Below are 72,089 nucleotides of genomic sequence, written 5' to 3' on the forward strand. Positions count from 1 at the left end.
GTAGCTCTGCTTGGGGTTATTGTGCCCCAGGTGCAGGACCTGGCACTTGGCCTTGTTGAACTTCATACAGTTGGCCTCAGCCCATCAGTCCAGCCTATCCAGATCCTCCTGCAGAGCCTTCCTACCCTCGAGCAGATCGACACACACACCTAACTTGGTGTCATCTGGGAACTTACTGAGGGTGCACTTGATCCCCTCATCCAGATCATTGATAAAGATATTAAAGAGACTGGCCCCAGTACTGAGCCCTGGGAGATGACACTAGTGACTGGCCTCCATCTGCATTTGTCTGCATTCACTACAACTCTTTGGGCCCAGCTATCCAGCCAGTTTTTAACCCAATGAAGCATACGCCAGTCCAAGCCATGAGCAACCAGTTTCTTGAGGAGAATGTTGTGGGGAACAGTGTCAAAAGACTTACTGAAGTCAAGGTAGACCAATCCCACAGCCTTTCCCTCATCCACCCAGCATGTCACTTTGTCTTAGAAGGACATGAGGTTCGTCAAGCAGGACCTGCCTTTCATAACCCCATGCTGACTGGGCCTGATTGCCTGCTTGCCCTGCAAGTGCCGCATGATGATACTCAAGATAATCTGCTCCATGAGCTTCCCTGGCACTGAGGTGAAACTGACAGGCCTATAGTTTCCTGGTTCTACCCTCCAACCCGTCTTGTAGATGGGCATCACGTTTGCTAGCCGCCAGTCAACTGGGACCTCCCCCAGTAGCCAGGACTGTTGATAAATGATGGTAAGCAGCTTGGCCAGCTCCTCTGCCAGTTCTCTCATTATCCTCGGGTGGATCCCATCTGGGCCCATCAACTTGCATACATCCAAGAGCTGTAGCAGGTAGCCAACCATTTATTGGTGGATTATGAGGGCCACATTCTGGTAGGACCACCCCTGGTAGGCTCACTAACCAGCTGCGTCAGGAAGCTATCTTCCACGCTCTCCAGAAACCTCCTAGACTGCTTTCTTTGGGCTGTGTTGTGCTTCCAGGATATGTCTGGGAAGTTTAAGTCCCCCACAAGAACAAGTGCTGATGATTTCGCAACTTCTGCCAGCTGCCTGTAGAATTCCTCATCTGTCTCCTCATCCTGGTTTGATGGTCTATAAGAGACCCCCACCAGGATGCTTGCCTCGTTGGCCTTCCCACTGATCCTAACCTTATCATTCCCAGCCTCAAGTTCCAGGAAATCAAAACACTCTTTGATATAGAGAGCAACACCACCACCCCTTCTGTGCTGCCTGTCCCTTCTGAACAGCTTATAGCCAGGCATTGCAGCACTCCAGTCATGACAGTGGTCTCACCACGTTTCCGTGATGTCAACCAAGTCATAGCCTGCCTGCTGCACGATGGCTTCCAGATCCTCTTGTTTGTTACCCATGCTGCGTGCATTAGTGTAGATGCACTTCAGTTGGGCCATTGCCTTCTTCTCTGGCCTAGCCATTATTCCCCCTGGCACACTTCCAACAAGCCTTATTTCAGCCCTGTTCCCCTTCTTACCTAGTTTAAAGCCCTCTCAATGAGCCTTGCCAGCTCCTGGGCTAGGATCCATTTTACTCTTAGAGATAGGTGGGACCCGTCTGCAGCCATCAGGCCGGGTGCCAAGTAAAGCACCCCATGTTCAAAAAAAAACAAAATGTCTGCATTGGAATCAGCCTCTGAGCCATGTGTTTATCAGGTGGGCTTTCCGTGTCCTCTCTGTACCCCTCCCTGCCACTGTAGGGATGGACGAAAACACCACCTGTACTCCTGCTCCATCCACTACCCGTCCTAGTCCCCTAAAGTCCTGTTTGAGAGCCTTCAGGCTTCTCTCTTCACTATTATCACTGCCAGACTGGACTATCAAAAGAGGATACTAATCAAAGGCGAAAACCAGGTTGGGAAGCTTTCTGGCAATGTCCCTGACCCTGGCCCCAGGGAGGCAGCAGACTTCCCTATGGGTAGGGTCAGGCCGACAAACAGGGCCCTCTGTTCCCCTGAGAAAGGAGTCACCTACATCGATTATCCTTCTATCTTTCTTGGTGGAGGCAGTCTTGAGGTGTGGTGTGGAGTCGACTTCCTTGCCCCAGGCATCCTCCTGGGTACACTTTCTACCTCAACCTCACCCACCAGTCTTTCAAGCTCCAGGGCCTCAGGTCTGTTATGTAAGGGCACCTGGGAAGGTGGGGCTAGTAGGGCCTGTAGGGGAGGGCATTGCTTGTGAGGTCGAGCAGGGATTTGTCTCCATTCCTCCCCAACTCCCAGGTCCACTCTCTCTGCCCGACTGTGACAGGGCCAGGGGTCCACTCACTGAGGTTTTCTCACCCCAGTACCTCTCCTTCAGGCCTGGCAGGTGCACAATCACCTCCCTCAACCTCCTGGCCACTCCTCTGTTGATGCAGCTCAGGATGAAGTTGGCCTTCTGGGCTGTAACCACGCACTGCTGGCTCATATCAAACTTTTCATCCACCAGAACCCCCAAGTCCTTCTCTGCAAGGCTGCCCTCAATATGTTCTTCACCCTATCTGTACTCATGTCTGGGATTGCCCTGACTCAAGTGCAGCATCTCGCACTTGGTCTTGTTGAACCTCATTAGGTTAACAGGGGCCCATTTCTCAAACTTGTTCTGGTCTCTTTGGATAGCTTCCCTTCCTTCTGTTTTATCAGCTTCCAGCTCAGGATATTCTATGTATTGTTTTATAAATATTAAATGTCTTAAATGGAATGGTTATGTTAGAAGGATGTCACATCTTGGTGATTCAATGGAATTTTGTAGAATTTTCAACAGATTTACAACTGCACTGTAAAATCAACTGCCTATTGCCAATTGCTCAGATGCTGTTTTGCTTGAACAAATTTACACGTTTATCTAGTAGTGGTACACTGAAAAGTACAGCTATTCTTTCAATTTCTTTTGTCTACAACATAAACTAAATTTTTCCCTTAGAATTATTTTAATTTTCATTATTTTGCCAATTACACCTTGTTAAACATTTGAAGATTAGTTTTTTTGTTTGTTTGTTTGTTTGTTTGTTTTTATGCTTAGTCACTTTATATTTTGGTTAATTGCCTTTTGAACTACTCAGCTAAATGTTTTCCAGTTGACTTGAATTAACTGAATGAATCTAGTCCTTCCAAATATGTATCTTAATTGCAAAGATTATATGATGCTAATACTTATGAGTTTTGTTTCACCATTCTCTCTTTGTAAACTTATGATGAATAAATCTAAAAAAATATGTAAACTAACTAAAGAATGATGTACTTGGGCTACAGTGTATGTGAAAGCTTTTATTGTAAAAATGATTGCATTTCAATTTTTCCAGAGCATCTGTTACAAGATGAGAGTTTTTTTTGTTTTGTTTTGTTTTGTTTTGTTTTTATAGAACAGATTCAGGGATAAAAAAAATAAAGCTATGTCCTCTCACATACCAAACCTTCAATACAGCTGAGGAATCCTGAATTCTAGTACTGTCCACCTAGATATTATCTCAAGAGCCTGCGTGTCACTCAGGTGTGGTATGCTTGGGCCACAACCAAATATTTTTGTAAATGAAAAATTCCCCTAACATCAGAATACTATGAGAGCTGAAAAGGAACACAAATTAAGCATGAATGTGCCTTTTCATAAACATGCACTGTGATAATTTCTCTCTCTCTCTCTCAAAACTTATAGTATATGGTTCCTCTTTCAAAGAACATCTGCTTCCTTCATCTCAGTAAAGGCAATTTTGCATATTTGTATACTGTTCTTACATTTTGAAACCTGTTTTCATGTCTGTTTTAAGATGCTGCTTATTGCTTGCTAAAGCCCACAGAAAACATACAACTCAGTTCAACATTTTTTGGAACCCTGCAGGTCCGAGCTTTTCTTCTTTATAAACACTTTAGCAGAAGGTGTCAATATATATATCATCAGTGTCTTAAAGACATTAGTAAATTTGTCTGTCCCATAATCTGATAAAGGAATATGGTTACTCCCAATTTAAGGAAAAATAACTGAAAGACTGTGTGGAAGCATTTTACAAAGCATAATCAATTATGCTTTATTAAAACCAAATTATAAGATATGCAATATATACATGTTGGTTGAACTGAAAAATTATGTCATCCTTGAGTGTTTTCTGGCTTTTTAACATTCTGTGTCTGCTCTGCCAGATTATGTATGTAGCCTTATTTTTCTCTTGCTCTTAACAGAAATCTTAGCTGTTGTCCTAAGTTCTGAAACTGGTTTTCATCAATTTATACTGACAAAGTAGTCAGAAAACTACTAGAGCAAGAGCATGCTTTTTACTGTTCTGAATAAGTTTAAAGATATTTGAACATAAGACTTTGCCTGTTCAAAAGTGTAGTAGTGACTATTATGCTGTTTTAAATTGAACTGCTATATATATATATATTATCCAAGTGATATGTACAAAAAGATGACACATAACTGTTATAACTGTAGTAATGAGTTTGAATTTCTTAATTTGTATCAATACATCTGTAAGAGAACTGACAATTATTTGAGGTTGATATCTGTTTATCAAAACATATATTCAGGTATTACATAGTTTAATACATTTTATTATTATTATTTTTAGCTATTATTTTTATGTCTCTGAAATCTGATTTATGTAACAAAGTAGGTCTGAAAATAATTCTTTTGTCAAAGATGTGCAGTGACATTCAAATTAGACTATTAATAAAACTCAAGTAATGTGAAACACTAGGCAGACTCATCATCTATAAATCTGTGTTATATACGTACCATAACAATATGCCCAGACCAAATCTCTGTATCTCCTCGATTTAGTTTACCAACAAAATGAAAAAAAAAAAAAAAAGATTAAAAAAAAAAGAAAAGTGAAAAGTGAAAAAGAGAAAAAGAGAAATATTTCAAAAGGCAAGGCAGTTAGGTAATTTGTCTTTAATCTAAACATCAGAAAATGTGATTTCTGTCTCTGAGCTAATCACACCAGACTCTGCTGTAGACAGTGAGAATGTGAGAAGATACCTCAGGTGGCCAACTGATCTCATCGTAAGATCAATCACATTGTCTAATGTTGACTTCAGAACAAATATAGCACAGATGGACCATAGGTGCACGTTGAATTTCTGGACCCCTACAGTTATAATTGTTTGCCGCTCAATCTACTGAAAAAAAAAAAAAAAAAAAAAAAGCATATTGTTACTACCAGGTATTGAACACACTTTTCAAAATATACTCATTTATAGACTCATTCATTAGTATGAATGAATGGAGACTCATTCATTCATCTTCACCGTGAGTATGGTGAAGACAAAATTTACTACTGACATTCAAGGGAAAAAAAAAAAAAAAAAAAAAGGATGTGTCACAGATTACAGTAAGAGCTATTTAAGTAAGAATCAGTAAGGTGAATAATTTAGATACAATGGCAATTATCCTGCAAGCATATACCATATGTTTAAATGAAATTCAAGCATGACAATCAGAAAAAAAAAAAAAAAAACAAAACCATATTAAACATATCTCAGTAACTATGACTTCTTTCTGTAATCATTTAATGAAGAAGAAAACTAATATATATATATATATATGTACTTAATCTGTTTTTAAAAAACAGTGCAATCTAATTTTTAAAAGTACAATACTATTATAAATTTGAATGGGCTAGGCTGGACATATCCATTGTGCTGTGTTCTGTGAATACTTACAATGTATTTTGCATTCCAGAATCTACTTTTTTTTTTTTTTTTCTTTTTTTTTCTTTCAAAAGAGACTTTATTCTGTAGCTCTCAAGAATGCAAAAGTAATCTCGAAAATTCAGTGCAGTGCAACAGATGGATTTTGCTGAACTTTCTTCAAAGGTATTGGATCATCTCAGAAGATAACAATTCTTTAAGTCTTACCACTGTCAAATATTTCACATCTCATTAAAATAAGCAAGGAAGGAAAAGGATTCATATAAACAGTTCTACACACAATGTGCATGCAGCTCCTTAGCTTCTTTCAGAACTGTCTTGCATATGTGAAATTCAATATATAAACCAAGTCTTGTAAACTTAAGATATACTGAACAAACACTAAAATTCAGAGACCTGACTGACACTTTGTGTATTACGCAGGGTTAAACTATACATAGGTTTGTTTCTCATCACGTTATGTAGACAGATATGCTAGAGAAGCAGTGTCTGGTCTGCCCAATTTCTCACAAAGTGTTTTCAGATAGTGCTTTCTCATGTACTTACTTCACCCTTAGGAGTGCATTATGTATATGAGCATTGGCAAACTTATTTATAAACAGTGCAGTCTTCTAACTATTGAATTAATGCCAACAATTTTTCTAAAATTTTGAATATTAATATGTCAGTTTGCATTCCGTTTTTTCTCTTCATTTAAAGATATATGCACTATATATATATATTGTTTTATATATATATATATATATATATATAACAATGAAAAAATCTTAGGCTTTTATTCAAGAGAAAGAATCGGAGGAGAACATGAATTGTTCATATAAATTTCCCCCACCATTGGACTCATGATGAAATTCTTATAATGAAGCAGATTAAGCTTCTCTGTAGAAAAAGGAACAATGGAGCTATGTAACAGCAGAATGCATGTGAGCCATGTAGCAAGGAATCAAAATCTGAGAAGATATATTATCTAGTTATGCAGTATAGAACAGGAGCTGAAACATATGAAAAAAATCTGGATATTAAGGATTTGAAGTATCTCCTTGACATTTCTCAGTTTTCATCTGTATTAGTCTTTTAATTTGGATCAAATTCTTTTTTATATTTTCTAACAATATAAAATAGAGCTCAGATTACTGTGCTTTGTGCTTCTTTGCACATGTATTGTATTTTGAATGCTTGCAAATAAACTATCTACAGCATTTTTATATTTTAAAATTCACTTAAAATGGCACTAGACATTTGTAGTTAATTAGTAGATGTTTATGGGTAGTCAATCCATGTTAGTTTATGCCATTGCAATCACGTGCAAACCTTACCATTGTAATCACTCATCCACTATACCCATCTTACGGCTATTTTTGAGCTAAGGTTTTAGGGGTCACGGTTTTAAAGTGAAAGTGGATATGTTTAGATTACGTACTGGGGATAAATTCTATACCATGAGAATGGTGAGGCCCTGGAATTGGTTTCCTTGAGAAGTTCTAGATGCCCCCTCCCAAGAAGTCATGGAATCATAGAATCATAGAATATCCTGAGTTGGAAGGGACCCTTAAGGATCATCAAGTCCAACTCTTGACACCGCACAGGTCTACCCAAAAGTTCAGACCATGTGCCTAAGTGCACAGTCCAATCTCTTCTTAAATTCAGACAGGTTCGGTGCAGTGACCACTTCCCTGGGGAGCCTGTTCCAGTGTGCAACCACCCTCTCTGTGAAGAACCCCCTCCTGATGTCAAGCCTAAATTTCCCCTGCCTCAGCTTAACCCCGTTCCCGCGGGTCCTGTCACTGGTGTTAATGGAGAAAAGGTCTCCTGCCTCTCGACACCCCCTTACGAGGAAGTTGTAGACTGTGATGAGGTCTCCCCTCAGCCTCCTCCAGGCTGAACAGGCCCAGTGACCTCAGCCGTTCTTCGTACGTCTTCCCCTCCAGGCCTTTCACCATCTTCGTAGCCCTCCTCTGGACACTCTCCAACAGTTTCATGTCCTTTTTACACTGTGGTGCCCAGAACTGCACACAGTACTCGAGGTGAGGCCGCACCAGCGCAGAGTAGAGCGGGACAATCACCTCCCTTGACCTACTAGCGATGCCGTGCTTGATGCACCCCAGGACACGGTTGGCCCTCCTGGCTGCCAGGGCACACTGCTGGCTCATATTCAACTTGCTGTCTACCACGACCCCCAGATCCCTCTCTTCTAGGCTGCTCTCCAGCGTCTCATCGCCCAGTCTGTACGTGCAGCCAGGGTTTCCCCGTCCCAGGTGCAGGACCCGGCACTTGCTCTTATTGAACTTCATGCGGTTGGTGATCGCCCAGCTCTCCAACCTATCCAGATCCCTCTGCAAGACCTTTCCACCCTCATTCAAGTCCACAACTCCTCCAAGTCTGGTGTCATCAGCAAACTTGCTCAAAATACCTTCCATTCCTACATCCAGATCGTTTATAAAAATATTGAAAAGTACCGGCCCTAAAATGGAGCCTTGAGGGACCCCACTGGTGACCGCCCACCAGCCTGACACAGCCCCATTTACCATAACCCTTTGGGCCCTGCCCGTTAGCCAATTGCTCACCCATCGTATGATGTTTTTATTTAGCTGTATGGTGGACATTTTGTCCAGTAGGATCCTATGGGAAACCGTGTCAAAAGCCTTGCTGAAGTCCAAAAAAATCACATCAGCTGGTTTCCCTTGGTCCACCATACGGGTGATCTTATCATAAAAGGAAATCAGGTTAGTTAGGCAGGACCTACCCTTCACAAACCCATGCTGGCTGGGACCAATGACTGCTTTGTCCCCCAGGTGCGCCTCAATAAGTTCGAGAGCCATCTTCTCCATGATTTTACCAGGCACTGACATGAGACTGACAGGCCTGTAATTGCTAGGGTCTTCTTTCTGACCCTTCTTGAAAATCGGCACAACATTTGCCAGCTTCCAGTCTACTGGGACCGGTGTTTAAATCCAGGGTGGATGGAGCTTATGCAGCAATCAGCAATCTGATCTAGAGAAAGGTATGAGCTTGTGGCTGAGGGATCATCTCGTGGCTGAACTAGATCATCTTTAAGGTCTCTTCCAACTCACACCATTCTATGGCTCTATGATGTCATGATCACTCCCCGGCTAGAAGCCTACAGGATGGGCCAGGTTACTGCACAGCTATCCACATATGAATCTGTGGCAATATCTAGTCATCTCATATTTAATATCATTCCCATTGTTTTATCTGTCTACGTGTTTCTTATTTAAAATCCCTGCAGCAAACTTTCTACTTCCAAAATATTTCTCAGTGGGAACAACTGCCTCTAGGCTTTCCTACAGTACAAACAATATAAAAACAAAAAGAACAACAAGAACAACAATATATATATATATATATATATATATATATATATATATTTTAGTCCAGACTGTATGGCAGCCTGTATATTTGTGTTGGAAAATAGAAGGTAAGGAGTGTTTTCTTTTACTTCTGAATAGTATAGAATTTATGTAATGTACTAGGTTTACATGGCAAGGATTTGGTAGTGGGGGAGCTACAGGGGTGGCCTCTGTTTAGAACAGTCCTGAAACTTCCACATATTAGATAAACGCCAGTTTCAGCTGGCTCCAAAAGGGACCCACTACTGGGCAAAGCTGATGAGCAATATGTATTGGTTGTGTCTCTGTTAGAACATATTTAAGAAAGGGAAAAAAACTGCTGTGTAACTGCAGCTGGGAAAGAGGAGTGAGAAACAGCCCTGCATACACCAAGGTCAGTGAACTGAAGGGGGAGGAAGTGCTCCAGGCACCAGAGCAGAAGTTCACATGACCATGGTGGAGCAGGCTGTCCCACAGCAGCCCATGTGTCCCACATGGAGCAGATCTCCACACTGCAGACCATGGAGGAGACCCCGATGGAGCAGGTGGATGTGGCCTGGAGGAGGCTGCGTCCCGTGGAGAGCCCCCACAGGAGCAGGCCCTGGGCTGGAGCTGCAGCTCGTGGAGAGGAACCCACGCAGGAGCAAGGGGTCTGGGGGGAGCTGCTGCCTGTGAGGAAACTGTGCTGGAGCAGTATGCTCCTGATGGATGGACCCGTGGTATGGAGCCTTGTGGGAACAGTTCTTGAAGAGCTGCTGCCTGTGAGCAGCCCCCGCAGGATCAGTTCAGGAAGGCCGGCATCCCGTGGGAGGGACCCCATGTTGGAGCAAGGGTGGTAAGAGGAACAGTGAAGGAGTGGTGGAGACAAAGTGTTAGGGATTGACCACAACTCCCATTCTCCTGTGTCACTCAGGGGAGGAGGTGGAAGAGGGTAGAAGGGCAGAAGGTGTTTTTAGGTGTTTTTTAGTTAGCTTTAGTTTCTCACTGTTCTAATCTGCTAGTGATAGGTAATAAATTATATTGATCTCCCTATGCTGAGTCTGTTTTGCCCATGACGATATTGTTGAGTGATCTCCCTGTTCTTACCTCAACCCTTGAGCCCTTTCCATTATATTTCTCCCATTTTCTTTTCATGAGGGAGAGTGGGAGAGTAGTGGTGGAGTTAGCTGCCCAGCAGGGTAAAACCATCTTCACCTTCTTTGTAAATTGATCTTTTGATGTCATTGAAGACAATGAAGAGGTAATGGTAATGTAAAGTAGTTCTGAAAATTTCTGAATTTTTGCATATGTAATGACATTACTATTTTTTATCATAGAGAAAGAAAGGAGATTGGAGTGTGGAGGTTTTGGTGACAAATAAAATTTGATGTTGCATAGACAGAATATTTAGCTGTTCCACAAACTTAAGTAAAGGAACATATTATTTTCCTGGGAAGCTTTCAGTTCTAGTCACATAAGCAGTCAGTAAAAATGCCCTGTATTTTCCACCCAGTAAGGTAGTTAGAAATGACAGGCTTGTGACTCCTTCTCTTTTGTTTGCCTTCTCTTCTACTACGTTAGTGTGGGTGGGTGAGTGGACTGCTGTCTGACTGCAAAACCCTTAAATTGGTCTTTCTTTCCTTGCAGTTTTGTATTTCATTAATTGCTATATTTCAGAGCCTTATCCTTATTAAGCTATTGGTCTAGTTTCAGCAAAGACAGATTCACTGCATATTTAATAAACACAGGATCAAAACAAAGTAATGCATTGTGAAATATTTCAAACAGTTTTAACACTTCACTTCTCATTTTATTGAACTTTCAGTGTGCATTCAGAGCTACTGTGCTAAAATATTAGCTTTAATCAGGAAGCTCTCATGACCACAAAGGGTACTACAGTGTTAGTGAAATGTCTATTTATTTATTTATTTATTGGGGTGGAGGAAGTGTGAGGGGTAAAGTATTGCATATTGGTAAAAATATCAAAATTTGTTTGTTGGGGAAGATATATTTCTCTATATCACTTTATTTCCTTCTTTAGTTTAATAATGTATAGCAGTGACGTAGAATTATTCAGGTTAACATTTTCACTCACACAAATATGAAAAGAGACAGATCGTCAAAATCTCAGTTAAATTTGTACTTGACCCTAAGCTCTAGATATCTTAGGACTAGCAAAAATAGTCACAGCATGGGAATTTAGCTCTCAAGGGCTTTGCTACCTGTTATACAAGAGGACCATTGAGGGTTTTTTAGATAAAAGCAGCAAGATCATGCTGCTAAGAATATGAGTAAGCGGTTGATAAGTGAATGAATTTCAGGCCTTCCTGCACCCTTTTCTTTCTCTCTCTCTCTTTTTTTTTTCTTTTTTTTTTTCTTTTTTTTTTTCAAATCTCTCTGTTTCTGAATAAACAATCACAGTAAGAATATATCAAGATATTAAAATATTTCTCCTGTCAAAGATTCAAATTCTTTCCAATTATAATACTGCTCACATTATTATTGGTTTAGACACCGGAATTTGGTAGTATTTATATAACTGAAAGGTAGACTATCAGTTGATCCCAGCTTTGCTCACAGACGTGAGTTTTTATCAACAGATTTTTATAGATGAAACTGGTCAGTCTGGAGAGGATATTACAAGAGAGACAGACAAACAAGATTTACAAAATAATTAAAGCAGCTAACAGATAACAACTAATATAAAACTCTTATTCACCAAATCTCACAGAGCGGGAACAAAGAACTCTAATAGAAACTAGTAGGAAATAATAGGTTTCAAGCAATTAGAATAAAGTAGCGGGCTTCTCTTAATTGTCACAAACTGTTTTGAGGCAGATACAATGATTAGATTCAAGAAAGAAATCACACACACAGAACACACACACACACAACACACACACACAAAGCAAAACAAAACAAATAAACAAAAAAAAATTTCCAAAACCAAGCAGAGTAAACAGGACATGGTCTCAGCAACCTTAGTCTAATGACCTTGACTGTGAGGGTCTGTGATGGGAATGAAATTCTGTTGCCATTGCTGGAGAGAGAACAATAGGCTAAGTGAACCATTAACCTGACTGAAGAACAGCTCTAGCACCCTGCACTCTGGGAAGGTGGGTACCTACCATCTCAGGAGTGCCATCAGGGAACAAGAATCACACAAGTTTTTCCTTCCTGCCCCAGGAAGATTCAAGCCTGTAATTGTGCTTAAAACACAGGTAATGCAAATCTGCCATTACTAATATAGGTGCAAAATGATTAAGGTTATGTCTGATCTTTTTTATACCATACTATGATCTCCAAGACTTGACCAGGAAATGAGCCACCCCCTTCCTTACTGTTGAAGTCAAGGATATTTCCACAGCATAGTAATTACAGGGCAAGAAGAAAATAAAAGAAAAATAGCTTAACTCTCCATCTGGATTTTCATTTAATTCAAGTGGTAACAGATTAATTTGAAGATATCTACTCCTCATATAGTCTTTCTGGGAATGCTTATAGAGGCATTTATCTTTTTCCATTGATTATACTCAAACCATTGATTTCCATTGATTATTCTCTTAGACAATTTAGTTTGGAAAACCTTACTAGACTAGACATCTACAGCTTTGCAAGTCCTGAATTACATGCCTGAAGTATAACACCATAAATTTATTTTATACAGCCTGTTCACATTCTTGGTGTTTTGAAATCAATATTTATTTATTTTTTTAATTATATATGTTTCAAAATCAAATAATGTTTATTATATAAAATGAAATTAAATATAACATACGTATATTTATAATATATAATTTATATAATATAATTTAAATTTATGTATACATTTTATATTTATATTTTTAGAATTATCCTTATAGTGGCTTTCCAATACTTTAAGGGGGCCTACAGAAAAGCTAATGAGCTAGCTTTGTCAGGGAGTGTAGTGACAGGACAGGGGGTAGCAATAGTATAGTGATAGCATAAGGGGTAATGGCTTTAAACTACAGGCAGGTAGGTTTAGATTAAATATAAGGAGGAGATTCTTTACTGTGAGGGTGGTGAGGCACTGGAACAGGTTGTGGATTAAGTTATGGATGCCCTGTTCCTGGCCAGGTTCAAGGCCAGGTTGGATGGGACTTTGAGCAACCTGATTTAGTGGGAAGTGTTGCTACACGTGGCAGGGAGGTTGAACCTGGATGCACTTTAAGGTCCCTTCCAACCCAAACCTGTCTATGATTCTATGATTTTACAGCGATTAGTAGAAATTTTACCTTGACAGTCCCAGAAGGACAACCAGAGCAAGGAGATTCATATATTTGGCTTCCAAGATATAAATCACAGATGTCAATGAAATCAATTATCTAAGTAACTATTTATTTATTTATTTATTTATTTATTTATTTATTTATTTGTTCCCCTGAATTTCACTTAAGTCTTAGCATCCCAATTTAATCATATAAAAATAGACACTGAGACTCTGTGTAGTGTCAAGGATGCTGTTGTGCTATTGCCATTCTGTAGACATCATGGTTGATCCTGCAGGGGAGCGTTTTCTTCTAGTAGCAGCAGACAGTTGACTTTCACAGACCAACTTGACATAGCATATCTTCAATATGTGGGCAACTGCTAACTCCACGTATAATACTTCTGTTTAGGAAAAGGGATATGAGTGTAATTGCAACATGGTTCATTGGTGTCAATTTAAATATAGACTATTCTGAAAGTTTTGATTTTTGAAAAGACACATCAAATGATTAATTAGCATTTTAAGGTGCTAATTTGCACTTTATAAAAACATCTTTTTATAAGATATAAAGTATCAGTACTCTTCAACAATTAAAACAATTAGGAGACATTTATTCTCAGAAAGAGTGGTCAGGGAAGTGGTTGAGTCGCCATCCCTGGGGGTGTTCAAGTGTTCAAGGAAAGATTGGACCTGGTGTGTAGGGACATGGTTTAGTGTGTGATGCTAGTAGTAGGGTGATGGTTGGATCAGATGATCTTGAATGTCTTTTCCAATCTTAATGATTCTATGATTCTATGATGTTATAAAAAAGGAAGATGATTGGGGGTAGAAATGGCTGTTGTAAGAAAATAATCTTATGCCAAATATTTGAAATCCTCTCATATTTAGCAAATAACATTGAAAATCACATGCAGTACAGATTAGCAATTAGCAATTACAATTAATTTTGGTACCAGCAGCACAGCTGAAATTTGCTATTAGTTTAAGGTACTTAACTCTTCTACAATGTAGGTGCTTTTAGCTTATTGAGTTTTGCATAACATTGAAATAAGTCAGAGCTTTCCTTTTAATGAAGTGAAATAGACTAATGAATTAAATGAATATTCTAATTGAGTAGTTGACTGAGGAAATTAACTTGGGTTATTGTTGTAAATGAACTAATGCTAAATTTATCAATATTGTTGAGGAAAATAGGGCAAGAAAATGTGAACTTGCATCAACATAATTAAACAACAGACATCAAATACAAATGATTTATTATCTGTAATGCAAATATTATGGAAAAAGTATGTTTGCCAGACATGTTGTATACTTCAGTCTGCTCTCCTGTGACTAGGCCTTCTATTAATTAAAATTACTTTTAGGGTTCTCTCTTTTGCATTTTCTATAGAGATGAAACTAATCAGGGAAAGGTCAGTTCCCTAATAGCTTCTAAAAATAAAGTTGAATGCATGCCAACTCAACCTTAATGTGTAAGAACTCTACATTAGCAAAAAAACTTCCTGAACAGGTTGTTCTCTTTGGTGATTATGTTAACATCTGCATATCTTTAGACCTCTTTACATTCAAACTCCCTATCACTTATATAATTATGTAAATCTTGATTTTCCTTTGATTTAGTGAATTTTAGACTAATAGATCTGTTTCTTTTTATTTATCTCCAGTATCAACCTCTCAGCTTTGCATAATTCATGATAAATATTTGCTGTAGTTGTTCTTGCTTTTGTTTTTAACAACACTACATCTACTGAATTTTCAACATGATAATAGAAACATTATTGTCATCATTGTTCACTTCCCTCAGGTTCACATTTAAATCTCTTCTCATTGTACTTGCATTTATTCAGGTGTTAAAGGTGGTCAGCTATATTAATTAGCTGCTATCAAAGACTTTTTTTTTTTTTTTCCTTATACACAGATGCCTATTATATATTCATTGGCCAAAATATCAGCCTACTACAAGTTAGTATCCAGGTTCTAAAATGAGGGTCACCAAATGATCTGACAGTAAATGAAAAGGACCATAAACAAAACTAGAGGGATTTTATTTCTTCTCTTGACAAGTGAGATCAGGACAGAAAAACTGTAAGAACTGTTGAGCAAGTCAAAATACAGGTTTCAAGGAACAGCAGAATGTGTTACTTGCAAAACTAACATGCTAAGAATATATTTTATCAGTTATATGACATAAATACTTGAAAAATAAATAAACTCCTGTTCTTTATGTATGAGTATTCTCAGTTGGCACTACAGAAAATATTCCTGTACTTAGGAGAGCATTTTGAAGAGAAAGACAGCAAAGAACATACTTCAGAGGTGAGATGGGGTAAAACTTGGTGAGAATGAAGGTGTGAGTCAAGAGCCAGTAGTGAGAGATACTGTGATCGGCGTATCATGTACTGAGGGGAAGGGGTCATAGAATCACAGGATATCATGAATTGGGAGGTACTTACGAGAATCCTGACGTCCATCTTCTGACTTCTTACGGGACTACTTGAAATCAAACAAATCATATATCTGAGTATTGTCCAAATGGTTCTTGTATTCCAGAAGGCTTGGTGCCATGACCACTTCCCTGGGGAGCCTGTCCCAGTGCCCAACCACCCTCTCAGTGAAGATGCTTTTCCTAATAACCAATCTGAATTTCCCCTGATGTAACTTCATGCCATTCCATTGGGCCGTATTGCTGTTCACCAGAGAGAGTTCAGCACCTCTCCCTCATGAGGAAGACAGTGATGAGGTCATCCTTTGTTCTCCTTTTCTCTAAGCTGAACAAACTAAGTGATCTCAGCAGCTCCTAATATGTCTTGTCCTGTAAACCTTTGACCATCTTTGGTGCCCTCCCTTGAACACTCGTTGAACACTCTTGGGGGTAAAAGCTAATGCTTGAAATTGTTATTGTTAATTGTTTCTTGCTGCCTTTTTTTTTTTTTTTCTATCAGATCATTGCTTCTTATGACATGGGAAAAATAAGAATTCCCATATACAGTAATCCCTTATAATATCATATACATTGCTTTTCAATTCTACTTGTTTACTGGCCCATGTGTAACCCTGAAGTAAATTTACTGGAGGATACAGACAGACTTACTATTGATACTTCTAATATTAATACAATTATTGACTAGCAAAGGCAGATAATCTCTATCTACAGTGAAGGTAGCCCTACAAAGAGGGAAAGAGAAGAAACAATAAAAAGATATATATCTGTGTGCCATTTTAAATTTTATTTTATTATTATTACTGTTAGTAGTAGTGGTAGTATTGCTAGAGTTTTCTTAAGTCTATACTCTTGTTGTACAAAAAAATCAGGGGTTTGCAGGTCACTACAATAGTGTTGTCTTCCCGATGTGTCATTGTTTAGTAAAAAACAAACCATTTAATAGAAAATAATGAAATTATAGTCATTGACATAGGAGGTGACACTCAGTCCTTGTCTCCCCTGCCTGTCCTTCGTGAAGAGCCTGTATCCTTGGATTCCAACACTCCAGGCACGGGAACCATCCCATGTCTCTGATGCCAAAAAGATAACAGCCCTGAAGATATATGCAAGTCTCTAACTCCTCTTGTTTGTTGCCCATGCTACGTGTATTTGCATAGAGGCATGTAAGTCAGGCCCCTGATGAGACTGTTTTCTTGGCTGAAGTGACTGACATTACTTTGTGCTGTTCTTCAGGTGTTCTCATGCTAAATTCTGAGCTTTTTCCTGGCTCTGGGCATCTGTTGTTGGCACTCACATCAAACCAATATGAGTCAGGTAGATTGAGGTTCTCCTCCGCTGGCAACTTTACTTTAGTCTTCACCATCTTGTCAAGCTTGTAGCGGAAGATGCTTTTCCTCTCTTCTGGACCCCATCAGATCCCAGTAGACCAGGTTTCTCAAAGAGAGTCCCATTGTCTAAAAAGCCAAATTCCTGGCTATAACACGGTGTTGGTTTTACTCAGGTGGGCAGCCGAGCTCCATCACTTTTGCTCTCTCACTCCCCCTTCTCAAAGGCAAAGGGGGAGAAAATGAGATGCAAAGGGCTCAAGGATTGAGATAAGGACAGGGAGATCACTCAACAATTACCATGATGGGCAAAACAGACTCGGTGTAGGAAGATAAGATGACATGGTGGGATAACCCACATGACTGCTGTTCTTTAGTGGAAGGATATGTGCTCCTTCAGAAGGACAGAAAGGATGGTGAGAGACCCTTTATGTAAGACAGCAATGGAAAAGTATATTGCTCTGCATGAAAAAGGAAGAGGAGCCTGCCAAGAACATGGATCACACTGGGGAATTCTTAGCATACAGCTTGAGGTGAGGTAAAGATTCCTTTGTGGTTACAGATTTAATGAACAATGCGTTGGACAGATTCATACCACCATAAGTGGATCTACAAGAAGTAGATTGGCACAAGCCAATTCCATGTACACTCTGGCATCACCACCAATTCTGTGCACATCTGCATGGGAAGCCTTAGCCTGGTGTTCAGTTCAATCCCCAGCTCTTCTCAGGTAGCCCCTGAGCCCTCCCATTCCACAAGAGCTACGAGACACAGCTGTGGCATTTTTTTTTCTCATCAGCAAGAGAAACCAGTCATAGAATGATAGAATGATAGAATCACAGAATGGCTTGGTTGGAAGACACCTTAAAGATAATCTAACTCAACCACCCTGCTATGGATGGGGATGCCACCCATTAAATCAGGTTGCTCAGGGCCTCATCCAACCTGGTCTTGAACACGTCCAGGGATGGGGCACCCCCAACTTCTCAGGGCAATCTACTCCAGTGCCTCAGTACATCCATAGTAAGAATCTCCTCCTAACATCTAATATAAATCTCCACTCTTTCAATTTAAAACTATTCCCCCTTGTTCTATCACTATGTGTTTAGGAAGAAAGTTTTCTCCATCTTTTTTTTTTTTCTATAAGCCTCCTTTAAGTATTTAAAGGCTGCAATAAGGTCTTCATGGAGTCTTCTTCAGGCTGAACAGCCCCAGCTCTCTCAGTCTTTCTTCATGGGGGAGCTGCTCCAGCCTCCATTCAACATCATGCAACCACCCCCCCACCGGACCCATTCTAACAACTCCACATCCTTATTGTGCTGAGGGTGCCAGACCTGGATGCAGTATTCCATGTGGGACCTAAAAGGACAGAGCAGAGGGTGACAATCACCTCACTTGACCTGCTGGCCACTCCACTCTACAGAGGAAAAGAGGAGTGGTTGCTCCTCTTTTCCTCCCTGACACGGAATCCTTCTGTCTCTTGCATGAGGTATTGGGTCTGTCTGGGAGGGAGTTAACTTTCCCTGCAGTGGCCAATACACTGTTTTGCTTTGCACTTGTAGCTAGAACAGTGTTGTTATCACACCAGTGTTTTGTTTATTGCTGAGCAGTGTCCCCCAGAAATCATCACATTAACGCCAGTGGATATGAAAAACTAAACACCCAAAACTGTTGCAGGAAACCACTATTCAGGCATTTATAACACATTTACTATAAAAATATAGAACTAAGTAACTATGAGAATGCTTGCTGGAAATCAGAGAAAAAGAAAGAACAATCCAGATTCTGACTTTTCTGCCAAGAAAAGTGCACTTTATCAAACTGCTTTAGCTGGTTCAAAGAAAAGGTGTATTACACATCAGTGCAAGCTATAAGACCAGATAAACCTTGCTATGTTTATTATATCTGTGCAATACAAATAGAACACATCTGTACTGTATATTTATTTATACATATACCGTTCTATGTATAAATATGTATTTAAAATGTTATAGTATGTTTTCCTCTGTCACCTGCATTTCACCTTAATCCTGTAATACAATGGCTTCTATTGTAATACAATAACACCCCGAGTCAAATAAAATGCTGAGGACTACATAATCATACCTCATTCCTAAATGGAGTTATGAAGAACTGGATCTTGCTTCACATGCAAGAAACACTGTTTATTTATTGAATTCAATATATTCACATTTTATTGCTAAGTTAAATATAATGAACTTTCCTACAGGTGCAAATTTTTATTTGTTGCACATAAAATTTGATTTACTGGGACAAGTTAGATTGATTGTATTTACAGGAGCACTCTGAATCTGCACATAAACTTTGGCTGTCTGTATCAGAAAACTTGGTCAGTTCAATAAACTAATGTACATTGCTTGCCTCTGAAATGTCAGAAGAATGGATGAATTATTCTTTATAATGTTAATAGTTTCAAAGTGGAAAATGGCAAAAGCCCATACTAAGGGAAATCCAGACAGTGGTCAATCCTGATTTTACACAAGGTAGATTTTCAAGTGTTCTCTAACTTTTGAGTGTTGTGTTTGTAAATGTTGAATTTTCTTGCAATTGTAATGTCATTTTCTATTAAGGGATAATATGTGTATATATAGAGAGAGACAAGGAAGGACGTATGTTTACACTACTAAACCTTTACTGTAACTAAATTAACATCTAGTTTGAATCTTAAGCAAAAGTTGGATCCACAGCTTAATGTTCTGCCATATGAAAGAGCAGCATAAAACAGCAACATTGTAACAGTAATCAAGAAGACAATGAGATAGAAAATATTAAAATGCGAATTATCATGAATGCAAGCATTAGTAAGTTAATATATAATTTACAGTACAGTCATTATATTTAACCTAATTGTTCAAATGCACATAGATTAAATTCATTTCCCACAACTTGAACATTTGAAATGGTATCTGGAGAATAAGTCAACTCAGCATAAGACAAACTAGATGAATCACACTTTAGAGATGCCTACCTCCTCACATCATTTGGTCCTCCCCCCCCAAACCAAACCAAAAAAAAAAAAAAAAGTGAATAGATCAGATTTAGACATCTAACTTTTGACCCCTTAGATGTAGTTAGCTTTTATTTAATGCAGACAGCGCCTCACCTTTGACCTCATGCTTCCTAGTTTGCAAGTCCTTGCTGTTTTCTGTGTTATAGATTTTGTGACAGAGATGCTGAGACACAGTCATTAGACCTCTACCTAGAACCTTCTGCAACCTACCCAGCCCCTCATGCCACATGGGAATGCTGGAGCCCCTGGAATGTATTCCACCAAAACTCCTAATCCTGTTCTTATTGTTAGTGCTACCTATACCTTCATTTCTAAAAGAACTTTTATCCTAGTCTGAAGGTTTTCCACCACAACTTGAGCTTTAGGTAGATACCAGACACTAAAAATTGTAACTTGTGTAGATAACCAGTTTGCAATGTAATACAGAAAAAAAACAAGGTGCTATGCTAAATGTGAAACAATCTTAAACAAAGGTTAAAAGGTGATCTTTCTCAGTAGAATATCATAGGACTCTCTACATTTTTGCATGTTTCCTCTTTCATTTCAAGTACATTAATGCAAACTTCCTTACTATTCAGCAGGAAAATGGAACAAAAAGTTGACGATATTGTTTAAAGTAATTTATTTGAAAATACATAAGCACTTTTTTCCCAAAAGCCATTCATTTTCCACTAGAATATATACTTTTTGTTCCTGATTCAGTTTTATCTAATAGCAAAAAATATCATTCGATAATAAAATGCTTCAATATTACTAGAAGCCAGTTATTCAATGTCATTAAAACTGTGCTGTTTTGACACTCAAATATTTTCAAAAGTCTATCCTCAAAAGATTATTCTTTTATTTATTTATTTGTGATGTTTCCTATAGATAGGTATCATACCTTTTAAACTTTGGATTGAGGTATATGAAAAATCATTTAAAAGTACAATGGCATGCAAGTTATAGAGACTTCATAAAAATAGCCCCAAACGTGGATGAATTTCTTAGTTGTTGTAGGGAGGTAAAGAAATCATAAAACATGAGTACTTCTTTCTCAGAGAATGAGATCAGTTTCACTTCCTAGCAGTTTCTAAATTGTGTTTGCCAATTGTGACTGAAATTATGGACATAGATGATCACTGATCTTGACCTTTCAGTATTCCAAGGCCACTGAGTGAAGAACGAGTGCAAATGTTTTTAACATTCCTGCTTTGTTTCATTTACAGGATCTCAAGTTTCATTTCTCGAAGAGTGGAATGGAGATAAGCATTTCTGAAGTCTTTTGGAATATGTCTGAGTTTATTCCTGCGGGGGCTCTCCATGGGCTGCAGACTCCTTCAGGCCATTTCCACCTGCTCTGGTGTAGGGTCCTCCTTTCCATATGGGTTGCAATATGGAAATCTGCTCCACCATGGTACACCATGGTCTGCAAGGGAACTTCTGCTCCTGTGCCCAAAGCACTCCCACTATTTCGTCACTGACCTTGGTATCTGTGGGTTTGTTTCTGTCTACACTTTCTCACTTCTCTCCCCCAGCTACTGTGGTGTGGTGTTTTTTTTTTTTTTCTTTTTTTTTTTTTCCTTTCTTAAATACACAAGAGAAACAACAAATATCACTCATTGGCTCAGCTTTGGTTTTATTTCAAACCTATGATTTTATCCTAGTCTGAAGGTTTTCCACCACAACTTGAGCCTTAGGAAAAAAATGAAAACTACATAAAGAGAAGTAAGGAGAGACTACAGACTCAGGCAGAAGAAAAAGCTACAGATGGAAGAATAAGCATCAGACTTGGGAGAGGCAATATGCAAGTGAAAAATGTATATTTTCAAAAAGAAAAATAGAAAAAAAGAAAAAGAAAAAGAAAAAAAAAGAAAAAGAAAAAGAAAAAGAAAAAGAAAAAGAAAAAGAAAAAGAAAAAGAAAAAGAAAAAGAAAAAGAAAAAGAAAAAAGAGAAAAAAGAAAAAAAAGAGAAAAGAAAAAGAAAAAGAAAAACATTCCTTTGCAGGGAGGACTGTGTTTTGAAGATTGTTCAGGAAGCAAGTGAGAAGGCCAAGAGTCTGCTGGAGTTGAACTTTGCAAACAAAACGTAAATAACAACTTTTCTTAAAATCTTTGTAAGGAAAAGAGAGAAATGAGCAAGTATATATTAATATTGAGATATAAATTAAGAATATTATTAATCAATATTGCCAGAAAAATGACGGGTATTCAAAATCTCAAATCTAGAGTACAATTCATTAGTCTAGATTATTGTTGTGGTTTAACCCGGCTGGCAGCTAAACACCACGCAGCCGTTCGCTCACCCTCCCCCCTCCCTCTCTGGGACGGGGGAGAGAAATGGAAAGTGAAGCCCGTGAGTTGAGATAAAGACAGTTTAATAAGACAGGAAAATAATAATAATAATAATAATAATAATAATAATAATAATAATAATAATACAATGATGATAATAGTACTACTAATAATAATATGTACAAACAAGTGATGCACAATGCAATTGCTCACCACCCGCTGACCGATGCCCAGCTTAACCCCGAGCAGTCCGGCCCCCTCCCCCGGCTAGCCACCCCTATATATTGTTTAGCATGACGTCAGATGGTATGGAATACCCCTTTGGCTAGTTCGGGTCACCTGTCCTGGGTCTGTCCCCTCCCAGCTCTTACTGCACCCCCAGCCTGCCTGTTGGCAGGACAGAGCAAAAGGCTGAGGTGTCCTTGGCTTGGTATAAGCACTGCTCTGCAACAATTAAAACATCGGGGTGTTATCAGCACTCTTCTCATCCTAAGTCAAAACACAGCATTCCACCAGCTACTAGGAAGAAAATTAATTCTGTTCTAACTGAAACCAGGACAATTATAAATCTAAATTATAAGTTCACTGATAGTTTTTCTCAATGAAGTGTAGTTAAGTAATAAGAATTGTCATATATGAGTTAAAGAAAATGACAATCTCTTATTACAGGGAAACTGGGACTTTCAGATAGTTACCATTCAGAAAACTGAAAGAACAAGCATATTAAATTTCAAATCTGTTATGAAAGATCTTAAATGAATTGTCATTTGGGGTGACAATGATGAATAAAGAATAGTGAGCATTATATCTTTATTCAAGAAAAGGGAAAAGGAAAGGCTGAATAGATCAGCAGCTTAAGTCAATACTCTGTAATGTACTAATTAATTTAAAGAGACTAGTCAAGGGTAGGGTGGTAATAATTATTTTTGTTGAATGAGAGGTTATCAGGATAAAGAGATTGTTAGAATTCTGTTAAATATTTTAGCACAATGGTCTTGACACATAAGGAAATGTGTCTGTATGGAATTTGCAGATGACACAACAGTTTGGAGGACTGCCAGTATTGGGAAGACATAGATTACTGTGGATGGGGAATGAAATAACACTGAGACGAATTCATCTATTTCTGGTATACTACTACTACTACTACTACTACTACTAATATATTGGAGTAGGACAAATATCAAGAATGGTTACCAATAAAGCTGGAATAGACAATGTATTTTGTTGAGACAAGGTTAAAGAGCTCTACTGATTTATCCTTACAAAACAAAGATTGGGAGAGGGAATACTATTATGTTCTATAAACATATCTGGAGGTAAAGTGAATATATCAGGAAGAAAACACTCTAAGCTGAGAGCTAGTATTTACACAAGAACAATTAGAATGCATTGGTTACAGCCACATTTAGATCTTCCTGATCTAATCATCTAAGTCAGTCAGCTATGCTTATATTGTAGTCTACAATTATTTTCCCAAGTCTCTCTCTTGCTGCTGATCTGCTACACTTGCTCTGCACCAGAAACAGTTTTATGTTTTTCTCTCTTTGTTTTTTTTTTTTTGTGAATTCTATTAGGATGAGGTTACAATTAATTTGAAGAACTGTTTCAGCTGATTTGTTTTCAGTCAGAGCTTTTAAAGATGGGTTATTACATTCATTAAATGTCCAAAGATGAATCCCAGAAAAGAGTAAATGGAAACTTGTCTGATCAGTAGAAAAGAACACTTTTACAGCGTCATATAGAACAAAGACATTCCTTCGCTATTCCTTTTGCTACAAATATTGCCAGTTATCCTTCTCAGTGTGCTTGGCAGAATGTTTTATTTGCAGTCATGTTTGTTTACCTGATTCTTCCTCTTTTGTCTTTCAAATTCTGTTACTTGTGTCAATTTTTCCATGTTTTCCCATGCCATTTAAACATAACTACAAAATTATTTGTCCTTTTGGTGGTCACGCTATTCACACGCTTACAGAAAATACTGATTAATACTTATTAATACTTATATTGAATTGGACTATGCAATCACCATATGGCAAAGTATTTTTATATTGCTGTTGGTTACACAATTTGAGTTCACTCAAGTTTGGATTCAAAGCAAGATCAGATTTTTTTCATTAGTACACTTGATTAGTACACTTATAATTTACAGGAATTTAAATTCTGATCAGACTCTTGTATTGGTAAAGGTGGAGTATTGAAATCCCAATTCTACTACTAATTTCATTTTATAAAGGGCAGGTACTCTGTTGTAATATGGTATAGAGGAAATCATATCAGTATTTGAAGCACTGCTTCTCTTTTGTACAGTAGGTTATCTTCTTACTTCTTCAGTAGATGCTCTGAAGTTGAAAGTTTTAAATAATTTGAAGATCACAGATCATAAAATAATTCAAGTTTGAAAGGACCCATAGAGCTCTTTTAATGAACTCCCTTGCCAAAAGCAGGGCTAATTTCCATGTTGGGCTAGGTTGCTCAGAGTTTTATCTAGTCAAGATTTGTCCATCTCCAAGAAGGCAAGTTCATTAACTTCTATGGGCATCCTGTTCCAGCAGATAGCCATACTTAGGAACTGGTTCCCTGCTCCTCCCCCCCCCTTTCCATTTAGTCAGAATTTCTATTGCAGCACCTCATATCAGATCCTTCTTGTCTTTTAGTTGTGTATCTCTGAGGAGATGCACAACATCTCTCTTCTGTTTTCACTTTCTGTATAATCTTCTCACCTGTAGTTGAAGACAGCACTTAGATCTCCCCTCAGCCTTCTCTCTACAGACCAGAAAAAAACATGTTTTTTCCCTCACTGGCACAGACTCAATAGCACTAAGCATCTTAGAGGACCTCTGCTAACTAGTCACTAGAAAAAAAGAGTCCCTAAAAATCCACTTTTTGTTTGTTTGTTTTGTTTTTCCAAGTTGTAGATCAAATAACCTATGCTTGAGCTAAATATGAGCAGGTATTTGTCGAATCATCAAATGGAAACAGTGGCTCATCTGGCTGAAGTTTAGTCTTGGCATTTTCAGTAGGTCCCTTAGAAGTGCATGCTATGCACAGATAAACCTTTGTTTTGTTGTTTCTTAGTTTGGTTGGTTATTTCATTTTATTGTTTTCATGTTGAGGTAGCTAAGGTAACAGGTAGCTGTTTTTTCTGTGATGAAAAAAATTAGTTCTTTAAAATGAAAACTAATATGGCCTCATGAAGTATTACTGGAAGATACACACACACACACACATACAAGAAAAAGCTGGAAGGAAAATAAAAATAAAGTATAAAAAACAACTGACATGTTTTTAAATTCCTCACAGAACAAATCAGAAAATTTCAAGCTAAACAAACAAACAAAAAAAAAGTATTTTATATGCAGATAAATAAATTGGTGCTAACTATAATTCAAAATCATGCTGATTCATTATTGGTTTTTGTTGCTCAAAGAGGATATAATCATGCACTAGTAAAACTTTAATATTATTGCAAAAGTTAAACCAAAAGGCACCTGTCTCTGCCCAGAATGGAACCAATAAGCAATCTCTAATTACATAACCAATACTGAATATATTCACAGATATTGAGATATATATGCCAACAGATAACTTTTTTATTTATTATTATTATTATTTTTTAATTTAATCCTTTATATTTAACATCTTAATCCTCACATGGATTTACATGCTGGAGTTACCAAAATTCATGGCAATGCCATAGCTAATTCAATTTTGAATTATCAGGGAAGTGTGACATTTACAAATATAAAGCACCAAAACACCCTCTTAATCTGGGATATAAGATAAATTTCTTTGGACTCATAGGATGGCTTGGATTGGAAGGGACCTTAAAAATAATTTAATTCCAACCCCACTGCTATGGACAGGAACATGTTCCACTAGACCAGGTTGCTCAAATACAACCTGGATTTGAACACTTCCAGGGATAGGGCATCCACAACTTCTCTGGGCACCCTCAGAGTAAAGAATTTCTTCCTTTCTTTATTTATATGCCTGATTGTGAGCTCCGGAAAGGTTAGAACTTAGTTAGAATCTTTAGAAACTTTAGTTACAATTTTAGCTAAATGTTATATTTTATTAACTATTGACAAACTTAGCCTGGAAAACCAACACTGCATCGTAGTAGCTCATGGGCTAGAAGTCTCCCTCTGGCGAAGAAAAACACCTACAAATGCTGCTTCTGACTGGAAATCTAAACCCCTATTTACATGGAAAAGGTTGAATTTAAATTCTTCCTTTTCAAATATTTCACCATCAGAAAGAACAATGAAAGAATGAGAGACTCTGAAGTTTACACTCTAATGCAAATATATATATGTTATTAATTCACAAAGAGGGTATGAAATGTAATAAGTACAACTATACAGCCAAATGGAAAAGAACTTCAAAAAGGTGAGACATAGCTTTTAGTGCTTTGATTTCACTCTTACAACCCAAGCTCTTAACTGTTTCATAACCATTTCAATATTATCTCTTGGGTCCTATTTAGTTGTTTTGTGCAAAACAATTGATTCACTGTGATTCTTCCAAAAGAAGGCACCTCTTTGACATACTAAGGATGGAGAACATTAACCTAGGAAAAAATGTAAGATGTGGCTTCAGGTCCAATTCGGCTAAATTTCTGTCTTATTTGTTTTTTATAAGTGTTAATTTATCAGAGTTAAAGCTGTTTAGACCTTTCACTAAAGGAGGCTGGCACAAATGTGTTGCTCTGGATTTGTAGCAATTTTGCAGAAGTTTAGGCATGAGAGAGACACCATTCTTGGACTCAGGAATTTTTGAGTATGTACAGTAGCTTTGGTGCAAGCTTTTGTGGAAGTTCAGTTGAATAAATATAAGCATCTTAGCTATCTCCATCATTACACAGCAGGTGAATACAGTTTTGCACAGTTAGATTTTGTATTAAGTTCCTAGAGTTGGGTATGTAATAGTACATGGTTACTTAACTTCTAAATAGTTGTATAAGGCAGAAAGTCAGTGAGACTTCTTTAGGTCTAACCCAAAGACCTTGACACTGGAATAAGGAATAATGGGAAATAACATTTTGCTTTGGAAACTTTTCCTCTAGGTATTACTTTTAATAATACACTAAGTAAATGGCAGTTTGCTGTTTCCTTCATGGGTTATTTTTAAAATTATGAAAATAAGAAATTAAATATTTATGACTGCTAAGTTACATTCAGTCATTACTTTTAACAGGCAGAATGCTTAAGCCCCTTCTATATAAACCAAAGATATTATTAATGAATATAACCATTTTTAGCCTACTTGCTTTTTAAAGTCGTGACAAAATAAACATTCCAGTTTTCATATTTGGTAACTTGTTGTAAGGACATATCTGTCTACTCTGTAATTCTCAGAAGGTTTCATTCCGATAAATTTATATGTGAACAGTAAAACTGGTCATGTTAGATGGAATTTATACTTATGGAAAGAGAAGAAAAGACCAAAAAATAGCATTTTAGTGCTCAGTTCATTTTATGTAGGACTCAACAGCATGGACATGCCATTTTAGGGAGTGTAATAGCCTACACAGCCTTCAGCAGCACTACAAATTATGTGAATCACCCAGAGGTTCTTTTCCATATTCACAATTCCTGTCTAGATATCTTGGCTGCTCAAAGCTGTGTGAAATGGCTGTAGGGTCTGTTTAGGTGACTGAATCCTCAGGGAATTTATTACTCTCCATTGACTCCATAAGAAGCTGAGGCAACTAGTTATGATATATATAATGATACTCTAAATGCTTAAATAAAGTGAACTTAATTTTATCCTAGCTAAACCATGTAGTGAACATCAAAAGGAAAAATAAGACTCACATTTTACCCTCCATACACTCAGAACAAACTCTAAGTAAGACAATGCAGTCTAAATCACAATTAGATGTGTGTATTTTGCAATTATTCATTGCCAGGTAGGCTCTTTAGGCACTTCATTAGCGTCATGAGCACATTGGTGCTGAGGCCTAGTGGCTCACTAAATCCCTTGTATCTTTTGTGTGTGATAATAAATGAATTGCTTTGTACTTGTAAATTGTGCAAGTCCTACTTCCTTGCATCTCTTTGTGCCTGGCTAAAGATATATATATAAAAAAAACAACAAACAAACAAAAAAAAAAAAAAAAAAAAAAGGGGCTGTAACAAAGTGTTTGTCTCCTTCTTAGAAAGCACAAGATATTCATTTTAGCTTTAATCTGCCTGTCCACATGATTGTTTGTCTCCCATGGGTCCTGCATTTTAACTGACGGTACTCTGTGACTGTCCCATATGCTACATGTATAGATAAGAAACAGTAAATACCTGTTTTGGGAAACAAATCCCATCCTGAATTCTAGATCTGAGCTACTAAACTTGAGATTCTTTTGTTTTTGAAAGAAAGAGACATCACTAGTATCTCCCATTAAAAGATTTATATAAAATATATATGCAGAGTTGCCCTATCAAAGTATGTATGTCTATAAAAGCAGCCTAAGAAAGCTAGATCAGGCCTAGACATTTATGATGTAATTAAATGGTAATGCTTTGCAAATCCATTGTTTTCATAACTATAATTGTGTTACTTTGATTATACATGTCAATGAATAATAAAAGTAATAAACATTAAAAAGATGAAATATAACTTGTGTGTTTTTCTCTCTTAAAATGAGACACAATTCATAGAATCATAGAATCATAGAATATCCCGAGTTGGAAGGGATCCATAAGGATCATCAAGTCCAACTCCTGACACCGCACAGGTCTACCCAAAAGTTTAGACCATGAGGTCTAAAATTAATTACTACATTCATTTAGTGCATTTGTCTATAGTTTACCAATCACCACTGAACATGAAAGAAGACTTTAGAACCTTCTCTGATAAGAACGTTACATTCTGTGAGGTACAGAATTTCCAAATTATTTCTCTGTGAGCTGGCATGCAAAATACCACTGAATGGTACTGATTATATTCATTATAAGTTTAGCTGATTATAATTATTATTATTATTATTGTTGTTCTGTGTTTTTGTTGTTGTTGCTGTTCAGTTCCCTGGTTGTTTTGTTTTGTTTGTTTGTTTTTCCCACTGCGGGGTCCATGCTTTCCTTTTAAGCAAGTGATTTTTTTCAGCTTTGAGTTTGCTAAAGAACTATCTCTTTATGAGTTCTCAATCTCATTGAAGATCATTAGGCTCTTGAGAGATGCTAACATCTCACAAAAACTACAAACAATGTCTTTTCAACTTTGATGGTATTTTTTTATCTATTCCCATATTAATCTGAGATCAATTAAGAATACAAAAGGCAGAAAAACATTTGAAAACATGGTCTTGATCAACACTCTTCCTAAATGTCTTGTGAATATGGCAAGAAAGAGTAAAACTTCCTTCATTTTCTCTTTTCAGTGAAAGTCATCTCTGAACAACTGTCACTGATAGATAAGAGACAATGAAATGAAGATTGACTTTTGAAAAATAATGTTTTGTAATAAAAAATGTCCATGAGGTTGAAATACGCTAGCATAGAACTGTAGCTCCTAAAATGGTGAGCATTTCTTTGGCATTTATAATTTTTATATTAGCACAGTGAAGGAGATTGGTTTGGATCACATTTTCAGCTTCTTGCCAGAACGAAACATCATCCTTTCAACATGACAGAAAAACTAGAGATTACATAAATAACCTAAATTCTTCAATAGTTCTATTATGTTATAGCTGTAGGGAACATTTCAACACACTGCAGGATGGTAGATAGCCTCTGGAGACAGGAGCTTCAGCTTAAAAGATGATCACATTTACAAACTCAACAAGCCAGAGCACAATACTCATTGTAGCTGTAAGATATGCTTGTCCCAAAGCAATATGCAAAGATGTTGATGGCATCACTGTATGTTGAAAAATGTATGTTGTGTTTGTGCTACTCTGCCCTCAGGTAATGTGAAGGGAGATGCAAAACCAGCTGCACAGCCCAAAGCTGGCCTCCAGCATAAACTGTGACCTCTGTATGGCAGGAAGTCCCACTGGCAAAATGGTGAATAAAAGAAGGAAAGGAGGAATAGTAAAATTAATATGATAGATTGTTTTAAAATAATCTGTTTAAATATATAAACAGGTAAATCTTATGGAAAAGAAATAAACTAGCTAAGATTTAAGTGAATGAGATAGGCTTTTAAACTGCCACAGTGGAACAATAATTAATTAATACTCATGAAAAAAGATAGCACAAAAAGGGAGAGATGAGTTGCAGTTGTCAAAGACTCAGACTGAGGTTTCATTACAATACAGGAAAGAGCGAGGGGACTAGGAAAAAAAAAAAAAAAAAAAAGATGGAGAGGAATTACAAATTGTAGTAAAAAAATCCTAGCAAATTCATGTTTGTCTCTAGACAGAATGTTTCAGCCATGAGAAGACTTCAAGGTAAAAAAGTGTATGAACAGATATAAATATTTCTTTGAATTCTCTAAAAATACAGTCTCCTGATACAAAACATGAAACAGAGAAAAAAGTGATTTGATTAATTACCTATGCATTTAGTTCTGCTTATTAAAAATGATCTGATTACTCATCCCAAGCAGTTCTGTCAGCTCACCATATATTTGTCTTATCTGCTGCTAAATATTCAGCTGCTGCTTTTCATCCAGACATCTATTCCCTGAAGATAGCACAGGAGTTATATTTGCTAGGCAAGCAATATGAGCTTCAGATTTTTATAAAGTTTATGTCAGCAACCAAATAGCATAACATGGAACGGAACGGAACGGAACAGAACAGAATAGAATAGAATAGTTCATTTGGAAAAGTGAAGGTGGGGATTGCTCTATCTCTACCCAGGTCTCTCCAGCCACTCTCAAGAGAGCTGCTAGCAAGAGAGCTGTCTCTCTCTGGTAGCCTGGAGTTTCTCTGGCTCAGGAACCAACACCACCACACCACCCCACTCCCAAACACATCAGTCAACTACTCCACTGCAGGTGGAGCTGGAACCAGAATTGACTGTGTCTGAGACTGAGTTCAAATTAAACCATATTTTTGTCAGGGTTATGTGATGATTTCTGTCTGTAAGGTGACTGAACCTCTGCCCGGGACTTGCATGAGAATAGAATAATTTATTTGGAAGAGACCTTCAAAAATCGTCTAGCCCAACTGCCACACCACTTCAGAGATAAAATTACCAAGGCAGGAATTTCCCTTCATAAAACCATGTTGACTCTGCGTCTTATTTGCTTTATTCTTTAACTGCCTTTCAATAACCCCCAGGATAATCTTTGTAACTTTTCCAGGGACTGCGGTAAGACTAAGAATAGTTGGTAGTTTCCTGGATCATCTCTCACATTCTTTTTGTAGGTGCGTATAACATTGGCTAACTTCTAGTTGGTAGAAACCTCCCCAGACTCCCAAGATCTGTGGTGAATTATTGAGAGTGGTCCAGCTGTAACATCTGCTAACTCCTCCTTTCATCCCTAAGTACCCAGGGATGAAATCCATCAGGCCCCATGGACTTACGAGTGTTCAAAGTAATTCAAAAGGTTCCTTACAATTTTGGTCCTTAAATTTTGTAGACCACAGATGAAAAGTCACTGCTCCTTCAAGCATGGCTCTCCAACTATGAGGACAGAGTAGCCTTAAATCTGTCACTACTAGTAAAACTGAGGCAAAAAAAAACATCAAATGCCTTTGCCTTTTTCTCAGGCCTACCTGTTAGGTAACCATCTACATCAAGTATCAGCCCAATGTTTTTCTTAGACCTCTTCTTGCTGTTGAAATACTTGAAAAAACATATTTTTTTTTTGTTGTCTGATGACACACTGGCCAATGCCAACTCAACTTGAACTTTAAGCTTTTTTCGTTTGTTTCTTTTCTCCCTGCAGCTGTGAACTGCAGTTCTGTACTCTCCCCATGAAGCCAGACCTTGTTTCCAGAGATCATATATATATTCTTCTTCTCTAGTTTGAGGAGGAGTTCCCTGCTCAGAAAAGACCAGTCTTCTGCTCTACTTGCTGCTTCACTTGCCACAAAATTGGATTGCCTGCTCCTGTTTTTTTAAAAGCTTGTTTTTGAAAAGCAACTAGCTCTCATGTATACCTAAATACTCTAGAACAGATTTCCAGGGGATACTTGTTCTCTGAGAAGGTTTATATTTGCTCTCTTAAAATCGAGGGTGATTTTTTTCTCTTTACACCAAAACAAAACAAACAGAAAAACCTACTGCCACCTCTCCCACAAGGCCTTCCCTATTCTCAAACAACAGATCTAGAACCTTCTTTTGTTAACTCAGTAAGTGCTTTTGGCATGAAGTTTTATCTTCAACATACCTGTGGAATTTCCCAGACTTGCTTGTCCGGGCAGTATGATATTCCCATTTTATGTATGGGAAGTTGAAATCTCCCATAAGGATCAGGATAACTGATCCAGAGATTTCCCCTAATTGCCTACAGAATACTTCATCTATGCCATTGTCCTGGGTGGGTGGTCAATAGACAGCCACAACAATGTCTTTTTTCCTATCCACTCCCGTAGTCCTCACCCAGAGGTTCTTCACCACATCATCTCTAATATCAAGGGCTGTATGGTTTAGTTTCTCCCTTACATACAGTGCAACACCTCCACCTTGCCTGCCCTTCCTGCTCCTCTTGAACAGCTCTCCATCACAGTCCTCCATTCATGGGGTTCATTCCATCAAGGCTCAATAATACCAATGATATCATAGCTCTGGGAAGCTGAAAGCTTTCAGTTCATCCCGTTTGTTCCTTATATTGTGTGCATTGGTATACAAGCATTTCAGATGTACTCCTGAACCTGCAGTGTTCCCTGGAGAGGTACAGATGTTATCATTAGCTTTGCCAGATGATGCTGTATCACAGCTTGGCTTAACCTTAGTGTCCCTAATGATATCTCCCTCACCCACTGATCCTAGTTTAAAGATCTGTCAATCAGTCTTGCCAGGTTACAAGCCAAGAAACCTTGCCCTCATTGAGGCAGGTGGGTCACATCAGGCCTGAGCAGACCTTTTGTCTCAAAGACACTTCCGTGATTATAAAACTCAAATTTCTGGTGGAGGCACCAGTCTTGGATCCAGGCACTAATGACCTGGGCCTGTCTGTTTCTTTCCATGTCTCTACTGGGAAGATTGAAGAAAATACTACTTGTGCTCCTGAATATTTCAGTCATCTTCCTAGGGCCCTGAAATCTCATTTGATAAACTTCCTATTGTGACATTTTTGGTACATGAAAGAGCAGGATTCGGTAAAAATCCAAAGGCTATACTAAGCTCTTAAGCTTACAGGTGGCATCTCTGATCCTACCTTGAGGGAGGTAGCCTCCCATATGAGGAAGTCAGTCACACTTCAAGGATTCTGGTTCTCAGGTTGAGTTTTGGGCTGGCAGAATTTTTCTTCTGTCTATGTTTAAACAGTCATTTTATGCCAGAACTATTTTGTTACAGTCACATTACCTTTACAACAGCTCCCAGCTTTGCATTAATCCTACTGGGTGCCAGAGGACCAGAAGCACATGGCTTTCGTTTGTGTGGTCACCATATCTGCACCTCCTTGATGCCACACACCTGACAGAATGTTGTTTAATGTGTTACATAACACATTAACATATAACTGTTATAGCAGGGCATATAACATCTGCCCTGCTAGACAGAATACTAGATGAGGTATCAGAAAACCTGATTCTGTTTACTCTCTGACACTGACCTGCTGAATGATTCTAAATCACCTTCTGATCATTTCTTCCTTTACCTATTTTACTGTAATCTCAAGGGGACAGGAAACATTTTTTACTATCTAAAAATAGTACATCATTACAAATAGCAATCCAAATCTGAATTGTTTTGTAGAGGGAATCAATAGAATTTATAGATAGATAGATAGATAGATAGATAGATAGATAGATAGATAGATATAGATATATAACAGTAATAGCTATGACAAATTTAAACAGGGCTTAAGAGTTTCTCTTAAATCAACATATTCAGTACCCTATAAGGCACTGGATTTTTCGTTGCCAGATGGTTTTACAAACCTTTATGTGTACACTTTCCTGCTCCTGTCATTAACTATAAATATATTCACTAGGTATATAGCTGTAAAGCTTCATCATCACCATTCTGTGATTCTGTGAGTCTGTGAGCCTACGCTAGCTTAAACTTCTTACAGCATGAACAGAAAGAGACAGACACCTTTAGACAGTGATTCAAATTGTTAGGTAGTACTTCAGCTCTAAATTACCCATATCTTATCACTGACTATAGCTGACCTCCCATTTTCTGCTTCCTACTCCCTGGTTTAAGCACTTCAGGTAATGTCTGACCAAATAATTTTGTGCTACAGATTATAGCTATTACACGTTTCCTTGAATTTGGGTTGATTTCCTATGCAATTTCCCTATGGAAATTACAACACGGTAGTGAACTCTTAATATGTAGCTGAGAGTTACCCTATTCCTCAATATCAAAAATATTTCTAAACACTGTTTAAATATGATTAACATTAATAGCTTAAATACTGGGGCTTTGAATGGTCCTAAATGTGTTCGTGAATATTAAAAATATAATTGAAAATATGACTTGTATACATACACATATTATATAACATATATATAGTATAGTTGACTACAAAAAAATAAAATAGAAATATATTTTGGTCTATGCTAATTTATTTATTTCTATTTTTTTTTAAGATTATGACAATCAGCAAATATTGTTTTATGACATTTTCAGAAACAGTGAACTACAAGCAATATAGTATGGGAAGAATCAGAAAGTATACTAAAAGCTCTAAGGACAAAATAATTGCTTCCCAAAGGAAAACACAATCTGTTAGGAAGTTCTTTGGGGATTTCTCTGTCCTCATCTGCCTGAATACTATAAAACTGCAAAGGACTATTGAGCCTTAGTTTGAACAGAAAAGATGTTCAAATTTTTAAGACAGCACTGTAGAGGGAAGCAAAACCATGGGTTATTAAAGAGAAAAATAGAGGGTGCAAACACTCAGGACAATTATAACAGGATTCTAAATTCATGGTCCTGAATTAATGAGTGAGTTCTACTTGAACAGGTTTTAATGTTACTAATGATAATCTTTTATTTAGGGCCATTTAATCCAGATTTTTATTTATTTATTTTTTTAACAAAGTCAAGCCCTTAAAATATTTGGATGGATTACATCTTGCAGTTACATTTAATGGGACACTGAGAAAAAAAATATATATATATTGCTGTCTTGAACAGAAAGTGAAATATCTTCTTCCGTGACATCACATTACAGAATAACAACAGCAAGAAAACTTGCAATTTTTGAACTGTTTTATATTTCAACAACAGGAGTATGGAAGCTCTTTTTCCTGTCACATATAGTCTGAAGTAAAATGAAGAATTTTTCTGGATGCAAAATAAGTCCAGCAAAGAAAATGAGTTGGTTGGCAATGAGCTTTAATCAATATTCTACAGGCTAGATCTATTTATGCCCAACTTTTCCAACAAAACTAATATATTTCACAGAATTTCACAGAATTTTCTAGGTTGGAAGAGACCTCAAGATCATCGAGTCCAACCTCTGACCCCTCTGACCTAACGCTAACAGTCCCTACTAAACCATTTCCCTAAGCTCTACATCTAAACGTCTTTCTTTTAGTATTTCAGTATATATCTGTATGTCTGACTACTGTTATACGTATAGAAACTGTCAGATGGATTTAACCAAGTTTGTAATTGGGGGAAAGATTTCAAGACAGAAAGTCTGTGATAAATTACAATATTATTTAAATTTTCATTTTTCTTTCATTTGCTATCGGCGTATTGGAATATTCCAGCTGGGAGGCATGTCCACTGGGTCATATTGCAAAGAAGTCCTGAATGTCAGTGCAGGCACTTGATAGCCACTTACAGGAAGCATAGGATGCACTTACAGACATCTTATGACACCCCAACTTCACTCGCCATTCTCCAAAAGTATCCTGTAGTACCCGCACATTTTCACACCTCCTCATATTAGAACATATCTGCAATATTTATAATAACAGTTATTATTATTACTTTCCATGACAAGCAGCATGTTACGTGGCAGAAAACCATTTCTTTCATCTCTGAAGTCCCAGTGCTGTGTAAATTTAGTGACAATAGAGCTCTATGGAGAAAGTAAACAGCCAGAAAAATGTTTATCAACAGAACTGAGATAATCTGAATAGATAGAAGGAAAAAAAAAAAGAAAAAAAAAAAAAAGCTGTGGTGGAAGAAAGACTTCTTGTATAAGAAGCAGTGTGGTCAGCAGGGCTAGGGAAGTGATTGTCCCCCTGCACTTGGCTCTGGTGAGGCCGCACCTCGAGTAATGTGTTCAGTTTTGGACCCCTCACTACAAGAAGGACATGGAGGTGCTCGAGCGAGTCCAGAGAAGGGCAACAAAGCTGATGAGGGGTCTGGAGAACAAGTCCTATGAGGAGCGGCTGAGGGAGCTGGGCTTGTTCAGCCTGGAGAAAAGGAGGCTCAGGGGCGACCTTATTGCTCTCTACAGGAACCTTAAAGGAGGCTGTAACGAGGTGGGGGTTGGTCTGTTCTCCCACGTGCCTGGTGACAGGACGAGGGGGAATGGGCTTAAGTTGCGCCAGGGGAGGTTTAGGTTGGATATTAGGAAGAACTTCTTTACCGAGAGGGTTGTTAGGCATTGGAACAGGCTGCCCAGGGAAGTGGTGGAGTCACCATCCCTGCGGGTCTTTAAAAGACGTTTAGATGTAGAGCTTAGTGATATGGTTTAGTGGAGGACTTGTTAGTGTTAGGTCAGAGGTTGAACTAGGTGATCTTGGAGGTCTCTTCCAACCTAGACGATTCTGTGATTCTGTGAAATTTCACTGATAAAGTAAAAAGGGAATATTATCCACATTCCTTCTGGATTAAACCACCTCCTAAATTTATAACCTGCTATTAAAAGAAACAGAACAGATTAAAATACAGTAGGTCTTCTGATATTTTGGGTGATACACTAGGCTTCCTTAGTTACTAAATGTTTTATTGTTGTTGTTGTTGTTTTAAAAAAAGGGGAAGATTTGTTCTTTTTTTTCTTTTCTTCTCTCTTTTTTTTTTTTTTTTTTTTTCCCTTTATGAAACTACTAAAAATATGGCATCTATTCGTGTTGGCCTGATCCTGTCCTCTTTCAATTTTATTAATGACAGAATTTATATATTACATATGCCAATTTAATAATGATTATCTTGTATAAGCTGAATTTACTGTAAATTTGAGAAAGATGGGTCATTAATGTCCAGACTAAAACCATTCTGTTGTGGTTTAATCATGCAGGGTTTTATCAGTTTTATTTATAATGAAAAGCCTTAACATTCATGTTAAGGGTTTTTTTAATTTATTTTTTTGCTTTTGTTCCATGTTAATTTGAAAGCTTGGGGTAAAGTTCAACTGTATACTCATTTGAAAGTCAAACTTATGTACATTCTTTTGCTTGTCTGATTAAAGAATTAACTTTCTTGCTTTTTTCCCCTTATAGAAAGATAATCCTGAATAGTATGATACCTAGAATTAGCAGTGAAAAGCGTTGACAGTTTTGACTCATTTTTTTGTTTGGTTGGTTGGTTTGTTTTGCTTATTTTGGAAGTATAGGAATTGATTGTCTGCCAGAAAGTTCAATTTAATGCTTCAGGACTCTGGCATATATATGTAATATATAATTTTATGTACATTTTTCTTTATTTTTTTTTGCAGTGTTAGTAAAATTGAATGACAAAAAATTAAAATTGAGATGACGCAGGAGGAAATAGAGGTTAGAGTGGATATTTTATTCTCACTAACTACAGAACACTAGCAGCTCATATTACATTCTACTTTTCCCTATTCAGTCTTTCTGAACAGTTTCTCAAGCAAGAAAGCAAGGGAAACAGATCAGATGACTTAACCTCTTCTTGTCTTGCTTCTTAAATGAAGACTACTCATTCTATTCACCCTTTCTTGAAAAGTTGTAAGATTATAAATACAAAGTATTTCTATTAATGGAAATTATTCTCAAGAAATTGATTCTCTTTTGTTTAAGTAATCATAGCCATATTTAACATAGGACTTGAAGCTTGACTGGTTTTCATCAACCTAGTTTTACCTCTGAACACTCTACAAACTTTCAGGAATACATATTGAAGGGAGCATTGATGGACAGGCAGAGCAAAAGGCTTTAATGTGGATTATTATTATTTTTTTAAGATATGTATTTTTCAAATAGCTATTATTGAAATAGAATATTGTAAGGAAAAAAAAAAGAAAAGGACCTCAGGTTCATGTCTGAATATGATCTCAATAAGCATAAATATTTCTACAATTCTAATACCTAATATGTTTTTTAGAAGATGGCAACAATCTTCTTTTCATATGCTGATTCAGGCCACCAAAATCATGTATTAACATCAGAAATTGGCATATCTATAGAAATAATAGGAAACAAATGTGGATTTTTCTATTTATTTTTGTTACCGCTCAAGTGCATTCATTTTCCCAAGTATTATTAGAATAAGACATTTTTGTCTTTCTTCAATAAAAGATGCAATTCTTAATAGTTTGTGTTTATAAATTTAGACTATCATCACAGTTATCAACATTAGAGGGTTCTTTTTGAATGGCATTAAAGTTTAAAGGGAGACCAGGACCAAATATAGAGTTCGTAATTAAAATTAAAAACAACCATGGCCAGTATACTGTTCTTGATGTAAGGTGAAGCAGAACAGTATCAATTCCAAATAATACAACAGCTTTGGTAACAGAAGAAAGAAAAACCTTTGTGAAGTCAACTTCATATGTTTTAAAAAGTTCTGGTAATAACATATTCAAAACTTAATTTTGACAAAGACTGAAATACAAGACAGATATTGTAGTGAAATACAAGGAAGGTAATAAACAGTCATAAAAGAATAAAGGTACAGATTAGATGAACTAAGGTTAGCAGACATCCCAAGTCACAGTATTATGTTCTGATAAGAACAGAAACATCTGGAGAACAAGTCCTACGAGGAGCGGCTGAGGGAGCTGGGCTTGTTCAGCCTGGAGAAAAGGAGGCTCAGGGGCGACCTTATTGCTCTCTACAGGAACCTTAAAGGAGGCTGTAACGAGGTGGGGGTTGGTCTGTTCTCCCACGTGCCTGGTGACAGGACGAGGGGGAATGGGCTTAAGTTGCGCCAGGGGAGGTTTAGGTTGGATATTAGGAAGAACTTCTTTACCGAGAGGGTTGTTAGGCATTGGAACAGGCTGCCCAGGGAAGTGGTGGAGTCACCATCCCTGGAGATCTTTAAAAGATGTTTAGATGTAGAGCTTAGTGATATGGTTTAGTGGGGACTGTTAGCGTTAGGTCAGAGGTTGGACTCGATAATCTTGAGGTCTCTTCCAACCTAGAAATTCTGTGAAATTCTGTGATTCTGTGATTTTTTAATACAATAGTGCCTCCTATGTGAAAATATGTGCAGAGAGACATCACAAGTAGCCTGATAGACCTGCTGCAATTCAAGACATTTATCCATGTTATGAAACTCTTGGTGTTATTACACTTCACCAATAATGGCACCAAGCTTTTCTGGCTTCTTCTTGACCATCAAACACTGGCCAAGGATGGGAGAATTGAAGTGCTCTACTACATCTCCCTGCCACAACACAGCCTTCAAAGCTGTGGGCTAGAGAATATTGATAAAAGGTAAGAGAAAGTATTTTTTTTTCTCTTTTGTTGTTGTTATTGCAGATTTTAAATACTTCTTTGCTACTTTCCTTACTTCCTCCAGTACACTTATTAGGTGAATCTGTTTGAAATAATGGTGAGCTTCTATGCTAAAAAAAAAAAGAGTTCAAACCAATGAATTTTTGTACACCAAATATTAGTGACTCATTGGTATTATTATTTATAAGCCTTTTAATTTTTGTCCAGTGTCACGTCATAATTCCTAAATAGTACTTTTTTTCCAACATGGTACTGTTATTGTTGTATGGAACCATGTGGCTAACCAATATCCTAATCTCAACAAAAAAGCAGCATGAGAAATGTATTTCAAAGTGTATAGTAGCAGTGGATCCCCTAGTTAGTAAATAAACAGGATCTTGCTTTATTTTAATGCTTTTAACTTGATACATGTTTTATGATATCATTTGTGTATCAGAAATCTCTATCAGTCTGTTAACTGAGATATGTTTGTAAGGCGTGGACTAACATGATCCTCCATTCCTCCTAGGACCTTTAATTAAAAAGCAAACAAACAAACTCTTTACAATCTTTATTGCTTCTCTTAATCTAAGAATGTGTTTTTTAGATAGGATTTTACCTGTTTCAGGTTCTCACTATTACATTTTGCTATATCTTGCTATATCTTTGCTATATCTAGCTATTACGTTTTGCTATATCATTAAGTTTGCTACACTTGATGTTAGTGTAGAATCTCTTACACATTTTGTTGCTTGTTAATAACACATGATCACCAAATTTTGTAACCATTATTCTGAAAACTAAGGAAATTGAACTTCTTGCATCTCTAGGGTATGTTTCCAAATCTTTTCATGATAACAGTAATTGTTCTGTAAATAATTTTCAATTTCTTCACTATCTTAAAGTGTAGAAAACAGTTAGTTACACAATCACATTTTCTTTACTAAATTCCATCTCATTATGACATAAATCTTGAAATACATTAAATCAATGTACTGAACAAGGACAGATGTATGTGGGACAATGTCTATTTCAGAGATGCATGTGTTGCAGGATGCATGTTGTTACAGGACGAGGGGGAATGGGCTAAAGTTGTGCCAGGGGAGGAGGTTTAGGTTGGATATTAGGAAGAACTTCTTTACCGAGAGGGTTGTTAGGCATTGGAACAGGCTGCCCAGGGAAGTGGTGGAGTCACCATCCCTGGAGGTCTTTAAAAGATATTTAGATGTAGACCTTAGTGATATGGTTTAGTGGAGGACTTGTTAGTGTTAGGTCAGAGGTTGAACTAGGTGATCTTGGAGGTCTCTTCCAGCCTAGACAATTCTGTGATTCTGTGATCTCAAGGAATCATACAACTCCAGAAGCTGGGAATTTTGGGGAAGAACAATGCATTGTAAACACACTTCCAGTAATCTCTAATTATATTTTTCAGACACTTCATATCACACTAAACCCGATAATCTATGAAATGCAATTAATTCCAACAGTTTGTTTATTGTGGAATGAATGGTTCCCTTCCTTTCTCATCCCACCTCTGTGGATTCTTATCTCAATGATTTCTCAGACACTTCTGCTAGTATGCAAACTGGGTTAGTAATGTATGGCACCTATGTATTAAAAAATCAGAGTGTACCTGAAAAGCTGTATTTATTCAGTTACTTATAAGGAAATTGAATAATATATATTATTGAAGCCCTTATTCAGTATCCTATATTAACCAAAACCAATATGTGTTTTTTGTATTTTGCCTTTTGTTAATCATGCTGTATTTCAATAACAGCTGTATCAGTAATAAAATGTTATTTTTAAGATGTCTCTTTCTATACAAAGACTTTACTACTACTTAGGTTTTAACATCTGTATTCACTGTGTCACTCTGAAAAGGTCAAAAATTATAAATGGTTATATTATAGAGATTTTTTATGAAACTGACAAATTATTTTTTAACGTTCTAAAGTTATAAACATGGCACTCTTTGCAAACTATAATTAGATGGTATGCATATAATTTCACCTAGCAGAAGATTTGCTATTCAAGACTTATTTTGTGATTACTTTCCACTCAGAATAGAGAAAATCTATGCAGTTCATCTTTAGCATAGATGTTAGTAGTAAAAACCTTTGAACCTTCTTTTCTATTTATGTTTCTGTTTTGCTTCTCTCTCTCTCACACACACAGTATAATTTCTGGTTTTCTTTGGTATTTCTCTTTGCCATATGGTATTAACAATATCTAATATATGCCAGGAATACAAACTGGACATGGATTTTCATAATGATATATTTTACACTGAATATGACATTGTTTTAGGAGCAACTAAAATTATGAGTGCTACATTGTTCTTCATTTCAACACTGTCCCTCCATTTCATCAGTATTTTCAATATTTTCCTAAAGTATATATGCCTCTAAATAGCTTTTGAGAAGCAAAAGAGAAATATAGTTCCACAATAAAGTTCACAGAGATTTAGAAGAATTGAATATTTCATCTCAGATTTTCAGTGATGTCAGTTCCAAATCTTCGTTATGAAGTGATGTCCAAAATAAAGCATATTAGCTTAGGCTCAGAGATGCACTAATGGGGTTGTGCAAATTTTTGGCCAATATGAAACATGGGTGAAGCAATCCTGTAGCTACTTTGAGCATGTCGGGATACAGTGTGTTAATATATGCTTATAATTAGAAACTGCAATAAATGCTTATGGATTCAAAATAGAAATATATTTGTATAAAGGTCTAGGAGTGTTTTGAATAAGATGTAAATGAGTTCTTGAAGATACTCTGTAAATGGCTTTAATTTCTTCTTTTTTATTCTTCTTTGTGTGTGTATGGAGGAGGAGGGTATATATGTAACCTGAATATATGTTCAACACAAAATGATGAAAGTGAAAGGTGAGATTCAGCTCTCTTACATTATACATCAGTGGGTGAAACCTTTAAGTTGGTGTTAGCCTGGGCATCCTTGTAGTCAACAGAGAAAAATGGACATCTTCAGAGGACAGTTTATCAATACTGTTAAATACGTATTTAATAATTGCTGGAGCAATTCAGAATTTATCAAATATTCTAATGTACTTCAAAACATATGGGGATAAATCACACAATTAAAATATTTGTATTTTAACAATATTATATAAATCTGTATACAGTAGCAATTAAAAAGAAAATTCTCAGAAAAGGGAAACCCAAACATAATTCATGATGGTTTGGAAATTTTAGAATAACTTCTATTTAAGATGAATATAATTTGCCTGTTTTTCCTAAATATTGATCTTGAAAATAAAAATTAAAATAAATAAAGTGTTATACAGATTTCCTTCAGCTGTCAGATAAAAATAAACTGTTGTTCAAGGTTATAATAACAGTACAGCTATGTGCATTTCTATGATGGACAATTAATACTGTAAAATCCCTGCTCAGTTTCAACTGAATTATTAAAAACGGAATCATTTCTGCTGCTACTAATAAAACCAGTATAAATGGTACAACTCAGATTTTCTAATATAATTTTTTTTCTAATGCAAAAAAACTGTGTGAAAAAGACTTCCCAAGGCATTCAGCTACAGTCCAACTACCCTTACAAAAAAAAAAAAAAAGCGAATGTGGAATTTTTATAAAAAATAAATTTGAATTCAAATTAACTAATTTCTTTTTGTTAAAGTGTATAACATTCCAGAAATAAAAACAGTGTAACTATGTACTGCATCCCATGTAAGGGATCTGATGTTGGAGCAGGATAAGAGAGTGACTATGAAGGAGTGGCAGATGACGAAGTGTTAAGGACTCACAAAAATCCTAGTTCCCTGTTCCCCTGCATTGGTCAGGGGGGAGGAGGTAGAAGAGAATGGGTAACAGGGAAGGTGTTTTTAATTTATTATTATTATTTTTTGGTTGTTCATTAATGCTCTAGTCTCTAGTCTGTTGTTAATAGGCGATAAATCATATTTATGCTGAGTCTGTTTTGCCCATGATGGTAGTTAGTGAGTGATCACCTGTCCTTATCTCAGCACATGAGATTTCTTTTTTTTTTTTCACTATATTTTGTTCTGTTGAGGAGGGACGGTGAGAGCAGAGTGATGGTATTTAGCTGCCCATCATTGTTAAACCACCACATTCCTGTAAACAGACTTGTTTCATTTGTATTGGAACTCAGTTAATTATTTCAGACCAAAACAAATACAGCTGTATTGTTAAGTACTGTGTATTTTTTAATACTATGTCAAATACTGTTTTGTCATAAATCATATGACAGCATGTGGTGTTTTTACCATGCTGGGCAGCTAAACCCCACAACCGCTCTCTTACTCCCCCTCCTTTAGATGAGGAGGGGGAGAAGTAAAGCAAAGAACAACTTACGGGTTGAGATAAGGATAATTTAATTAAAGGGAAATAATTATAATAATTAAATAAAGACTACCATGAACTAAACAATTTAAGTAAGGGGAAATAAAAAGGGAAAGGGGAAAAGGAAAAATAAAAAGAAGGGAGGAAAACAAACAAACAAAATAAATGAAGGCTATATGGAATTGCAGAGGAAAGAAATTACTCTCTACTTCCCACAAATGAGCGATGATTGACCACGTCCTTGAAGCAAGGCCTCAACGCACGCAGCCGGTCTTCGAGAGGACGACCGACGTTTTCTCAACAAGAGCCCACCCCTCCCCTCTTCTTCCTGTTTCCACCTTTTATTGCTGAGTGTGACATCACATGGTATGGAATATCCCTTTGATTGGTTTAGGTCAGCTGCCCTAGTGATGTTTCTCTCCTCACTTTTTGCCCACCCCCTAGAAGGGTTAGAGAAAGGCCCAATGCTGTGCCACTGCTGCTCAGCAGTAGACACAACGCTGGTGTGGTAACACTGCTGTTCCAGCTACAAGTACAGAGTACGGCACTGTATGGGCTGCTGCCGGGAAAGTTAACATTCCAGCCAGACCCAGTACACAACACCCTAATTTTGCCTTGAGCGATGTATAAACAGAACACTAGTTTCATACATTATTATCAGAGTAGATCTGGTACATATTCTGAAAAATGTTTTAAAGAAATCAGTCAGGTCTGGTGACTTTTTTTTTTTTTTCTCAATAGATAGCACAGTATAAAGCAGCATACAACACAGGGTTTAATTCTCTACAGTGAATGCCTTTCATCTTGAGTTTTTCAATCACATATTTTGTAAGCTCTACTATGTCTTTTACTACTTTATTTCATCTTTTTTCTTTTTTTTTTTTTTTTGTTCATTTCATGTATGTATTTTACATCTTTTTAGCAGCAAGAACATATTATTGTATTTCGCTCTGTTGCAGTTATCTCCAGATTACAGCATGTCTAAAACTTCTCAGCTCATATTTTAGCCTTTACTGTTAAGAGACAGCCTATTAGTACTATCTTCGAAGATTTATAGTGCCTTTCTCTTTCAACTAGAGTTATCTACAAGATATTAATTCTATTTGTTGAGACATTAATAAAACTTGAATCCTTATCCCTCTTTGATTTTCTGGCAAGCATATACTGTGACAGAAACATCACCCCTCTGATAAATGTCCTGTGAATCATATGTCTTTCAAATTAAAATACTTTGACTAAAGTTCACTCTTGAGTGTGTCTTCTTTTTTGTTCTTGTTGATTTGCCCAACATTCATTAAGAAGTTTGCTTTTGCTAAGAAGAAAACAAAACAAAACAAAACAAATCTAGAGTTTCAGAATTCTTTGTATATTGCTTATTATATTAAGTTATTGATTTTAGGTTTCTCAGAAGAATACAGGGGAAGGGGTGAAGGTGTTTGTTGTTTTTTGTTTTGTTTTGTTTTGTTTTCTTTATCCTTTTTTTCTTTCTAACTGCCTAACATGCATGCATAATAGTATATCAAAATAGTTTTTATGATTCATTGGCTGTCATTAGCTAAATCAGAATTTACACTGACATCATTTCTATATTTGTAACATTAACAGAGTCATGCAAAAACCTTGAATACACTCCATAAAATTCCTTTATTGCTGTAGTATTTCCCCTAATTTCTTAGCTAAACTCTGGTGTTTAAACAGTCTACTATCAAAACATTTTTTGTCAAGTAATAGTAAAATGAATTCATTTATTATAAGAATTTTATTACCCAATGCACTTCTACATCAAAAGCAAATCATTATCACTTCTGCGTTACCAGTCTACATAATTTCTGATCAGCTAGGCTTGTCAAAAGTCTTACTCATTCATTTACTATGAACACTACAAAAATTTTTTATGGTCATCTGTGTAATACATGGACTGACATTTAACTATACAATACACACTTTCTCATTAGTTTTCAACTTCATTTTTCATATTATTTTAATTAAACAAAGTCCAGTATTCTAGATTTTAAACATTATATATATATATAATGATAACATATATATATATCATTATACATATATATATACATTTTTTCAAGTTTCTTCAGCTACCTTCTCTGCAATTAACCTATATAAACTAAGCGTGGCTGCATAAGTGTTTAAGCTTTCTGCAAAGATATTACTATACTGTACTTTACCATAGCTGTTTCTTGGAATCATTATTTCAGGCCTGATGACAGACTTGCCATTGGTTTTCCATCTTTTGGATTCACCAGTAGTTCTACTGGTCATGAGGGATTGAAACCCTGTTTTCATTTTAGACTTGATTTATATGGAATTAAACCTTAAAGATTAAATATATTTTTCAGCAGAAAGTTTCTGCAGGCAACTAGTTATAGGAAGAACTTCATATATTTGCTATCACTATGCATGGACCTGGAAGACAGGAACTGTTGATAGTCTCCACAAACATGCAAAACTTGGTATTCGGGAGCTTTCTCCAGAGCTCTGTTCCCCCAGATTTTCTGTAAGTACTGTTCCTTCAGCTCTCCATGTCCTTTGATATATTTTTGTCTCCTTCAAAACACTCCACAAGATTGCAAAATAATGAAACAAACGAGCATAGTAATATTAATTATAACTTTTTTTTTTTTTTTTTTTTTATGTTTCTTCAAACAGATGAAGTCACATGGCTTAGTTGTTATAGCCAGATAAGAAAGTTTACTGAGTCACAAAATTCACACTTTAAAAATTTATTGCAAAGTTTGCAGTTGGAATTGGGTTTAGATCTTAACATCTTTGCCACTTTCTAGCTAGATTTATAATCATCCAATTAGAGAGAAAGAATCAATTCACATTAAATCCTGTCCCCTTATTGGGAAGGTTGCCAGGTTTTCTGTTGCAGAATTTGACTTTAAAAAAAAAAAAAAAGAAAAGAAAAAAAAAAAGGTATTTAAGTTTCCTATAAAATCAACAGAGAGAGACTGAAATCTGCAAAGGGAGAGACATTCTACTATTCTACTCAGGTCAAGTATTAACCTCTATTGATTAGCTGTATAAGAAACACAGACTGCATTTCTCCCTTCCAGTTTCCACACTGACATTTTTTGCTGCTGAAACATTGGGAGTACATGAGAAGAGGGAGGGAAATGAAGGCAGGCAAGAGAAGCAGGTCATTTAGTCCTCACATTGGAGCTCCCAAGGCACATTCAGATCTAGGAAATGTTGACTTTTGAGTTTGAGTTTTCTGAGTCAACAAAACTTTATGTAATCTGCTAGGAGTAATCCAGTCTACTTCATATCTCTTCTGTAGAGTAGAGGACATATTGGCTATCCTCATCTTCTCAATAATAGTCAGATTTTCCATCAGCAGTGTCTCAGCTTCAACAGAAGACAGAGATCATAGGATCTCTGCTTGCTAATTAATCAGGATGCTCACCAAAGATACCAGTTCAGTTTTAAAAAGGTAGATTAGAATTTAAAACATAGATCTCTGTATCATGTTTTAATTTTCAATTTAGTTGGGAATAAAGAGGTTACAGCACTGTCAGAGTGATAATTCAGGGTGAATAACATGACCAAATCAGACTTCTTAAAATCCTTGTGTAACTTAGGTACATTAACCTGAATATTTAGAGAAATTTATGCAATCAACATTTTTGCTCTCAGCTGAGTGTCTGGGAAATTCTCAGTCTACAGTAAGAGCTTCCCACAGTTAGACAGTTCTGCATAACAAGAAACCCATCAGGTTGATTTTAACACAAAGGTTCTCCCTCAATGAAATTTAGGTGGTCTTCAACTCCCTAAAAATATTAAAGCAGAAAGCATAGTAAATAGAGTAATATGATAAAAATCGAAGAAAGTCTCAAAATAAGCACAAGAAGAGAGGACAATCCTGATTCTTCATTATATTATACCAGAGGCAGTTTATTGCCACTCTTTGTGGTCAACACATTTATGACAATTTATAAAATGATCTATGCAAGTGAAATTATAGAAGCTATAAAACATATCCAGTTCTTGCCGATTTGAAGAAATTCCCATTTGTCCCATTCCAAAAATCTTGGAACTCATCATTAAATGCATACTTTAATATTAAAGGGTTATGTTCATTCAGACTGAGACTGAAATAACACATGCTGCATAATGATAAAATGGTTAACATCTGTTATATATTTATATATATTTATATTACATGTATTTAGTATGCAAAACAAAGCAAATTATTAATTATGTATAATGGTATGCTGATTGTGCAATTATTAGATCATAAAATTGTTTCAGTTGGAAGAAACCTCAAAAATTATCTAGTTCCAACCTCCCTGCCATAGGTAGGGACACATTCTACTAGATCAGGTTTCTCAAAGACCCATCAGATATGGTCTCAAACATTTCCATGCATCAACAACTTCTCTGGGCAATTATCATAATGTAATAGTTGATTGATAGCATTGATATATGTTGAATATAACAAAACCAAGAAACTATAATAATTTAGTAATATAAACACATAAAATAATAAACAAAACTCTGCTAGTACCCTGTACTCTCCACAGCTCTCCACGGTGAGACAGTCACTACTAAGATAACCTAGAAAGGAGAGATTATTTTTTAGGAAGCATCTGACAATTTTATAATTTCTTATCACGCACATGTGAAAGAAACTGGACATTCAATATGTAACAGAGAATGTTAGCAAAATCAGGTTCATTTTAAACAGATACTTGTTGAAGAATGGCTCAAAGAGCAAGGGCACGGGTCCCTAGAGGAATTGTACAAGAAAGACAAAGAAAATACAGAGTTTATAGCCATGGAGTAGGCCGGATGAGAAGCATTCTTGTGAAAATATGCAAGGAGCAGTCTGTCCTTGAGAGAGAGATAAACAGGTGGATCTGAGGCCTGGGAAGATAAGGGAGTAGCTTATGCACTGTAACCACAAGTAGGAGAAAAAGTATTTTTGCAACACTTTTAGGCTTAGCCAATAGGATAGTGACCAGTAGGCATAATTATAGCTGTGTGTATAAATATATGGATATCTGCGCAATAAAGTTGAAGCTTGTATTACCACTCATATTGAGTCGATCACTTGCTTCCCCGCGCTGAAATTGGAGGGTCTTGCACCCGAAGATACCATGTCTAGTGGTCAGGTAAGCCATTAGTTTACTAATCAGATATAATTTAATTTGTGTAATATTCAGTTGTTTTAATCTAAACTGCAGTAAGTTCCATTATAGATAGAAGTGTTGTGGTGGAATATGTTGGGCTTATGTGTCAAGGTTTTGCTGGGTCAAGGGGCTGCAGAGGTAGCTTCTCTGAGAAGAGCCCAGAAGCTGCTCCAGGTTAGGTAAGCGCCAGTTCCAGCTATATCCAAAAGTGACCCACCACCAGCCAAGCCTGAGTAAATGAGCAACATTGGTTGCACTTCTGTGAGAGCAGATTTAAGAAATGGAAAAAAACACTGCACAACAGCACCTAGGAGAGAGGAATGAGAAAATGTAAAGAGAGACATCCCTGCAGACACCAAGGTCAGTAAAAAAGGAGGAGGGAAGGTTTTTCAAGTGCCAGAGCAGAAGTTCCCCTGAAGCTTGTGGGGAGGCCATAATGGACAAGGCTGTCCATTTTGCATTAAAGGGTAAGGAATTTTGGCAGGACCTAAACCCCCTTGTGTTTCAGCTTCTCAGATATCAGAGGTGCTGGGAGCAGGTGGTCGTAGATTCTGAATGATTCCCAGTTCAACACTAAAGTCTAGTCACCTTCAATATGTTGAATTACCATAATCATGGATGCACTAATAGTGCAATACACCTTCAGTCCAGTAGATTAATGACTGATGTCATTTACTGAAGCAATAGAAGCAGATGTTCTTTTGGATTGCTGGTGATTACCAGTCTGCAAAGCACGTGCAGATACCAAGAATATGACTAACACAACCTATGTACTTGTTTCACACGTTAACATATAAGTTAACTTATGAAACAACTCTACAGAGGATGTTTGTGTTCCTGGGGGAACACGTGATTTAACCATGAGTTTGCATCTCATCCTAAAAATGTCCCTATGACAGGGAAGAGAAGTTCAGCCCATTGCCTGACCCTAGAAATAAGTGATGTCCCCCCAACTTGTCTGTGATGGAATTTTCCCTAAAATTCTTCCTCTTGTGAGCCATTTTTATACTATTTTCTCACTTTCAGGTGGAACTTGAGTGACTGTAGTCATACGTGTCTTCATTGTGACTGGTATAAAATTTTCTAGCTTTTGCTTTAAAGGTATAGGCTTAGAAAAATTCAGAGCACATGCTCAGTGAAGAGCAGTCACACCTTGGAGATGGGTAGCTTTTGGGATGGAGGTGTGTTTTGGTGTTATAATGGAATTATAATGAGCAAAGTTCACCCAGAGGACATTATTTGGTTATCAGTTAGAGTCAGGGCCGGCCGTGAAATCTATCAGTTCCATAGTAACATCAAGTTCTCCATGACTTCAGTGATAACACAAAGCCTGGCCATATTGTCTTCACCCTGTTCCACCCTCTGTGCTATATCTCTTAGAGTCAGGACACCAAGCTCCCCTGGTGTTACCAATACCTAAGGTTGCAGGTTATGTTGCCAAGGGGACTATCATGGCACAGATGCCTTGCATACCTGCTGCATCTCACCCTGGTATTTTCCTCATTGTCGTACATTCTCTTAAGATGTGGAAATACCCTTAGTATTAATAAATCACCTCCAGAAATTATTCCACAATCCCCTTGAAGCCCATCTTGTACCACGCTGGATCCCATGGAGGACCCTACACTGGAGCACGTGGATATGACTGGAAATAGGATGAAGCCTTGGAGACCCCCTGCAGGAGTGGACTCTGGGACAGTACGAGGAGAACAGTCCCTAGTGGAGCATCTGGCAGATGGAGACCAATGGGAGACCTATGTTGGAGCAATCCATTACTGAAAAGATGGACACCTTGGTATGGACCCATATTGGAGCAGTTTTTGAAGATCTGTTGTCCATGGAAAGCCCATGTTGTATCAATTTGTGAAGGACCGCATCCCAAGATGGCGCAGGGAAAGAGAATGACTATGAAGGAGCAGCATACAGCAAAGTGTTATGGACTGATCGCAATCCCCATTCCTCATCGGTCCTTCATCAGTCAGGAGGGAAGAAGTAGAAGAGGATGGATGGCAGAAAAGGTATTTTTAGTTTGCTTTTCATTCATTACTGCTCTAGTCTGTTATTAATAGGCAATAAATTAATCTGTTCTGCCTGCCATGGTAATTGGTGAATGATCTACCTTTTCCTATCTCAAACTGTGAGACTTTTACCATCATATTTTCTCCTCCTGTTCTTTTGAGGAGATGTAGTGAGAGTGGTGTGGTGGAGCTTAGCTGTCTATCAGTGTGAAACCATAACAATTAGAAAAGTATAAGTATCTCCCAACAAATAGTTGGGAGACTATTTTATCCAATTAATTTAAGAGCTTAGTGTGAAAAAGATAGATGTAGACATATAACTTTGGTGCAGTGAAACAAAACAAGGCTGGGTGAATTCCACTCTTGGACCTGAACTTAAGTAAAAGAGAGAAGAATATATGTGTTTGAGTGTCCTCTTATTGAAACAGGTCTAATTAAAAATGGTAATAAAACATTTGGTGTGATGGTATATCTGGGCAAGATGTTCTTTCATCAGTTTCAATTTCAACATCATTTCAATGCCCTTTTTGATGCATCCTCTAACTGTACTAAATCACAGTCAGAGCTTCTGCTGTTAGTTGCTTAGAATAACCCAAAAGGAAGACACCATAATTATTATGAATTAATTAATAAAATAATACATTAAAATAGAATAATTCTTCCTAACCTTCACTTAGGTTGAATTTGAACATTCGCACTTTTTTCAGTCATTTTTCTCCAATTCTATTATTTGTTATATATATGCCTAAAAAGGCGTTGCCACTGTCTACTAACCTGTCTGTTCAAAACATAGCTTCATTTAATTAGTAATAGAAGGCATAGGAGGCAGAGAAACAAATGAAAATCAGGAAATAAAATTTCCCCATTCTTTTATGTTTTATCTATTCCCTTCAACACTGTTACTCACATTTTAGGAAAAGACATGATTTTATCTTTAGGAAAAGACCAGATTTTTTGTCTCTTTTTCCTAACATTTCCTAGACTTTGTCTTTCATTTCTTATCCTTACTTACTATTCTCCACATTCATCTGTAGATACAATATCCTGTAAGGCTCTTTTTGGTAGTGCTCAGTGAAAAGACAGGATGCAATCAGCACAAATTAAAGCATACCTGCTTCAATAAGCAGAACACAAGAAAAGCCTTTTTTACTCTGAGGGTGGTGAAACACTGAACATGGTTGCCCAGAGAATTTATGGAGTCGTTATTTGTGGATATACTCAAATGCCATTTGGATGCAGGTGGGAAACCTCCTCTAGGTGGCCCTGCTTGAACAGGGGAGTTAGACTAGATAATCTCAAAACATCTTTTCCAACCTTAACAATTCTGTTATACAGTGAATAGTGACCCATAAGATTCCTGTTACAACTGTATGATTTAACAGAATATTTCACAGATACTTAAAATGAACATAAAACAAACAAACAAACAAACAAACAAAACCCAAACAATTGTATCAAAAGTAATTCTTTAACTTTTACCTCAAAGAACTTCACAGAATTTCCCCTTGTTTTCCTGACATTCACACCAATGTTGTTGAGTCTTAATGCTCTTCTGTGGAGTACTTTTTATCTTCCTACAGTTACTGGTACAGTTATTTGTTCAAAAGAATGTATCTCTATTGGTGGCATCATTTGATCAAGGTAGAACTTCCATTGGCTGCACCCAGAATCCCAAGAGCAAGCTAATACCAAGTAGTCAAATTCTAAAATATTTGCTAGATTTTTTGAAGTTGTTGCCTTCCCTCAAGGAAATATATTGATATTTACACAAGTGTCTTTATTTATCAGGTCATTCTATAATTTCAACCACACAACAAAAGAATCCCAAAAATAACAGGAGAGGGGATATGAAGGCAGAGAAGAAACTGGATGTAGACAGAAGCAAAACATTCTAATTGTGATGTCCACATCAGACTTCATCCTTATCCAGACTTAATTTTTGATGCAGACATAGTGTCTGTGAGTCAAGACCAAGAAAATCCAATATTTTTCAAGGTTTTATTTTAAAATTTTAAACATTTATTTTTTTTTTCTGTAAAATTTTCTGCAGTCAAATAATATAGGTTTTAAAACCATGTTAAAACCTGAAAACACAGCTCAGTCCAAAATATTTTTTTCTAAGTCTGCAGAGAAAAATATTTTCAAACTAACCTTCATTTTAATTTGTTTGCTCCTTCTTTTCTCTGCCCCAATGTTCCTTGTTGTAGAAACAATCCACAATAATATGTATAACTTTACATACCAGTTTATTAGTGATTTGTATATACTGACAAGGCCATTGATAAAGTAAGTTTATTAAATTAATCTGATTTTCTTACTGAGAGACAGGTTCTAAAGATCATTTCAATAACACTGAAACCTAAACTATGAAAAAAAAAAACAGCTCTTTATAAGGGTAACAGACAATTAAGGAATAGGACCAGAATATGAATTGAGTAAATCTTATTTTTTTTATTAAAGTTTGTTCAAACATGCATATAACCTTTATTCATTAGTAAAATTGCCATTAGTAAAAGTTACTAGTCCTACAACAAATACATATAAAGCTTAAAAGGAAAACAGATGGCTTTTTATTGGTTCTCACTTCTGTCATGGAGTGATTTGCAAACTGTGTTCTTCAAAGCATGATACTTACATTGCTTTGAGAACCCTCAGAAGTGTAAGGAGCTACTATCCTTCCTTCACTGAAGATAGACTATGTAACAACAGATTCCTAGAGTATGTGTTGTTTATCACAGAATCACAGAATTTTCTAGGTTGGAAGAGACCTCAAGGTCATTGAGTCCAACCTCCAACCTAACGCTAACAGCCCTCCACTAATGCTTAATTGTAACTGCTTATGAATGAAATTTTCAGGTGCTTGTTCAACTCCTTCTGTGGTGAAATAAAGAATAATTTATGTTTTTTGATTTTCTTTTCAGGTAAAAGATACTTCAGAAATTTTAATAAGTAGCATGAGATACTAGTTATCATTAATGGCAGGAAATATTGTTAAGTACTTTAGCAATTTGAACGTCCATGAATATAGCCAAAAAAACCCCTTAACATATTATATAAAATACTGTCTTTATTCATTTATAAAGTATAATTGTCAGCAAAAAGGAATTAATTGCATATTCTAATATAAAATGATAAAATCAACTTGAAAGCGCAAGTGGTAAGTAATAAGTTTCATCAAGGCTGAAACTTGATGCAAATAAACTGACAGACAAATACAAAGGAGACAGATTTCCTCTGAATGAATAAAAAAAAATTGAACTCTTACTGCTGGTACCATGGTGTAGCAGCAATCAGAATCACACATTAATGTCTCTACTACACATTATGTCCCTAAAACACATTAAGTGGTAAAATGAGGTTAGCTTGAGATAAATCAAATCCTTAGCCATAAAATTCTGAGAATAGTCTTGCTTGTTTTCAGCTGTGGTTATTTCCTTTTAGCTCAAAATTGGTCTTGTTAAGGTCTATTTCTTACTGTCCGGTAAAGAAAGTTGATTCCTAAGCATGTTTTCTGGAATAGTGAGAAGTTTTCACCTTGTAAAGTTTCACTGGTAAACTTTCACTGAATGTGTAAAGCTTCATAATGTTTCTGCAATTCAGAGAACTTTACAAAAATTGAAGGACCTATCATTGTTTTATTTTTCAATAAATTTATTATTATTAATCCTATTTTATTTTTCTTTTTATTAGTATTATTATTTGCTAAATCAGAATATATGGACAAATAGGATATATCCTACCTCTCTTTTACCTGATATAAGTAGTGTGTCTGTACTTTTTTTTTTTTTTTTTTCTGATAAAATTTCCAATTTAATTAATATTGGGAAAAAATGGATTAATCACAGATTTTTGAAAGGTTTGTGTTAAATACGTGAAGGAATTTGGGGAAGACAAAAAATTTGAGAAGTCTTTGGAAAATGGTGCTTCATTTTGGTGCTGAAGAGCAAGAATTTATAGCAAAAATATATTGCCAAATCCCTGAAATGTTCAGTAAGCCTTGAACCTCAAGATCATACAGTGCATAAATTATTATTCTGTGCATTATTTTTTTTTTTATATTTCACGTTTGCCTTTACAGGGAAAAAAATGGAATCGTTAGATTTTAAAGGAAAAATTCTAAAATTGGTCAGAATTCTAGTATTATGAATTATGAATATTATGAAAATACTGAGCTTGTATGGGAATCTTGGATTTTTTTTTCTTTTTTTTTGAGAATTCAGATTTTAAATAACTTAAATTAAATTAAATTAAATTTAAATTTAACTTAACTTTAATCTCCTTTTCTCCCCATACAGAGATACACATACAGATTTTTCCATGGAGTGTATGCAAGTGTACTAGAATTAATATTTTACAGATTAATGTTTATTCTCTAGCTTATGTGTACAAATATTTCAGACAGAAATTAAATATTTGGGAACTCTTTCCAAGTGGAAAAATCTAGTTATGTTCTTCCCCTCCCCCCCCATTGTCTTAACAGTTGCCAAATGTGAAACATTTTAATTCTAACATCAGTAGAGTATGAATTTAATAATAATAATAATAATAATAATAATAATAATAATAATAATAATAATAATAATAATAATAATAATAAATGAAGAAAAACAAACCGGAACAAAACAAAACAAAACACACGAACAAACAAAGTTCCTACAGCTACAGCTGGTCTTTATTTTTAATGGTATCTACAGGATGGTGAACGTGACCCCTGTGAAAACCACAATGTTATGAGCAGAAGCGAAGTTAACTGGCAGTTATTTACTGGCAGCTTCTCTTCCCATTACCCCCAAACTAATATATCTTAGTTGGAGATATTTACAAGCATCTTGCCACAGATATTTAGAAAAAAATAACAGAAAACAATTAAGACAGGTTTGCATATAAAGCTGCTGCCTTTGACTTTAAGTGTTGCTTGCATAAAATAGCTAAGTCAAAAATCTTATAGGGTCTATTCCTAATTAATTCAATGAAAGAAATTAGGCTTCAGAAACTTGCCAAAGTGTATTGTCTTTTTATGTACAATATAACAAGTATATCATGTGTTTGATTACATTTTCATAAATATTTTTCCCCATATTTAACAGTTACCCCAATGAAAATGCTTTGCTCCCTTTACACATATATAAAAGAAGCCAATTTTTTATATTTAGGAAGTGGATTTATTTTTATCATAAATGATACAGCTAGAAAATATTATATAATGGAAAAAATGCTATTTGACATATAACAGACATATATATATATATATATTTTGACTATTGTTTACCTTTTTCAGATACTGGTATTGACTGAAATTTTTAATATTAGATTTAATTTAATCTTTTTTTCCCCCTATTTGATGATAATTATATTAAAGATTTAATAATAATAATAATGTAATAAGATGCAATAACAATAAGAACAAAACAACAACAACAACAACAACAAACAGCAACATAATAATAATAATAATAATAATAATAATAATAATAATAATAATAATAATAATAATAAATGTGTTTTTATAGTTTTTGCAATACACAAGTGTTTTTTGCCTTGCCCTAGAGTGGAGTGATAAACATCCTCACAAAAGCAGTGATAAGAGAGTTATTCTGAAAGTTTAAGCTAGATAGAGAGAAGTAAAAGGAGAAAGGACATTTTTAAGTGTGTCATTGTGTAGTGTCAAAATCGTTATAATTTTTCCTGCACTGTACAGACAAATAATTTAACTGTTTGGGATTTTCAAAACTAATCATATAAAAACATCTCTTCTCCACATTTTCAATAGTGAACATTTCTGCCCCATTATCCTCCATTAACTAGATGCCATTAGCTGCATTATACGATGTTTCTACCATTCAGTCAGGTTGATATGAGCATAAACCAGTGTATTTTGCTGGCAATAGGAGACATAATAAGGGGAATAATGGATCATTTTACCTTTAACTTTATGGGGATCTTTGCCTGAGGTGAAGGTAAAATCTTAAGACTTTTTCTCGGGTTATATCTCCTCTATGTATTGTACAAAAGTGTCAGCCTTTGGTGTGGAAATGAGATTTGAAAACTAAAATATTTCTCTCTTCAAGTGTTTTCCTTTCAGTATCTTTCAAAACAGAAATCAGGAAAATTTCAGAAAAAGTGCACTATATATATATATATATATATATACTATATATATATATATAAAATATATAAAATATATATATTTTTTTTTCTCAGAGATCATAATGTACGTTCAAATTATTACACTTCATTGAACACTATTTGACTGCTTGGGAAGAATACTAAGGCATTAAAATGCCAATCAAAATATAGATAACATCAGCTGAAAATTGTATGGCGCATTCAGACGGTTACCAGTTCCACTTTTTCTTCATAGTTGTGTTCAAAAAGCACCCAGCAAACAATTTATGTCACATAATAATAAAAAAAAAATAGTGGATGGAAAATAATTTTCAATATACTGAGACCATCTACTCAACACTACTAACTAATCTTTAATTACAACATAGTATAAAACTAGTATTTGGGAACAAGTTTGGGATTTTGGGTAGAAAAATGTAAAAGTAAAAAAATAGTAATAATAAAAAAAATCAAAAATAAAGAAATTAGAACTAGAAATTATTGTGGTTTAACCTTAACCGAGCATGACTACACATCCGTTTGCTTACCACCACCACCCCCCCCTAACCCAGTGGGATGGGCAGAGAGAATCAGGAGGAAAACAAAGTAAAAGCTCATGGGTTGAAGTAGAGACAATTTAATAGGACAGAAATGGAAGGGAAGATATTAAGAACAATAACGTTAATGTTAATAATGTTAATAATGTTAATAATGTTAATAATGTTAATAATGTTAATAATAATAATAATAATAATAATAATAATAATAATAATAATGCACAATGTAATTGCTTACTTCCAGCTGACTGATGCTCAGCCCCAGAGCAGCACCCCACTCCAACCAGCCACTCCACATTGAGTTGCTCAGCATGATGTCATATGGCATGCTGTCATAATATATGGCAGTTGGCCACTTTGGCCAGTTTGGGTCAGCTGTCCTGGTGATAGGACAAGCTAAAAAGTCCTTGTTTTAGGGTAAAAACTGCTCTGCAACAACTAAAACACCAGCATGTTATCAACATTATTTTCATCCTAAATATAAAACACAGCACCATACCAGGAGGAAAATTAACTTTATCCAAGACAAAAACACTACAGGAATATACAATACTGTTCTTTCCAAAGCACCCCAATGACAGGCAAATTCAGTTTGATTTAAGAGAACTGATAGAGAGTTCTGAGGTAATTTCATGTGGCAACATGGGAACATGAATATTAAGAATTAGGAAATCAGGAAATTACCACGGAGGTGGGAAACTTTACAGAAGGAACAGAAATACTCTGAGGAATTCTCAAAAAGTAGTTATCAAATGATTTGTTGTCAGTTTGGAAACGTAAAAATAGTTCAGCAAGAGTATAACAAAACTTTCTGTTACACTGAAAGAGCCTTATTAAGTCAATAGCTTTATTGAATTTAATAGTTTTTTAAATTATCTACTTAATAAAATATAGTTGTCATATACGTAGATTTTTCCAGATAAAACGACTTGGAAAAAAACTTTTGGGAAAAGTATAGTCAAGCAGGTTTTGATTCCCTATCTGTAATATTTTTAATTTGTGTTACATAATGAATACCACTGGGGGACAGACTCATACTTAGAATAGTATAAATACGGGGAAAAATTTATGAAATCAATAAGTTTTAGTAAAGAAAAATATATGCAGAGGGGAAAAACTTAATGCCAATATATAAAATAACAGCTGGACAAATATCATTGTGTAGGAGGTTATAGGAGATCAAGTTAGATATTAATTGTTGATGGATCCATGTCATAAAAGAGGAAGGATATGACATCGTAGATACCTACATCTGCAATTCACGGTTTTCATTATAATGTGACCAACTCAAAACTAGTTAAGGATGGATAAAATTAGGAGAGAGAAACCTTGTCACAAGTATTATGACTGTAGTTTATAAACCATGATAGATACATTTTTAGAGACATTAGAGAGGGATTGACTGATGTGTATCTCACCTTATCAGCAGCGTTTGATTTTAAAATCAGACTTAGAACTGCCAGGCTTTCTCTGTGCACATTTGCATTCTCCTGAGTGCCAGCTATGCACTACCATACTAATTTATGGCTATAGTACAACGTAAAGTAGGGAACATGGATTTTTACAAAGTTTTCAGACACAATACTTTGTTACCCATATGGTACACATCAACTTTTCGCCAAATTAAGACTTCATTTGTACACAACTCTGTTCTTGAGTGTTAGGCTTCTTGTTGTTTTTTTTTTTTTTTTTTTTTTTTTTTTTTTTTTTTTACCCCAGGTAAGGTTTTCTATGTTAACTTTGTTTCAGTTTCTCTGTGGAGTGACTAATTATGAGGTGCAAAACACTGGTCTAATGGATATCTGGGAGGTTTCATATTGCAGGAACCAAAACTGGTTTCTTCTGCAAGACTTCTTAGGGCATACATATTTAGATAACTAACTTTCAGCTTGGAAAATGACTAGGACTGATGACTTCTCTGTTAGTACCTCAGGAGGGGCTGAGAGATACCAAAAAATCTTTGAACACATGAGTTTACAGATTATTTTGACAGAGAACAGAAAACTCCTTTTTAACATGTTCATTTTTCATATTGAAAAAATCCTAGTTTTGACTTAGTTTTATGTCTCCATAATTTATAAAAAAATAAATGATCTTCTTGTTGTCAAAGTATCTGCCTTTGTACTACATATACTTGCAGTGGCTAGTGCTGATGAATGTAGTTTCAAAAATGTCATTTGACCAAGCTACCATTATTTTCTTCCATTCATGGGTGAACATTTCTTTATGAGTTCTGTGATTCATAAGTTTCAATCACTGGGTAAAATATGTAAAGATATTCAAGGAAAAACATTTGTGTGTGTGTGTGTGTGTGTGTGTGTGTGTATGTGTGTGGCATCTAGGCCACAGACATCCTGTTAGAAAGTGGTTCATAACTTAGTTTTATAAGCAGTGACATTACTTGTTATTTACTGTGATGTGCCTAACAGTAGAGGGAAGGACTGTCACACTAATATACTCCAGTGATTCTTCTCCATTAGTCTTGCTAGGACAGAGCTGTTATCAGGCAGCATGAAAGATACACAGCTGAACATTATGTAGATTATATTGTTTTCGATGTCAGTTATGAACTGTAATTAGACAATAAAAATAAAAAATAAATAAAAAAAAAACAACTTACAATGACAAGAATGATGAAAGCTGTGGTTACTGCTTAGAGAAGTTACAGATTATCCATACTGGAAAAATTTGCAAGCAGAATGCATAAATATCTGCTAGTAATTGCTCAAGTGAGATTATTTTCAGGAAGAAGCAGTATCTGTCACTCATCTGCAAAATTATGCAAGCCTTCAAATTGACAATACTTCTCTAGGACTGAAATAGAACAAACTTCAAACTCAATAAAATTAGAACTATTTATGAATACTTTACTTGCTACTGCATTGGAGTCAGGGAATATTCTAAATTGTCTCTTCTATTTTGCATGAAATATTATTCTTTCCTGTGCTAATCATCCTCATACTAGCTTGCAGAGGATCTTCTGCACTGTTCTGCCTATTGGACTCATGGTTGGATTTGTCTATGTAGCTTCAGAAGATTTTGGATGCCTTACTCACTTGGCAGATGGAAGAATAACCAGATTCAGTCAGGAGTCCAGATCACCAGAGAAGTATGAAGTGGTCGAAAGTCAAGCTGGGAATACAAATTACCAGATCAGGTAACAAGGTACCTTGGTAAGCACAGAAATACTGATCACATAGATCAGTCAGGGACCAAAGATCCCTCAGTTTAGATTTAGTTCTTGAGAGCAGGGCAAATGACTTCACAAAGAAGATCTCACAAAATGACCTCACCTTTGCCACAAGTTTTAACACCACTCCTCCTAAAGTTCTAAAGATCTAAAGTTCTAAAGACCTAAAACTGCACTGTATCAGCACTGGCTTTGGGTGCTGGCAGTTAAATACCTTTCTGGGGGATCCAGAGGGAAGGTTGCATTTATAGACTCTCACAGCCAAACAAAAAACAGGAGAGAGGCCCTTAATGCATCTATGAGTACACTATGTATGCAATATAATGAAGTACCCTAAATTTGAAGTATTCTCACTATTTGAGGTATACTCACTAATCATTCTTTTGCCATGTACATTTAAAATTATTATTATTATTTTAAATAATTATACTTATTGGAGAAATCACAGAATCACAGAATTTCTAGGTTGGAAGAGACCTCAAGATCATCGAGTCCAACCTCTGACCTAACGCTAACAGTCCCCACTAAACCATATCACTAAGCTCTACATCTAAACGTCTTTTAAAGACTTCCAGGGATGGTGACTCCACCACTTCCCTGGGCAGCCTGTTCCAATGTCTAACAACCCTTTCGGTAAAGAAGTTCTTCCTAAAATCCAACCTAATACTCCCCTGGTGCAACTTAAGCCCATTCCCCCTCGTCCTGTCACCAGGCACGTGGGAGAACAGACCAACCCCCACCTCGTTACAGCCTCCTTTAAGGTTCCTGTAGAGAGCAATAAGGTCGCCCCTGAGCCTCCTTTTCTCCAGGCTGAACAAGCCCAGCTCCCTCAGCCGCTCCTCATAAGACTTGTTCTCCAGACTCCTCACCAGCTTCATCATCCTTCTCTGGACCCGCTCAAGCACCTCCATGTCCTTCTTGTAGCGAGGGGCCCAAAACTGAACACAGTACTCGAGGTGCGGCCTCACCAGAGCCGAGTACAGGGGGACGATCACCTCCCTAGCCCTGCTGGTCACACTGCTTCTTATGCAAGCCAGGATGCTGTTGGCCTTCTTGGTCACCTGAGCACACTGCTGGCTCATATTCAGCCGACTATCAACCATCACTCCCAGGTCCTTCTCTGCCTGGCAGCTCTCCAACCATTCCTCTCCCAGCCTGTAGCTCTGCTTGGGGTTGTTGCACCCCAGGTGCAGGACCCGGCACTTGGCCTTGTTGAACTTCATGCAGCTGGCCTCAGCCCATCGGTGCAGCCTATCCAGATCCTCCTGCAGAGCCTTCCTACCCTCAAGCAGATCGACAAATGCACCTAACTTGGTGTCATCTGCAAACTTACTGAGGGTGCACTTGATCCCCTCGTCCAGATCATCGATGAAGATATTAAAGAGGACCGGCCCCAGCACCGAGCACTGGTTAATGCCATTAGTGACTGGCATCCAACTGGACTTGACTCCATTCACCACGACTCTGGGCCCGGCTATCCAGCCAGTTTCTAACCCAACGAAGCGTGTGCCAGTCCACGTCAAGAGCAGCCAGTTTCTTGAGGAGAATGCTGTGGGAGACGGTGTCAAAAGCCTTGCTGAAGTTAAGGTAGACCACATCCACAGCCTTTCCCTCGTCCACCCAGCGTGTCACTTTGTCATAGAAGGAGATCAGGTTCGTCAAGCAGAACCTGCCTTTCATAAACCCATGCTGACTGGGCCTGATTGCCTGCTTGCCCTGCAAGTGCTGCAATCTCCTTTCAGATACATTTTATTCTCTGTTCTAGTAAAACTATGTTCGAAATGTTGCAGTATCTATAAAAATTTTGTATAAACTTTCTGAATATGTTTCTTAGTACAGTCCTTGGTTGTTCAGAAAAAAAAAAAAAAAAAAATTAATAATAACCTTGGGCCAGACATGTCAATGGAATTTTCCACAAGCTCTTTTTTTTGGGCTATGGTAACTTTGATTCTTGTTCTGCTCAGTGGCATATCTGCTATATTGTTTAGAATACTTTAAAGTACCTACCTATACATGAGTTAATATTTGTCTAGTAATATTCTTGTGTGAAGTGGAATCTCTGGAAAAAACTTTTAGCAGGTAAAATGAACAAACTGCTTCTGATTCCTTATTTTAATGACTTTTTATGGCTGGTTTGTAGTTAGTCAGCAGAACTATACCACTTTATTTTGTTTTTAAATTTAAAAGTGATAAAGTTTCAAAGTGTTTTGTAAAGAATTTTATCTAGTGTTCTTGAAATTTATATGATTTAGGACTGCTCTTCTTAGCACACAAAATGTTTAGTTCTTTCTCTGTTATGTCCCCTCATAGTGTTATGGAGAACACCCATTCCAGAACTTCCTTGACTGCAGAGGGCAACCAGATATAAGGTTAGGTGGAACAGCCCTCCTCAAAAAACCTATTTTCCAGTTCTAGTCTGACATGATTAGGCAAAGAGCTGCTCAACAGCTATCCTGAACAGCCTCAATAAATATCTTTTATTTCCTTTTGCTCTTTACATGTTATTTCCTTTTCCCACTCCCATTAACTTGAGACTCTTTCAGTGTCTCTTTTACTGGGAAGTTAAAAATTAAGTACATCTCAAGTACAGAGATTGATGAGATTGGACAGACTGGATCCTATCCACAGAGCTTAAGAAAGAATAATGAAATACACTAATAAATTTCTAGAGCTAATGATTAAATGGTTAAATGTATTTTATTTCTATTTTTCCTGGGGGATGAGTGGCTGGAAAGCATCCCTGTGGAGGGGGATCTGGGGGTGCTGGTTGACAGTATGCTCAATATAAGTCATCAGTGCCTCAGTGCCCTGGCAGCCATGAGAACAAATAGCATTTTGAGGTGCATTAAATACAGCACAGCCAGCTGGTCAAAGATGCAGCCTCACTTTGAATATCACTTGCAGCTCTGGGCTTCATGATATAAAAGGGGTGTTAAGGTGTTTGAATGCATCCAGAGGGCAGCAAAGCTAGTAAAAGGACTGGAAAGCATGTCTTACAAGGAAAGGCTGAAGACATTTGCATTGTGTAGTCCAGAGAAAATAAGGTTATCAGGAGCCTTCATGCCTTCATTGCTCTTTACAGTTTCCTGAGGAAAGGAAATTATCAGGGAGACTTCAGTCTCTTCTCCCTGGTAACCAACAATAGAACATGGAGGAATGGCACAAAGCTGTACTAGGCGAGGTTCAGAATCGATATTTTGAAAAAAAAAATCTTTACTGAAAAGGTGGTCAAAAATTCTAGCAAGGTGGTTGTTGCCCTACAAATGTCATTGTTCAAGAGGCACTTGGATAATGTCATCACCAAATGCTTTAACTTTAGGTTAGCACTGTAGTGGTCATGACTTGATATCTTTGAAAGTCCTTTTCAACTATTCTAATTCTAATTCCAATTCCAATTCCAATTCCGATTCCAATTCCAATTCCAATTCCAATTCTAATTATCTGTTGATGTGAAGAGATCCAATTCTTTGCATTTTAGCAATGGTAATTTTGTGCTGATGAGTAACAGCCAGTTAGGCATGAATAACTGAATACGGTTCTTTCAATAAAAAAAGAGTTGTACAATTAATTATTTAACTAAATTAACATTTATTTTGTAAAATAAGCACAATAACTCATAAAGAAGTTGTAGCTAGCAAAAAGATGTGGATCATATATAGGGTAAAACTTTAATAAACACCACTAATAATAAAAGTCCAGTTAACAGACCACTGAAAAATTAAAGATGTCTCACTTATTTCTTAACATTTTGGCATTTGTGTAGTGCGCTTAAAAAAAGAGTGTCCTTTATAGGAACTAATTCAATTCTTGAGATGTAGCATATAACAGAAATGAAATTCTCAATCATGTTTGAAATATTTCTACTACTCTCCCATTGGTAATAAATCCTATATTACAAGCTCAGGCAGCAAAGTTCTGATGATTGAGCAATCCTTAAACAGTTTGTGCTCATCCATTTTGTCTACAAGGAAAAGTCTTTCATAGCAGCCAAAAGATCACTAACAACCAATATTTCATTGAAAGAGAAATTAAAGAAATTATATGGTTATTCTAATTAGATAACTTCAGGGAAGTCATATATTGTTTCCATACTATTATGGGAAAAAGGATAAAATCTTTCTTCAGTTTCCACAGTGAACGGGATAAATCTCAAGCTGATATAGAGGTTGATTCTTTCTTAACTTGGATGTTAAAGATGATTTCTCATCTAACTCCTGTCCCATCATTGTTTTACAGTTTTTATCAATTTCTTCCTCAGGAACCACTTCCCCCCTCAATGAAATAAACTAATAAAATAAAATAAAATAAAATAAAATAAAATAAAATAAAATAAAATAAAATAAAATAAAATAAAATAAATAAATAAAATATATAAGATTAAACACAAACAAACAAAACCACCTCTTTTGGCTTCACTTATCTTCACTGACATTTAGTGAATGGTAAATAACAATTCTGGGCATTGAGTTATCATTTTCCAGAATTCCTTACAATTGAAATGTGTTGGAGTACAGAAGTAGTCCAGCTGATTAAATCATAATGGTGGCCTACAACTGTAATCAAAAGTATAATGGTAGGTTAATCAAGCAACTTAGGTAGCCTAAGTTGCTATATTTCAGTTTCAAATATCCATAGAAGTAAAAATCTGACAAGCCAGATATTCCAGCACCTAGACCGGTGGTTGGTGCAAATTGCAGCTGGTGACTGGCAACCAGAGTGGTCTCCTAGGGATCAGTACCATGATAGGCACTATTTAATGTCTTCATTAGGAGACAGGATGAAGTATCCTCTCAGCAAGACTGTAGAACTGTAGACAACACTAAACTGGGAGTACCATTCAGTACATTGGTGGGCTGGGCTGCAAGTCAGAGGCACATCAGCAGTCCCAAAGAAAAGCAATGACAGAAACCACATGAATCTCAGCAAAAGAAAATGTGAAGAATTGCATGGTACAGGAATAAGCCTACACCACTGCAGAGACTGAAGGTGATTTCCAGCTTTGCTGGAAAGAACCCAAAGGTAATGGCGGACAGCAAAAGGAACATGAGCCAGCAGCAGGTATATAGCAGATTTGGCCTTTTTTTTTAAGCAGGTCCAGCAATGCAATCTTACCCATTTATCTGGCACTTGTGAGACCAAAAATCAAACCAAGCCCCCAGTCTGGGGCTCCTCCACACAACGCAGTGAATCCAGGGAAGGTCTAGAACGTGGTTTGAGGCTGGCACACCGTACAAAGAAGGAAAGTCTGAGAGAGCATAGTTTGTTCAGACTGGAGAGGACACAACTCAAGGAAGACTTTACGCATACAAATATCTACTTGGATGATAAAGAAAAAATGGAAGAGCCTTCTTACAGATGCATGGTGAGAGGCAATAAACACAAGGTGGAACACTGACAATTCCCACTAAACTTTAGGAAAAAAAAATTACCACAAGGCTGGTCAAACACTGGAAGAAATGGTCTTGTGGAGCTGAAGAATCTCCATCTTTGCAAGGTGTTCAAGACTGATTGTCAAAGTATGGCATCTCCCTTCCCCCTCAGAACATTAGAGAGTGGACAGCAGCAGTTACATCTGTAGCATCCAGATGTTTCACAGGCTTTTTTTTTTTTTTTTTTTTTTTAACCCTGACTGATGTCAATTAGCAGATTTTCTACATCAACATCAGGTGCCAGGGTGCCAGGAAAGGCATCTTGCACAGATGCCTTAACTCACACTGATACAAAGCCAATACAATTGCCATAGTTATTGATTCCTTCAGGGATCAGAATATCAGTCAATACTGGTGGCAATTCTGCTAAACCCCTCCTTACTTTTCCAAGCAGTGAAAACTCTTTTAATTTGTGATCACTGTGCCTGAGACAGCCTACAACCTTCATATCACCCACAAGTCCTTCTATTCCTCTATTTACATGAAAGAGGTCCAGGAGGGCACTGTCCATGCACTCACCAGCTGTGTCAGGAAGTTATCTTCCATACACTCTAGAAATGTCCTAGACTGTTTTCTTTCCACTGTGTTGTATTTCCAGCAGACATCTGGTAAGTTTAATTCCTCCGTAAAATGTGATTGCACAACTAATACTGGATAGTATTTTAAGACACAGGAAAGACAACAACATGCCTGGGAGTGGTCAGCACAGATTTATAAAGGGAATATCATACTTAACCAATGAAATAGCCTTCTGCCATGTGATGACTGTATAAGTGGATAAGCAAAGAATAATATTTTTTTTTTTTAATCTCATCTTTAGTAAGGCATTTGACACTATTTTCTCATAGCATCTTCATTGTTAGACTGATGAAGTACTTACTAGATAAGTTGGACTGTAAGGTACTCTGAAGAAATCATAGAATCATAGCATTATTACGGTTGGAAAAGACCTCCAAGATCATCTGATCCAACCATCACCCTTCTACCAATATCACCCACTAAACCACGTCACTAAGCACCGCATCTAACCTTTCCTTAAACACTCCCAGGAACGGTGATGCCACTACTTCCCTGGGCAACCCATTACAATTCCCGACTATTCTTTCTGAGAAGAAATGTCTCTTAATTTCCAACCTGAACCTCCCCTGGTGCAACTTGAAACCATTCCCTCTAGTCCTATCACTAGTTATCTGCAAGAAGAGGCTGACCCCCAGCTCCTCACAACTTCCTTTCAGGTAGTTGTAGAGAGCAAGAAGGTCTCCCCTGAGTGTCCCCTTCTCCAGATTAAAAAACCCCAGTTCCTTCAGACACTCCTCATAGGACTTGTGTTCCAGAGCCTCCACCAGTTTCCTAGCCCTTCTCTGGACTCACTCCAGGGACTCAATGTCCTTCTTGTTCTGAGGGGCCCAAAACTGAACACAGTACTCGAGGTGCAGCCTCACCAGAGGACGATACAAGGGAATGATCACCTCCCTGGTCCTGCTGGCTACTCTATTCCTGATATGAGCCAGGATGCCATTGACCTTCTTGGTCACCTGAGCGCACTGCCAGTTCATGTTTAGGTGAACATCAATCAACACCCCCAGATCCTTTTCCTCTGCACGGTTTTCAAGTCACTCTCCCCCAAGTGTTTCATGGGGTTGTTGTGGCCGAAGTGCAGGATCCTGAACTTAGCCATGTTGAACCTCATCCCTGTGCGACTGTGGCCATAGGGTCAACAAGCCCCATGACTGGTGATAACATTGGACTCTTAGTGATGAGGCCATGAGGAATGTAAAGAGGTTAGAGGGAACAAAGAAGGGTGATTCAGGAGACGCATTACTGTCTTGGGTTGCTTGTTCTCCAGCCATTAATGCATGGAAGTTGATGGGTGTTTGCAGTTGCTGGGCAAAGTTGTTGACCAATGAATAGTCAATGGAAAAAGACTGCTGTGGGGCAAATGGTAGAAGAGGGGAGCCTCTCCTCAATATGGGGATGCAACAAGGAGAATGAAGTTATGCCCTCAGTATGAGAGGTGAAGTTAGGCCCTCAGTAAGAGAGGGATGAAATTATGTCATGAATAAAGCAGTAGCAGTTATTGATCCTAAAAAAACCCTGTTGTTCTTGTGGTCATTACGCCACACTTCCCATTGTTCAATGTCCTTACTAACAGTCTGGATGATGGAACAGTGGATCCTCAGCAAGGTTTCAGATGATACAAAATTGTGAGGAGCATTTCATACGCCAGAAAGTTGAGATACCATTCAGAAGGACCGAAATGGAAAATTCTAATTAAACATAATAAACAAGATTTACTGTGAGAGTGGTAGAATACTGGAACAAGTTGCCCAGAGAAGTTGCACAGTCTCTGTCCTTGGAAACAATCAAAATCCAACTGAACATGGTCCTGAGCAGCCAATTCTAGCTTACTCTGCTGAGAGCAGGGGTTTGGACTTGACAATCTCCAGAGGGCCATTCTTCTGACCTTCTAGTCCACTGCTAAGTACACAATGAAGAAGCTGCAGGGTTGATAAAAAGGGGACACATGTAGATAAAAATTCACATTCTGTCCTTACAACAAGTATCAACACAAACAGTAACTCTTGACTCAAGCTGACATGCATAGTCCTTTAGAAAGAATCTAAGCCTTCCTACAATTGTACCTTAGCCATGCCTTAATTTCTTACTTAATTACCAGACTATTTCATGTTATTCATGCTTGAGTGTACCTTCATAAGCTATGTAAGACAGATTACTAAATCTGCTTCTAGTACAATTCAGGATGGGGTTATGACTGGTGAAATCTGAGATCAAATATATGAAAAATAAAACATATTTAAGCTACTTCCCTTAAAATGTAATCAATTTGCATTAAGATTTAAACAGAAATGTTTCTTATTCTCCAGCTGAATCGCTATAGATTTTTCCTGTGAGCCAGGATTTCTATCAATATATAACACACTTGAAGCTGCATTTATTAAAACTGACCCCTTATATGCCTATTATGTATATTGTGATCATTAACTGAGTTTCTGAAGTTGTTCAGAAGATGTACAAAAATTTGATGTCTGAAAACCTGTAAGGTCACATCCAGCAGAAGTTTATGAGGGGAAAGTCCTGTTTAACTAATTTAGTTTCCTTTTATGAAAACGTTACCCATCTAGTTGATCTAGGGAGGCCAGATGATGTAATCTTTTTGGATTTCAGCAAAGCTTTCAATACTGTTTCTCACAGTAACTGTCTGGACAAAATGTCCAACATACAGGTAGACAAATACATAATGTGATGGGTGAACAACTGCATGATGGGTTGGGATCCTGAGGTTCACCAGTGGGTTTCTGCAGGACTCCATTTTAGGGCCAGTTTTCTTTAATTTTTTTATAAATGATCTGGATGCAGGACTTGAATGCATCCTATGTAAGTCTGCAAAATTAGGAGATGTGGCTTATTTGAGGGTAGAGAGGCCTTGCAGGTAGATTTTGACAAATTCAAGGGCTTTGCTTTGACGTAAAGATGAGATGCAAATATCTATCATTTTGTTAAACCAATAACCTGTTTCAAAAACTATCAGCTCCTGGCATCTGCCTGTAACAGTTACATCTTGCTGTTTTTACCTTTCTGTGTAGGCAGGTCAGTTATAGCAGATATTTCAGAATGGCAGTATATCCATCAGAATGCAAGTAATGTGAAACATCACTGAAGACACAGTTGCTCTTTTGAACTATAATACATACCATTTGTGGCATAGTGGCAACATTCTCTGGAATATTTCCTCCTGTCTCTCCAGCTCATCAGAATACTGACTAACCAGACTCCAAAAATTCCCATCCATAGTTTATGCAACACATTTTCAGTATATTTTCATCCACAGATACTAATTTACAATATAGGATGCAGAGTGTGCGTTTGGCAACTCATTGCTTGGAACTGAATTAAGAGAAAGAAATTCAGTAGTTTGCCATTCCACAATACATTACAGGCACCAGGCAGCAGGTAGTGTCATTAGAGTTCTTTTGCTTTATTATTGTCACTTGGACAACCAAAACATGAATCTTACTAGATAACCACTCTAAGGATTGGTCACTGTCTGTACAACATAAATAGTTATTCCACATAGTATTCAGTTTGACCTCAGCACCCTGCCTTTTCTTACAGTGTCCTCTGTTTTGTGCTCTGTGCTAAATGTTATTCATGGTCTATCTACTAGGAAGTAACTAGTTCAGAATTCACCAATCAAATACAAAATTGAAAAGTTTGATAATAGTGCACAAAGTTTCAGTAGACAGAATCTGACTAGCTCGGCATTGTTGAGCATGTTTCCAGAACTTGTGGAAATATGGTGGAGGAACAATTTTTATTTCATTTTTATTTTTCCAGTACATGTGGAAATATAATTTTCACTATATGTGAAGAGGACTCCTTGATTTGGTTCATTTTCAAATTGTCTCAAATGAATAGATCAAGAAATATTTTATTTTTGGTGAAAAGGAAAAAGTAGCAGAGAATATCCTTACTGAGCTAGACATTGGAGAAGAATGGCTTTAGGGAGGTGAGAGCACAGACAGAATAAGAACTATCTGAGAACAAAAGATGGCACCTATTCATTGTGTTCAGAAGAGGGAGAACTGGTTGAATAACTGTATGCCAACCTGAAAATGCCTTTCAGATTCTTCAATTAAAGCACAGGAAGGTATGACAGTGCCTATGTGTGGCACCTATTGGCTAGCTGTAGGTGGCTTCCCACTCACTTGTTGTTCCAGATTGAATTCAGAGGTGTATAACAGATCACAAATTGTAAAAAAGATTTCTGCACCCCACACAATCTTTCATGTTACACTCTAGGGGGTTGGTTATACTCAAAAGTAAAAGACTAAAAATGTTAACCTTTTGAGGGACATAACTCATTCACTATATCTTATCATTATATCATTATCATACAGCGTAGGGAACCGAAAGCTTGTTCATTTGTCCAATTCATTATTGTTTCATAGAACCATATCGTAGAATGGCTCGGGTTGGAAGGGACCTTGAAGATCATCTAGTTCAAACCCTCCTTCCATGGTTCGGTGGGGGGTTGGAACAAGATCAGGGTGGCCAGGGCCTAATGTTTGCACCTCTCATCTGTGGTGGTTTTACCCTGCTGGGCAGCTGAACTCCACTCACCAATAATGACAATCATTTTCTTGTGATGTGGAACATATGAAAAAACTGGGGCATATGTTCTGAATTATATTTTTACTCTGTACTTAACACCAGAAGCATGACAAAATGAAAAAGAAGAGGTGAAAAGGAATGCTGAATGAGGACTTAAAAGAAACTCATGTAAAAACAACTCGTATCTTGTGGACTCTATTTGGCTGAGACAAAAAGTTTTGTGGTTATAGTTTCA

This window comes from Netta rufina (assembly GCF_964035555.1).
Source record: "Netta rufina genome assembly, chromosome: 1".
Taxonomy (NCBI): Eukaryota; Metazoa; Chordata; class Aves; order Anseriformes; family Anatidae; genus Netta; species Netta rufina.